Source organism: Fusarium coffeatum, assembly GCF_003316985.1.
Source record: "Fusarium coffeatum strain FIESC_28 chromosome Unknown BRIP53273_contig_385, whole genome shotgun sequence".
NCBI lineage: Eukaryota > Fungi > Ascomycota > Sordariomycetes > Hypocreales > Nectriaceae > Fusarium > Fusarium coffeatum.
Genome location: NW_022158174.1, coordinates 1 through 56,637, shown reverse-complemented (window position 1 = coordinate 56,637; position 56,637 = coordinate 1). Strand labels below are relative to the sequence as shown.

Sequence of the window (56,637 nt, the reverse complement as noted above, 5' to 3'; positions counted from 1 at the left end):
AAAAAAAAAAAAAAAAAACCCCTTCACTAAAAAGCAACTCGCCCTTCTGGAAACAAAACTATCGAACTCCACTTAGCACCGACCCTTCGGAAATATTCATCCTTCACTAGTTTACTCTACTCTTCCCCGTACGGTAAGGTCCTTCAGCCAGCCTCCATTCCTCTCAACGAAACCGGTGCGGCCGACCATGTGGCCGGTAAAGGCACTATGCTTCAGCCATGAGAAAGTTTGCGATATCAAACATTTGTGGTAAAACTTTATTCTCCACCGGGCTGGAATTAACACGGGGGTCATTCTGACAACAGAATGCACCTAGAAAAAAAGAAAAATTCTAGATAAATGACAAGTGTGCATAGGCGAGTCAGTTGGTTCGGCCCGGAACCATGGGCGGGAAAAAGAAGGAAGGGGATCCATCACTTCCGTGATGGCACTAATGTACCAAGGGGCATACCATCCGATCTATCTTGCAGCAATATCATCACAAACGGGCTTAGTCGCTCGTTCTACTGAATGGGGTAGACTATTCGTGTGGAGATTGGACATCACTTCACCGTCAAAGGACTGTCATCTTGTTTTGAATCTCGATCTATTAATGAGCTAAGGCTACAACACATCTCACGCCATTCATTGTGGTATCATTTCTCAAAAGGACAGACACTTCACTAAAAACAATGATACTCTTTTTACGAACCTCACTCCGTTCCATACCGTAAACCACTGGCAGGAACATGTCAGTAAAACCATACCCATCACTCCGCTCCAAGTCTCTAGCCTCTATACATAGAAGCTACAGTAAATCCGTATAGTAATACCGTGGTAGAATACAAAAAAACACCAGACATTGAACCTTGAATGCTGGAATCTCAAAACGCCAAAACCGTGCGTACGGGGTTCAGTGACCCTAAACTGGACGTAGCGCAATGCAGGTGATACAGCATCATGCAAAACCTCAAAACCAAAGCTCCAGTGTGCTCCCACCATGCGATGATCCTTCGTGAGGGATCTGCTCCCGGTTTCATAATGCGTTATTGTACAGTGTTGTAAAATGCAAAAGTTTTTTTACTCAGCCCTAAAAGGCGAGTCCAAGTAACTGCGCTGTCAAAGCGCGGGTATCATGCCCAAACAAGGGCCCCAAAAAGTCGCGAATCCCAAGTATAATATCGAATGCTTCTAAAGGGTACGTCTAGACGGATCCAGACAGTCGAAATGGTGAATGATTGTTGTCGAAACTATCCAGGGGTAGAGCCTGGCAGTAAAATATAGGATAACTTATTTCTTGCGTTGACTACTAGTGGCCGTGATTTTGCTAGTGCTCATCAAGTCGCCAATGTACTTTTGCAAGAACTTGTTGTTGTTATCAAGCTTGTCGTGCTCTTCGCGAACGGCTTCGATACGGTTGAAGATGGTAAGAAGGGAGTCCTGCAGGGCTTTGGCGTGTCTACAAAAATTAGCGATTGCAACAGATCAAGTGTTGGAAATATTTACCTTCTCATCTCTTCCCGAGCAGCCTTTCCAATTCTATCGAGATCCTCACTCGTTCTCCTGGGGCTCATTGCCCTGACGTCATCCGGGCCAAAGTCAGGCTCGAGGGGACCAACTGCTGAGCTATCGCGGGGAACGACTAATGGACCACTGCTTTTTCTCTGAGGGAGACCAGGTCGGATGGGTACGGGCTGGTGAATAATAGGCTCCTCGTGCTCGTTGTCGTGGTCATGGTGATCGGAAGGACTTGATGATGTGGAGGAATCCGATCGAGCGATGTGGTGAGGGTGCTCCGAAGGAGCATTGGGGAGTTCGTTGACTGCCATGATAGTATAGTGTATATAATCCGAGTCGTTCGTATATCGAATGCCGGGTAAGATCGTCACTTGTCGCACGAGACTTTATTGACACATTCACAGGAATGTGTACAGCGACAGTATTAAGGGGTCAGAGCTCAAGCTGGCTGTGACTCAATGCTGTGCTGGTCAAGGTGTCGCAAGTAATCGCGTGGACTTTCGAGTAATGTGGAGTGGGAGAAGTCGAGACCAAATAGTCCACGTGGTTTCAAGGTCTCGATGCTGGAATATGCAGGTTTGCGAGGGGGCAACGATTTGGATCCACTCGAGGTGTAATGAGGCTGGCGTTTCGTTCTAGATGGCGTCCAGAAGGCGGAGTCGACACGCGGAGAGACCGATTAGACTAGCCAAAAATGACTTCGAAACAAATCGCGATTGAGTCGTGGCTTGAAAAAGGCAGATCAAACTCTGTAACACCCTTTCGATAATATCGTGGGATCGGTGGCTGACGTCGGAGTTTACAACAGAGCGGGTGGATTGGGTGAAATTGACGATTTTGTTGTCGGAGCTGGACTGAAGTCGCAGGTCGAAGGTGGCGGTCAGAGAATAACTAGCCTGCTTTGCCTAATAGAATTGTGCTCTAAAGTTTAGGCGCCAGGAGTAATTGGTCCAAAGACTTGTCTAAGCTTTGATAAAATGACCGAATTATTTCGTCTCTTATGGTCTCGGCGGCCAACTTGTGAATGTATCGTGGCAGGTGATGGAAGGTTTGTTGAGTTCCGGAGATAATGATCCTGCATAGAGCAAGTGCGAAAGTCAGCAGATAATCTTGGTGATGCAGGCAAGATTAATTTTGTAATGGCAAGAGCAGCAGCAGCACGCAATAAGAAAAAAGCAAAAGGTAGCACTGGCAACGTCACACTCAGGGATGGCAGAAAGCAGACTGGACAAGAGGGGATAACTAACAGGTTGGTTGATAATACGAGCTGGATAAATGAATAATAACCGAAAGAAGGAACAAATAGTAGTAACGAAGATGGAATAGAATAAAAAGAAGAACGAACCGAAAGTTAATTGAATGAAACTCTCAAAAGAATATGACGACGAATAGCCAACCCCGGCAGTGGCAACAAGTTCCAAGGCGCAAACGATGGATTGGGTTGGATTATGAAAGTTTAAAGAGGCAATAGACGGCAAACGGTTGCAGGCAGGAGGACCCTTCTTTTTGAAATGGCGAGACAGGGCAGGCTCAGGGCAGGTGTTGGGTCGGGTTCGGAGTGGGAATGGCAGGTGGCAGGTGGCAGAAAGGAAGAACCCGGCCGGTGCAAGAATGAGCGAACCCAGAACAGAAAAAGCAAGAGACAAAAGAGGGGAAGGGGTATGGACGAAATGTGGATGGGAATGTTAAAGTGGATTTCTTGTCAATTTGATAATTTCGCTGGAGGAGGAGCTGGACTGGAGCTGGAGCTGACCGTACTGTATAATACAGTGCACTCCATGCTACTCGCAGCAGGTACCACTTAATGCTCCGTACCGTAGCAGGCCAGACCAGGCAATCCGGCAGTCAGATCAAGGGCTCTCTGGAAGGACGTAGCTACAGTGTCATCGCGCTGGGTCCCAGGGAAGAGGACGGGAGACCCTTGGAAAGATACAATGGACTTGGACGTTCCCAGAGAGGAAAGTGACGACAGAACAGGGAGTCATGAGACTTGAGATCTACATGCGCAGTACTACATGAACCACACATGCAGAGGTATCTTTTGGTATTGATTGCATGGAGCTATACCTTTTCGAATAGCTGTCATTAGTACTCGGCCCTAGACTATCAATGTCGCACCTCAGGGGAGGAAACAGCTTTCATCCACTGACTGGATTGGATGACAGCAACCCAGTGGATGGCAGGGTAGGGGCACTAACACTGACACTAACTTGCTTCCACGCGACTCGGCAGCCCCCAAAAGGAAACTTGTGGAAGGAGCACTGCCCTTTCAGTTCACACTCTCCTCCACCGCGGCTATGTTGATGTCATTGTTATTGAGATTGTCGCTTCACGATAATGTCGAGATCCGTAACAAGGAAGGCACGATAAGACTCGAGAAAAAGGACCGTCTGGAAAACCACTCACCAAAAAGAAATCTCCTTAATCACGATCATAATGACAATCAAATCCCCTTCACCCTGCCTAATTAGAAAAACAAACAACGCCCCCGCCGCTAGGTCGGCCAAGAATTTAGACGACCACAGGGAAACCATCCGAGCCTCAGAAACCCCCAAGGCCAAGCCTCCTCATGAGAAGCCTGCAAAATTTGGCCGATCAGCACACAGTCGTGACGCAATTGCTGGCCCTTGCAGACCACGGTTGAGGCCCGCTCCACGCTCGACATCCCTGTCCGATACAGTGAACGACGCTCAGAAGCCTATCAAGTGGCCAGCCTTGAGTGGACTTAGGGGGCTCGGAGCTCTTTCAACGGAGGCGCAACCCTCTGAAATCCAGCGACTATCCCACTACACGCGGGTCGTTGCTGTGCTCACAGCACTGTTCGTTCTCTTTCAACCGTTCCTTTGCCAATGATGGGAACTGGTCCTCCGTCTTCGTCCCTTTGTTTGCTAGAGATCGCCGGCGTTAGCCAACCGTCTTGAATACGCTACTGTGATTGGGTTCTAGTATCCCGTTTCCCGTTATTCTTGGACCCTCTATCACCCACTAAATACGTCGTCGCAGGTTGAACGCAACTGCGACAAAATCCCCAATATCCTTAAACCACTACGATACAGTGTCTACTACTGTCTACTATGTTCACTTCTTCAACCCTTGAGCGGCGGTGTCGGTCAAAAAACCGAGTTCGGAACTGATTTTCAACTCTTGTGACTCGACTTGCAAATCTTTTACAGAAGCGTCACCTAATCGACAATTATGGAACTTGAACCGAAAGATCACTACCGGTCAACCACTGAGCTGATCGCCTTACAGCCGGTGCGCTAGAAACGCTATTGTACCGTCTAGTACAATACTGTAACAGTTCAGTCACTTACACCGCATATCATGCTGTACCAGCTCTTGGCTATGTTTTTAGCCTTCGATATGGCATTTGATTCCCGGGACTATTGAAGCTTTACAATTTTGCTTCGCGTATCGACAGGGCCCATCCCACGGCTGTCATCAACCTGCTTCATTCATCCCTCAATTCACTGGTTTGGGGTTGCATCTTCGCCGCCGCCGGAAACACAGAGCGCCACCCAGCGGCTAGGGTCCAGGTACCTCCAATTCAACCTACCCCCTTCAACTGGGCTGATGTCATGGATCTGCACTCCTCCGAGTTGACTTCCTTACAAAGTCCCAAGGCATCAGGTCTTGCGTTGGAGTGCGAAACATGAGTCTTGAAGATCCAAAGGCATCGAAACGGTGACCGTCTTTCGAAACCCCATTGACTGCCTATCACTCGTCACTATTGCGCTTACCGGGACCGCACAGTCCAAGACGGTCGCTTGTACCGTAACTCTCTCGGCCCCTCAGATTGTGATATGCGGGCCTAGTCAGAGATATGATGATCGCTATCTTTTCGTCATTCCTCGCACCGTCCAGCGTCTCTCTACAAGGGTATCACTATCGCTGTGAGAAGAAACGTGGAAGAAAAGTGGTTCGCGGTTGTAGCCGACTGAAGGTTCTTTTCATCCTTGAGCTTGTCGTCTTAAGACAACTGTAACCAAACTCGTTGTTGTCGTTTCCTCGCCTAAATATTCCCCCGTCACAAAACTGCCGGGCCTGTCAGAAGTGAAGTCATCGTGAGAGGTCTCCATTCAAAATAGAGGGCCACGAAGCGACAGCGATACGCTCAATGTCACAGCAAGTGTCGGTCGTGGCAGTGGCCTCATCATGTCATGAGCTGAACCTGATTTTTCACCATCACGTTGCCTTGAAGCCTTTCGCTTAGAATCGCAGTACGCGTCGTGGCCGAGCATTCGGAGACACTTATTCGGCCGAGCGGTTGTTTAATAGGGGTCCTTTATATCGCTACTGACAAAAAATGGGTGTTATGGGGCAAAACCCAACCTGTCAACCTCGTTTCGAACTCGTTGGGCACCGACTAGTTGCCAAACTCTTGAACCGCAAGTGACAGGTAGTATCGCTAGGCAGCTCCCCTCTTCTCGTCGAGTGAGCTGTCTGCTGTTGTATGAGGATGTTCACGATGATCCAGAGAGAAGAACAAAAACACCGAAGACCCAAAGACTTGTGGTCCCCTAACAACGAACGTTGTTCGTGTTAATTGCGGTGTCTTTCTAGTGGACGCAAGTCCTTTGATCAACCTCATGCACACCTCTGATCCTGTCCTTGACTTCTGCTGATCCTCTTCTTTCCGTTTGTTGTCCATCCCACGACTTGGAGTTGACCACGGAAATCTTTATCCTCTTCTGTCTAAAAGGCCCACTCGATGTCGGCTCTTGGCAGTACCGCCCCGCTCACACTACTTGGCTTGGGCCTCGTGAGAAAGGAACGTCAATGTAGCGGTGGACAGGACTGGACAAGAGGTCGAGAAGCATGTTCTGTCACAATCACACGCAAAACAGAGGAAGAGCCTTGTCTCAGCCCCAAAGCTGAATTGGTCTGTCTCATCGGGTGGCTGACGCCGGTTATCTTGGTTCCCGTTGATGCGTTTCACCAATTCAACTCTCACCAATGTTACATGCTATGGATGTACAATTCCAATCGTTTACAACATTGCTTATGTGCATGTGCTTTTTGGAGCAGCGCCCTTTTGACAATGCAACGTTTATCAGTCGACGTGCCACTCAAGTTTTGAAGATCTTAACACAGAGTATATTAACGCCTCTTCATTTGACAGGTGCCCCGCTGGGCTCCGTCTCTGTACAGAGTACAGTAGACTATGCACAGTTGATCTGAACTACTCAGACAAATGCAAACGGCATTATCGGCATCCAAGACTTTGGATTTGTGTTTCAGACTCTAGTCTGCGTGCTGTAGGTACAGTATAGTACTGTATGAAATCGAGAGCAGTGTCTTAGATGCTCGTGACGGTGTTTGTCCCACCTCAGTCGATTTCTTCTTACGAAGTCTGGCTGCTGTGTAACACCTCCTCGCCTCTTCGGCATCTCAGTGACTATCCATTACGATATCATCCGCCCTGCTCCGGTCTACCAAGTCACTAGCCGTCGGATCGACGGACTGCTCTCACCTCTATGGTCGTGGTGATCATGGGGAATTGTTTGAGAATGGGAGGAATGTCCTGGACACTAAAACTTTCAAGCTGTCACCTTGTCTTATTTGCCGGTCTATATCCCTGGAAACTCACTAACTTAGTTTATGTCGCTGCTACGGCATGAAACAACTCAGCCAAAACATGGGTTTTTGGTTGGGTCCCAAGGAATCGATTGGATACTTGAATATGCATTACCCTCTGATGCAACTCAACATCGAGCTTTAGTTTCCCCATGACCCTTTGAGCGTCTTGATCAAAGTCTCCGAGTGGGCGTTGAATATGGACTCGCAGACGCCTCGTGAGCGCAGATCTCAATCCTGCATATCTCACCGTGATTTTTATCTGATGCGAAAGGGATGCAACCCAACGGTTCAAATGGTATCCGAAGCTAATAGTGCACCAAGATTAGACTCATATTTTGGCAATGCGAGTCAATGACCTGGCTTTGTTATTAGCATATAAAATATGAGTCTAGGATGAGCCCAACTTTGGACCACTACGGTACCCCCACGATCTTATTTCAAAATGTAATGATAACAAGGTATTTATAGTTCTATAATGGAGCTGCAGAATATTCGTTGTGCTTCTAGCTCATCTAGGACTTGATACTGTTACATTTCGGTGTATGTCAGTATGGGCTGCATTCTGTCGGGCTGCAACCAAACCAGTCAGCCACTAATATTATCAGAGGTCTCGTAGACTTGTGTGAGTGAAGCAGAGTGAAGAATTCATTGCCTCTTCACAAGCCAAGCTATTACAAAATGCGTCCGATTGCCTCTTCCAAGGTATTAATTAGACTTGCTCTCTTTTGGCGGGAGAATGCGGGAGTTGCTTCATTTGTCATCGTAAGCTTACAAATGATATCATTCATTGCGATCTCGTAATTCAAGGAAAGCTTCAATGTTGGAGGATTTAAGACGGAGTAGATAGAATTCCATACTTGCAGCATTTGTGTAACAGTATCAGTCAATCAGAATACACAGAATACATACATCTTACCAATAATCAGAAATAAAAGACATACATACAATAAACGATGGAGCAATTCGAATTCCATCCCGCATCCCAAAACCGCACCTGGACCCCCATCGAACCAGGCGTAGACGAACTCATCCTCAACCAAGACACCCAGACAGGCCGTCGAACAACCCTGCAGCGCTGGCAGCCCGGCGCGCGCAACAAGCAGGACGTTTTCGTGCATGATTATGTTGAGGAGATATACATGGCTGAGGGGGACTTGTACGACGAACATCTGCAGCGGGGATGGGAGAAGGGCGCTTATGCGTACCGGAAACCCGGGATGCGGCATGGACCGTTTAGAAGTGAGGGTGGTTGTTTGATGTTTATTGTGTGTATCCCTGTTGATGAGGAGGGGAAGGAGTAGGTATTGCATCATGGTGAGGTTGTGAAGATGAGTTTCATCTGGTTTAGGGTTGTCTTGGGATGAGAATACAATGTGCTCAGATAACGATCTGTCGCGAGGCTAATCAGTGTATCTGCAAGAATGGACTGCCATAGTGCCCGTAGATTTAATCAAGAGGAACATTGCCATCAAATAACATAGTATTACAATCCCAGCTAAACGCCTAACAAATCTAAGCAACTATCCTCCCTCTCTCCCGATTAGGTTCCTCACTTTCCAACACCAACGGCCCTCCTCCAGGCCCGCTCGCATCCAAGCTAACAGTAACGCCCTTCCTCTCACAAACAGCCCGTATCGACTCACCCAGGTTTCTAAAGTCCAACTCGCACGTTTGCGCCTCATTCTCAACACCATCTTTTACCTCGCGAATCTCAATGGTAGGATATGGCAGCCAGCCTTCGCGAAGAGGGATCAAGATGAGAGGAACTTGAGCCTCTGTGTCGGATGATGAAGAGAGGGGTTCCTTCTTGGAGCCAGGAATGACGAAGTGGCCTTTGCGACGACCGCCGAGAAGCCATGTGTCGCCCGGAGCGGAGACTTCGTAGCTGTATTCTATGTCCTTCTTGTGCTGCATCTCAGTGTCCCAGACCTGTGTCCATTTTAGGTGAAGGGTAGCTGGGAGCATTTGGTTGATAGCTACGGTGGGAACCACGCCTGGCTTCTGGTCGAGCAGCTCTGTCACTGGAGTTTGAAGCTGTATATCGGCTGTGTGAAGGATAGGCAGTGAAGGAATCTCGACTGGGATGAGAAGAGTGCATGGATCATCTGGCTGGGTTGCTGAAATTGGGACTTGTGCGTTGGAAATCTGCCAGGCTTTGACAGCAGATGAGATTCTCTCTGTTGCATCTTGCTCCGTGCCAGGTACCTTTCCAATGCCGGCAAAGTGCTTGTCCCACGGTGCCTCAGCTAGGAAGCTGGTAGATACCGCCCCTAGTAGTGCAGCTCGTTCGAGATCAATGGGCAACAATGTCTTTGCTTCTCTAGTGACTACTGCCCTAATGAGCTTAGAGAACGAAGACAAACCAGGATCGTCGAGGGCCTCGAATATCGAATTCACAAGAGCGTCCTCGATCTCTGTCTGAAGAACATTGTAGTAAAGCTTCAGATACATAGTCCTCGCAGCTCGCTTGGCTGATCTGACGTTGGCCTTTCGCTTGACACGATAAAGCAATGTAGCGGGTTGCTTCGAGAACACGATCGTTGAGTCAGTAGGCGGAACACCAAACTCAGATTCGAACAAGTCCGACTCTATCAACTCGCTCTTGTAAAGGCGTAGAGGACTGTGGCTCGCAGTAGACACATTGAAGCGGGAGTAGAGGGCTTGATGCTTGAAGACATCCTGCACGTTGACGCCCAAAGCCAAGGAGATAGGAATCATGATTGATTTGGCAAAGGTGTACTTCTCACCTGACTCAACAGTGTAAGAGACGTCGACCTTGGCGGAAACATCAGCCATATCCTGCTCAACCGAGTAAGGAAAGCGCAAGGTAACAGGCGTCTCGGCCTCAATCTCATTGAAATGAATGACACCACCAGATTCAGGCTTCTTTGCGAACTCAACCGAGGAGTCGACAACCTTGGCTTCAATGGTCAACAGTCTGAGACCGCCTGTGGTTGGCTTAATCCGGATTTCACATTTCTTGATAGAGTTCCAGCCGGGGTCAAGGACAAGATCCAGAGTGTTATTCTTGTCCAAGGCAGTATGTTTTGTAGCTGTAAGCTGTACATCCAGGGCACCCTCGCGTTGGAAGATGATGACCTCAGGATGTCTAAAGATGTCGCTTGTTGGTGGGGGCGGTGTGTTGAAATCACGTTCGAAGTGAAGGAAGAGGTTGCTTGAAGACAAACCAAGATGATCGATCTTGTACTTTCCAGGAATAACAGACTGAAATGGTTAGCTTGGCCTTTTCTTAGCTGGCAGAGAAACTTACTGTGCAGTCGACTGTGATTGAATTTTGACCAGGATGTAACACAATCTCTCCTGTTCTCGAGAACTTCAATTCTCTAGTAGGTCCTGGCTCGGTAGCCGTTATTCGCGCATCAATTCCATCAAGCTTGATATCATCGGGCAGTAGACTCCAGAGGTTAATGGTCAGCGAGCATTTGTCCTCTTCCTCAAAATACTCAGGAGCGCCAGCAAGTTCGATATTAGTAAAGAACTTGGACAGATGAACCTTGACTTGCTGAGACAGAGACGAAGCCAAATCAAACAGATTACCAACAACTCCCTTCATCGACATCGCATCTGCAGGCTCAGGCTTTCCAATGCTTGAAACTCTCTTTGAGCGCTGCTCAAGCCTCTCATGCTCAGCAGCACATGACTTGGTCAATAGCTTGAGAGCGACCCTGACATAGTCATCCTTTGACTTCATCTCGCGAAGACAGTGCAGATACATGACAAGCATCGAAAGCTCCAGCGAAGTCCATCCGCTCTCACCAAAGAAAGGCGTTGCCCTATAGAAATACGACGCGGCGGCACCAAAGTCCTCGAGGAAGAACTTAAGCACAGCAAGATCTGCCATACTGGCTTGCACAGCATGATCATGGTTTGCGACAGTATAGTGTCGAAGTGCCTTGTCTGTGAGGATCTCATACAGACGGTAAAAGTTGTCCTGGTTGTCAATCGCAGTTTGAAGAAGGCTGTTATTGACACCCATGTCCAAGGGTGGAATTTCTTCTGAAGCACCAGCATCTCCCGAAGACGGGTCATCCAAGCTTATCTCTTCAAAATCTGCCTCGGCTTCTGCGATGATAGGCGCCTCCTTCCAGCCATCACTCCATCCACGTTTCTTGCCTAGGCCATCAAGAATGCTTCGGGAAAGCATGTAAAGCTCGGCGCGTCTAGCAGCCAAGTCCTCGAGACCTGCCTTGAGAAACTGAGCATCCTGATCATTATTGATCTGAGGCATGCCTGGGCCGGGAAAGACACCGGGGCTAGGTGGGGGACGAGTTCCAGGTGCCTGGCCCGTTGTGACATGAAGTGATGTGGTACGGGCAGGGTGCATCATGGTCTTGGGCTCAGGGATGGAGCTCTTTTGCTCTTCGCTCTGAGCAGGCGCGAGGGTTGATGGAGGAATGGGTAGCGACTTTGATGCTGTTTGCGCAAGGATCTGCTGAGCAACAGAGAAGGCAAATGAAGCGACGACATTGTCCATGACCTCAGAAAGGTTAGGATCTATAGGTGACTCGTCGTCATCTGATTTGTCTGATGCCACAGCAGTGAGGATATCTCGGCGCATAATCTGAGACACAGCCGGGATGAACTGTAAAGTCCTTCGACATATCTCACCAAGACTAGACAAGTTTTCCACGTCGTCAGTGGGTTTTGGAGGAGGTGCTAGAGGAGCAACTCCATGCAAGACAGATTCTTGTTGTTCTTTGAGCTTGTCTAGCAGATCTTCCTTGGATGACCAAGCATTTCCTAGTCGTAAAAGCAGTGCGATCTGTCGTGCAAAAATGTAGCATCTGAAGTCAAACACCGAAACATCGTTGGCAAGAATCTTGTCTCTGTAGGCCTTCTTGGTGGCGTTGATAGGGATCTCGTCAAACTGTTCCTTGATGGTCTCATTTGACTGGAGATCAACAGCCTCCTCGTCCGCATTGTTTCCGCCAGGTGACTTGGCAAGAGCCGCGTTGACAATTTCCTTGAGCTCTTCGGTGTAACTGAGCATCGTGCCTCCATGTCTAGTAGGTGATCCTTCGTCGGCTTGCTCATTGACAACAGAGTCAAGTCCAACGCTAAGCTCATCATATCCAACCAATGCATCCTCAACAAGTCCAACACTCTCAAAACCTCTTGCCAAACCCTCCTTCAGTATGAAAAAGGTACAAAAGTTCCACCCGGGTAAAGTTCGTTGGCCGTCCTTTTCTTTAATATCTTCTTCATATTGAAGCACACGTTGGTCGAAAGATGTAAGAATGAGGCTCTTCAACTTGGCAATGAGCTCCGCCCAAGCATTCTCGGCATCGTGCTCGTCCTCCAGATAGCCCGTCGGCACTGCGGGAACGACTCTCGGAAGCTGATCATAAGGGAGATCGTTGATTCCAATTCTGATCTGAGCAACCCTATCTGGCGCTGTCTTTCCAAGGCCAGAGAAGTCAGTACGGAGCTTCTCGAAAAGAGGTGTCGATCCGGTACGCCATCGCGGTCCGCTCTTCTCTGAAGCACCCTCCGACCGTCCGCTTGTTCGAGGCTGTGTCGAGGCCACTGTATTCGGAAGGACCACGTGTAAGATCAAGTAATCGAAAGCATCGTGCTTCTCCTGCTTGCTGTTTCGTTTCGGGTTCGTCGAAGAAGGTATATGTTCCTTGATCCATTCGCGAATCTCGGTTCGAACAGAGGTTTTGTATGTTTCATTATCGTCGCATCGTACCAGCAGTACCTTGAGGTAAGGTGTCCGTCGTAGACCAGGAATTTGATGTCGTCGCTGACTTCCAATTGCCCTCGATGGCAAAGCTTGGGTATCTATCTGATCAGCCGATGGCGCTTGAGTCCCGCTTCCAAAGTTCTGTTGCTGGAAACCATCGTCTACTGTGCTCCCTGATCGTCGGAGGGTATAAGGAGCCGCATCTGCACTAGCAGGGTCATCTCCTTGAAGAAGCTCAACGTGAAGAGTATCGATAGATCGCAGAGGTCCAGCATGCGATTGCCAGTTCAGGTTTCGTAGAGGTAATCGAGGAATCAAACCAGGGGCGAGTAGCTTGTAAACATCGTGAGGATCGAAGTACTCGACTTGCGACAAGGTGTCATGTTAGCGTGACATGTCATCAACACGAATGAATTGACTCTTACCAGTCACTTTTGACGTCGAGAATGGCTGTTCCATGGCAAACAGCTCGAACGCGCACTTGTCATTGCTGTTTGTTCAAGTAGCAAGTATGAGCAGCCCAGACGATATCGCTAAAGCTGTCCCGAACTGAGCTCCGGTGGACTGAACTAGGGATAGACACCCCTGTTGACGTAGGGGTGCTTCAGGCTCCTTAGCTCATCATGTTGCGCCGGAAGCGGCATTTGTCCGGTTTTAGGCGGTGAATCCACGCGTGTCGTTTATTGGTTGATTAATATGACGCTATTTTTGTTCTGATGGTGGGGTGGCGGCAGAATCTTGGAGGGGCAACATTTTGGGTGATGAGTTGGGCATAGAAGCATATGAAATTTTGGTTTCTTCATTATCTTTTTGTTATAGATTAAAAGTTCAAAATGTCTTCTCTCCAGGCTGTCAAGTACACTCGCGGTCAGCTCCAGGTCCTTGACCAGCTCCGTCTTCCTCACGAGTTTCACTACGATGAAGTCTCCAACCGAACAGAGGCTTTCGACAGCATCGCAACCATGCGAGTCCGAGGTGCCCCTGCCATCGCCATTGTTGCAGCTCTTGGCTTGGCTGTGGAGCTTCAGAATGGAAGTGTCACTGCTTCAGACGCCGAGGGCACTATCTCCCAGATTGAAGAGGCTCTCGATTACCTCAAGGAGAGTCGACCTACTGCTGTTGATTTGACCAACGCTATCAACCAACTCAAGGCAACAATCAGATCAGTTGGAAGTACTGCTTCAAAGGACCAAGTTATCACTGCTTTCATCGAGGAGGCTGAGAAGATCTTTGAGAAGGATCTCCAGACCAACCTCTCCATTGGCGACCATGGTGCTGAGTGGCTTCGATCACAAGCTGGTGCCTCTTCTGACAAGAAGATCTCGGTCCTTACTCACTGCAACACTGGATCACTCGCTACATCCGGTCACGGTACCGCCCTGGGAATTATCCGAACTCTCCAGTCCAAGGACCTTCTTCAGCACGCTTTCTGCACAGAGACTCGCCCTTACAATCAAGGCAGTCGACTCACTGCTTTCGAGCTAGTCTTTGAGAAGATTCCCAGCACTCTGATCACAGACTCCATGGCCGCATCTCTCTTCCGCACCCGAAAGCAAGAGAAGAACATCGCTGCCGTCATCGTGGGTGCCGACCGTGTTGTTCGCAACGGTGACACAGCCAACAAGATCGGTACATACCAACTCGCTGTTCTGGCCAAGCATCACGGTGTCAAGTTCATCGTCGCTGCCCCTACCACCAGCATTGACTTGGAGACCGAGACTGGCGACGGTATCAAGATTGAGGAGCGAAAGGCGGAGGAGCTTACGCAAGTGACTGGAGCCGTCATCAAGCCCGATGGCTCTGTGGATGAGAGCAGCAAGGTGCGAGTTGCTACCGCCGACCAGCGAATCAACGTTTGGAACCCTGCTTTCGACGTTACACCCGCCGAGCTCATCGACGCCGTTGTCACCGAGAAGGGCGCCATTGAGAAGGGACCAGATGGCAACTTCGATTTCAGCAAGATCCTGCCAGAGCGATGGGCCAAGATTACCGGCGCTTAAGCAAGCACTCAATTTACGATGTCATGTTTCTTTCGAGCGTCAAGCTACCATATCATATCATACTAGCATATCCAACATAGACTAAAGGGACGGAAGTTTGGGGTTTCTATTTAGGCCAAGCAGGCTATTGCTTCAACGCATGAAGAATCAGTTTTTGGTATCCCTCGACAGCGGTCTCAAGATCGGCGACGGTCAGGTTCTCTCGCGCGCCATGTGCTACCAAAATGTTTCCAGGACCGTACAGGTATGGTGTGTGGTCGCCCTTGAGGTTGGGAATGTCAGTTCCGTAGTTGACGGTGATTTTCTCGAAACCTGAACGTGTTAGCAAATGATCTCTCAATAGGGTTCGGCGAACATACCATCGACGTCGCAGTTGGCCTCGACAGGACCATAGCCGTGGGTGCAGTAGAAAGTGAAGGCGTCCTTGTCGACTTCGTCAAAGATGGCTTGCATCTTGTCATGGACAGCAACGTGTCCGTCGGCTTGCTTTCCACTGGCGACACGAACAGCCACACCGACCTTGGCCTCCTCGGGAATGACATTTGCTGCCACTCCACCATGGTATCGACCAACATTGACAGTAGTGTTACCAAACAGCTCACTGCTACCAAGATCGGTTTCGAAGATCTTGGCGAATGCTCGGATCATGAGTTCGTTGGCTGACTTGCCCAACCATGGGTAGCCGCTGTGACCGGGGAAGCCCTTGGTGGTGACATCGCAGCCCAACATGCCCTTGTGTCCGCAAGCAAGCTTGAGTTCGGTGGGCTCACCAAAGATAACAGCGTCCAGGTTGTATGGAAGCTCCTTCTCCTCGAGGGCGGTACTGAAACGGCGCATACCATCACCCTTGACCTCCTCGCCGACGACGAACAGGAGAAGAACCTTGTGAGCATCAATCTTGTCGTCCTTGATAAGGTTCTCCAGGGCGGTGATCTGAGCAGCGACACTACCCTTCGCATCAACGCTTCCACGACCAGTGATCATAGTGTCCCCCGTGATTTCTCCATCATCAATTCCATAAGGAATATGCGGCGGGACAACATCAATATGACTGCTCACAGCAATCTTGGGCTCAAAAGCCTTCTTCCCATCCTGTCGCCAAGCCAGCACATTAAACCGCGTCTTTCCCTCCGGCGTATTCTCAAAAGGCTCGAGTTCCTGACGCGCAGTGGTATATCCCTTCTTCTCAAGATACTTCTCAAGCCAAACACCGACATCATGCTCAGTTCCTGAGACGGAAGAAGTCTCGATGAGAGACTTGTGCAAGCTCAACAGCTCAGATCGGTACGAGGGAGCACTGTCACTCAAAACAGGCGCGTTATTGTTGTTATCGGTACCGAGAACTTGTTGCCAGTCAAAGGCGATTGCCAGAGAGGCTGAAGCCAAGACTGTTGCGACGCGCATTGTGGAGAAGCTTATGAGGATGAAGCTTCAAGTCGGTGGTCAACGGGGATTGAAATTGGGAGCTTTGGTTGAAGCTTGAGCTTCTGAGTTGGGGTTTTAGTGGAGTAGAGCGGGATGACGCAAGGGGCAGCTGTAGCCGAAGTCGGGGGAGGTCCGTGAATTCTTTACCTTGATAGCCCATAGATTAATGATAAAATTGCTTAGGACACCAATGTTTATCTTTTATACTTGGATTTAATATCTCTCTGACAGGGGACCTCAATTCGGAAGGTAAGATCTCGCAAAATGACTGTCATCATCGGAACGCTTAGGTCACGCATATTTGATCCAATCCTTGTCCTCCCTTCAAAACTTCTTCAATCCGTTGTCTATACCATCAATTTCAGCCACAACACATTCTTCGCGGCTATGTCCTATCAATTGCCGGCCCGGAATCCGTGAAGCCGGGTTTGCCTTCCGACTCGAGCCGATTGATAGTCAATATGGAGTTCTGGAGAAAGATAGTGCAATGCGGGGTTGATAAGTTGTTCCTCTCACAGGCCGAGGATTGACAAGCAGAATACCAGTATCTCTTTCTACTGCAAATGATCCATTGGTGATTCTCAAGTATTGACCGCCAGTGGGACTATCTCAAGTGCTAAAGACGGGTTGAAGCGGTATTGTTCCTAAGCGATCTACGCTGGGGCCTCGAAGTCTGGACTATGTGAGTTGTCAACGTCGATCGATCAGGCAGAATTTTCCCTTTGGGATCCTCAAATACGGTAACTAATATCGACCTAGTGAAAAGACACTCGTGGTTGAAGATCACAAGCCAGTCCCTACTCTAAAAAGCTGAACTTCATTCAAGTTTAGAGGACAATGATCAGCATCTAAAATACTCCACCAACGATGGGTTCAGTACAAGATTTCACATGGACAGGCACAGCCTACGTCCAAGGCAGAGCCTCAGCAAAACTCCTCACAAGCAATCTCGAACTGAGTTTCTGGGGCGGTGTCAATCCGGATACAAGCGAAGTCATAGACCGCCATCATCCACTAAGTGGCCAGAAACTTCAAAACACCATACTCGCTATCCCAGGAGGTCGAGGATCATGTACCGGCAGCGGAGTTATGCTCGAGCTTCTCCTCAATGGAAAAGCTCCGGAAGCTATCATCTTTGAACGGAGAGAGGATATTCTTACGTTGGGTGTTATGATTGCTGAAGAAGTCTTTCAGCAATCTATTCCTGTGGTAGTACTTGCCAAAGATGACTTTCGACAGCTCCTTCAATTAGATGGACAGACGGTTTATGTGGATGATGGTCATGTTTCAACTACACCGATGCTATCAAAGCCAGAAAATGGACTCATCCTCGAAACTACACCCGCTTTAGAGGGCATAAAGCTCTCTCCTCTCGACCAGGAACTCCTCCGCGGCGATCACGGCGAAGCCTCCCGCGTAGCAATCCGCATAGTCCTCCGCATGGCACACCTCCTCAACACAACACGCCTCATGTCCATAACGCAAGTCCATATCGACGCCTGCGTGTACACCGGCCCAGCTACACTCTTACTCGCAGAGCGCCTACGTGACTGGGGCGGTAAAGTGCGCGTCCCTACAACGTTAAACTCTATATCCGTCGATCAAAAGCGATGGCGAGCGCTTGGTGTTGACACGGAATTTGGGGAAGCGGCTGATAAGTTGGGACAGGCGTATGTTGATATGGGTGCCAAGGCAACGTATACCTGTGCGCCGTATCAGCTTGATAGTGCACCAAAGGTCGGAGAGCAGGTTGCTTGGGCGGAGAGTAATGCTGTTGTTTACGCAAATAGCGTTTTGGGAGCGCGAACGATGAAATATCCTGATTTTCTGGATATTTCCATCGCTCTAACGGGAAGGGCGCCGAAGGGAGGACCTCATGTTGACGTGAACCGACTGGCTTCAGTACAAGTCAACGTTGTAGGAGTAAAGAATTCATCAGGGCTTGATGATTCCTTTCCGCCTCTTCTTGGATACTATGTTGGGACATTATCAACGAGTCGTATACCGGTGGTGACAGGTCTTGAGAAATATGGTCTGTCGACGGATGACTTGAAAGCTTTTGGTGCAGCTTTCGCAACAGTCTCCAGCGCTCCAATGTTTCACATCGTGGGTGTAACTCCAGAAGCGACTAGTCTCGACGCAGTCACCGCTTCAGAAATCACCACTTTTCAAGTTCAACCCAGTGATTTAGGTGCCTGCTGGGATAAACTCAACAGCGCACCGCCTAATCAACCTCTCGACCTTCTCTCCCTCGGCAATCCCCATTTCTCCCTCACCGAACTCCGAGACCTCACCCATCTAGTCCAAGGCCGTCAGAAAGCACCCAATGTCGCAGTAGTAGTAACATGCGGACGATCGATATACAAACTAGCAGAACAAGCAGGCTACATAACCCAACTTGAGAAGTTTGGGGTGCAGATATTGACGGATACATGCTGGTGTATGGTCACAGAACCAGTTATACCACCGTCTGCGAGGACTATTATGACGAATTCGGGAAAGTATGCGCATTATGGACCTGGGTTGACGGGGAGGGGGATGTATTTTGGGAGTTTGGGGGTTTGTGTTGATGCGGCTTGTGAGGGGGTTTATGATTCTGGAAGACCGAAATGGCTTCAAGTTAGACCAGATACATAGAGATTGTATATTAAAGGCTGTAGTCAAATCTCTCGGGGTCGTCCGCTCACCTGTGCTAATATCGGTTCGAACGCCCTTCTGCCAGGTGCATCGAACAAACAATCGATCCAAACAACCATCTTCAGAACTTCACTTATACGACCCCACGAACTAATCTCCATATCTCTCAAAACCTCACAAGTCCAATCCAAGAACTCACCACACCTATCCCCATTGATATTCATCTCCCAGAGTACCAAAAGCCACAACACCACAGCCCTGGGTGGTTGAACAGAAGCCTTCCTCAACTCCCCCAAAGCATCCCTAAAACTACCATCAAGATAAGCCTGTCTCTGCTTCATAGCCCTCCACCGAAAGAAAATAGACGCAGTAAACACCATCATACCAAGTCTGATAGCATTCTCCACCGGATTCTCAGGTGTTAAGGCGACAAGTCTGTAGAGTATTGATATCATTATTTCGCTGAATGTATTTGGTTGGAGTTTACGGTCTGTTTGATAGGCGAGGTTGCTTAACGTAGAGAATTCGTGTAGGTCTTTCCATACGTTTGCTAGTCTTGGGTCTAGAGTTTTGATGAATGCTTCGGGATGTTGTGTGGTCTTTTTCGTACGGACTTGGGGTGGGAGGTATGGATTCCAGGATATGTCTTCGTTGGTGAAGAAGACAGGTTTACAGCCAAATCGAAGAACAAGACCGAGATCGACCCTATAGAACGTGAGTAATCACTTTCAAAACTACAGTGTACATACTCACCTGCAAACCTTTGCTGGCAATCTAGGATTATCAAATCTCAATCCCTCCAAACCACCTCTCAGCTCAACGATCCTCTTCAACCCATCAACATGCTTCTCCGCCGCACCAGAGTCACCTATAAGTTCCGCTGACAAACCCAGCATAACAACCACCATGATAGTAGCGTCCGAAATAGCATTCTCATCCGGACTATCCAATCTTTCCTGTAAAAGTCGCAATGTCTTTGCAAAGTGAAAGTGTGAAAGTGTACCTTTCGGATTAAAATATGTTTCTATAGAAAAGAGAACTGCGTGAAAGTAGATGTTGTCGATGAGGAGGTTTGTCGTCCACGATGAGTGAAGCGCATTGATTTGGAGACAAATTTCTTGGGGGTAGAGAGTTCCTCTCATACCGTGGAACCCTGATCATCTATAAGACTGTTTTCGGGGGTTTAGTGATGGGAAGACGTACATCGAAACATATCATTCTCCATATATGGCTTCAACGGTTCAGGAAAGTCGAGTAAAGATAGATTTGAACCAACACGGCCTGGTATGGAACCATCAGGGATTTGCAGTGCTGTTGATTTGTCTTCTTTCTTTAGTATCCATGACTTGACTTGTTTCTCACGTCTTCGTGAAGATGGGAGGCGTGCGGCATGGCTTCTGACGAGTTTTGCATTGTTCTTGTTCGACTTGCTGGATGGAGTTTGTATTACAAAGGCTAGCTGAGCTATATATGTGAGCTCTTGTTGTCTCTAAACGATTATTTTCAAGAAGCTTACTCTGTGGAGGCTGTTGCTTTCGTTTTGTCATCTTGTTGTCGGCTAATTGATGTGAAGATCATCAGTCTTAGTTCAGTGAGATAGGTAGTATGAATAAGTAATGCGGAAATTGAGGCTTAACTCCGAACCGCTCACACGCCACATTGTATACACTGAGCCCAACTGAAACGCTCAATCATTCATATCAGAATTGATAATAAGACATTTGATGGTTTGGTAAGTAAGAGTGTTAGTGTTGTTGTAGTGGACATAAAAGTCCCAACACAATGACAACTCTAGGGTAAATTACCCGGACCAAGTACATGAAATGAGCCAAGGCAGGCAACAGCGTGCACAGAACAACGCTTTGCTGACGTCGGTAATTTAGCTTCACTTTTGATACTTATTTTATTCTGTCTAGACACTTTTTTTGTGTATATAATCTTCAACTGAATGTAAGCTCAGATTTAATATTTCTCATCATCATTGCTTTTAGAATTGAAGTCGATCAGTCACCAATGTGAAAGTGGCCTAAACCAACGCAACTCCAACACAACAACTACTTCTCTTTCATCCACCTTATCTCATCTTCTTACTTCACAGTTTTGAATACCTGGCGTTATCTACCCTTCATCCTCCGCAAAAAAAGATGGTCAAGTGCAATCATACCTCATTATACAACGACTGCAGTCCCGTCGCCCAAGAAGCAGGCTTCGAAAGACCACCCCTTGAAGGAGCAGTCTCACAAACTGGGAATCGACCAAGAAACCCCATTACAGAAGACCCATGGACATTCCCCGGGCCTTTAGTCCTCCCAGAGGATGAACTTGCCATGGATCCTGATGACGAAGGTCAGACGTTCAAAGAATGGCTTGATGAAGAGGAGAGGAACAAAGTTACTACAAAAAGAAAGAAAATCTATGTCGTCTTACCGCCTACGATTCCTGAAGAGTTGGAGGAAGTGATGAAGGATTGGCATAAACCCATTCTGCCTGGAAGAGCTGGGGATTTGGAGAAGTGGACGTCTTCGACACCCCAGGTTTCCGATCTGATCGAGTATCTACGATGTTTCTACCATGGCATGGACGTTGTGCAATATCCTGCCACATTCACATGGAAAGTCTGGGACGAAAAGCCAAAGTCAAAAACACGCTCCAAAACAACAAAAATCGGTCTAGAAACTCCCGGAAAGTCAGAAGTATGGGACATTCGATGTCGCCCCTCTTTAGACGGGCGAGCGAGACAGCAGGTTCACTTAGGCGACGTCGCAGATGCACTCTTACGAAGAATACCCAAAGACGCTCATGCCGTGGTCATGCTTACAGATTATGATCTTTACGAAGATGAAGAAGATGACTTCACTGTCGGAAGAGCTTGGGGCGGGAGTAGAGTCTGTATCGTTTCTTCATTTCGATACAATCCTGCGTTGGATGAACCCGCAGGTATAGATCGAGCGCACATGTGGCCTAACTCACACTGCAAAACATTCATCGACAATGAATGCAGCACCCTCGAAAAAGAACCCCCCGCTAAAAGAACAAAGTCAACCATCAAGTCCTACGGCAAACCACCACCCACATCCCCCCTCGCCCTCGCAGTCCAAGCCTCCAAACGCGTCCCAAAACTCACAACAAGAGATGAGTTATCAAGCTACTGGTTCGCCCGTCTGGCGGTAACAGTATCCCACGAACTGGGCCACTGCTTCGGTTTCGCTCACTGTCCCTACTACGCATGCGTGATGCAAGGTGTAAACAGTGTTCGGCAAGATGGTCAAGTGCCGCCTTATCTGTGTCCAGTTGACGCCGCGAAATTGGCTTGGGAACTTGGACCGCTGTTGGATTGTACTGGGAGTAGAGCGGAGAAGCAGAGTTTTTGGATTAGGCAGCAAAATGAAGCTCTGAAGAGCTTTTGTGGGAGATGGAGTCATGTTCCTCAATTTGCGGGCTTTGAGGCTTGGTTGGGAGGAAGATTGGTTGAGAAGTAGATGGTTTTGAATGTGCTTTCGTTAATCTTAGGATACAAATAGAACACACTGCTTACTATGTACTGGAGAACAGAAGAATCATCCTCCAAGGCACAGGCTACTAAGATAGAGTCTAAGTTAGCATAAGGTGACTCAACCTTTTCGTCTCTTATGCTTTTTGCATCTCACTCTTATGCCACCTTTCAGGCCACTTCATTTCGACGCCCTAAGCCTGAGAGGATATTCCGCTGTTGCCGATCTAATACCGCAACTCGCATTGCAGATTATTCTAACCATAAGCACCGTCTAATTACAAATATCCCGATATCACTCCTGTGCCAGAACCTTTCCTCCATTACCCCGAACCTCGTTCCTGCTTTTAATATAGTCCAAAGCATCCCAAACTCCTACCCCTATACCGAAATCATCATATGCGGATCAACAATCCTCTCAACAACCTTCTGCACCTGCTGAAATCTCACAAGCTTACAAACCTCGCTCTCAAGATGATTAATCAGCGCCGCCAAAATAGTAAACTCCCTCCCACAAGACGGTTTCATGCAATGATACAGCTTCTGCTATTGCCGTGGCGATTCAAGGTGCATCTTCAAACCATGAAGTGAAGAGTACAGCTTGTGACACAGATAACATTCGTACGCTTTCACCCAGTGGTTCCACGCTAGACGCGGGTTGATCGTGTACGTCTTTTCTCCTTCCCACGCTAGAGTCTTGTTCGTCAAGGTCCCTTTGGGGTCGCGGTTTTTGATGTAATTGTATAGCTTGTGGCGGTTCATGGACATGCGAGGACATGCGCCTCGCTCAAGATGGTGAGAGAGTCCGGTTGCTGTCTAACATTTTGCTTTGCAGAAAGGACAAGTCACCGACGACGTACGATGAATCTTTCCATTCAAATGCTACACCCATCAGAACCTTGTGTCTCTAACTCGACGACTTAGTCACTTGTCGGATACAGTCCAAGTTCATAAACGTCCGCTTACAATCAGCGCAATACTTATGCTCCTCAACCTCAGGCCGCACAACATCCTCCTCCGTCACAGCGTGGAACATACAGATGGTACACTCAGGCGTATTCTCAGCCCAGTGCTGCTCCAGGTTCATGTGTTCGCAGCGATCATACTCATCGTCGAAACAGTCGCTGCACGAGTCGCATTCAAAGGCGGGTAGCGCGTGACCTGTTGCTTGACAGTGCTGATCACGGGCATGCCGGCCTGCGAAGAAGAGCTTGTCACAATCGCTGCAGTAGTAAGTCATGTTGACATGTTTGAGAGTTGAATCTGTGCGGCTCAAGGGAGATTAAGAAATGTGGCTTGAGGGGGTCCGTTCGTGCCGAGATTAGATCGAGTAGTTTCATGATAGAGTTTGGATAATGGTATTTTGATGATGGTATTCAAGATCAGATACAGTATTTGCAATTGATGTTATATTTATTTTTGATTCAGGGTCTCATGCAGTATCCTCCACCAGTTCATCAAGACCCGATCGATCAAGAGTTTAACGATGAACCCCAGAAAGGCCCAGAGATATTCAGGGCGGGTGGAGATTGTCTTGCAGGGGTTCAGTTAACTACCCTATGCTGATCGACAATGACTTATCATGTGGTCTTTTGGCGTGATAATTTCCAGGTTTAGCAACTTGAACCTGGAGAACAATTTTATATTTTTAAAGTTATGATCTGAACTCAAAGTACGGAGTATTGTTTATATATCAATTTTTCTTCGTCGCTGTTGCCTTCGGGCAAACATGGGACAGAAAGTCTAGGACTTGGACGTGAGACCCAGCACTGGGTGACATATCTTTTGTTATCACGTCTGGATGTCACAAGTTCGAGTCCTAGAGGGTTCCCTTTTTTGTACCGTTCAATTGTGTTTTCTTTTCTGATCGCCCACTAAGTATATCTCCAGGTAATTTTCAGGAATTATCTCTTGTGCTCTTTGTAACAATAACAGAGCCTGTCCCAGCGTCGCAATCTTCCCGCTCAACCGTGGTCGTCTTACAGATTGTTATCCACCCATCGACATGTTGCGCATGATACATGGATGTCAAGCAGTCCAGCCAGCCAGGATACAGACAAGTCAAGAATAGCAGCAACATCCGACCTCCTTTGCAGATATCCGAATCCTTAACATGCTATGCTGTCCACATGACCAACGTGGTTCCTCGCTTGATCTCGCTTCAATGTGTGGCAAGACTTTAACCTTGATCGTATTTTGAATAAACCTCATTCACATAGACATCCGGCTTTCCGTATGCAGATTTCCGAAGCCTTATCAATTATGACTCGGAAATAGGCGTGCATTAGTGTTGCACCGGCTAGACTGTGCCGTCAGGGTGTCAGAAGAGTTGGCCCTCAAGAGCCTAGAAGACGAAATAGTCTGACCATTTTCTGTCGGTTTCGACTTACTTCTAGACCGCTTTATTTTGGCACCCTAAGCTTGATAGGACCACTTTTCTGTTGCCCAGCTGTCTAGTAGATATCGAAAGATAATAGTCGTTATCTACTTCTCGTGTATGAACTGTACAATCCGATTTGTAGAAAAGCGAGAAAAAAGTGCATGTACTTGTGGTCATACGCTGTGAAAGCCAAGATCTAAGAATCCTAGACAGAAAGGGGTTATGATCTGATACCGTTGAGTTGTTGAGGCACTTGTAAGCCTCAACTTTGTTCTTCTAGTGACTGACAAGAAGCATCAACCATGATCAAGCTTACTTCTAGTAGGCAGACAACTCGCATGATTGTCAGTAGTTCAGTTGTAAAGTTGTAACAGCTGTTGGGTCAGAGTCTGCAGTCCATCTCAGTCAGAATCCCCCTTGGATTACAAAGTTTGCACTCTTCTCCACCACGTGTATCTTGGCCAACAGAGGCTATGCATACGAGTATAGGGGCAATTATGCCATGCCACGATCCAGATATCGAATGAGCCCCATTATGCGAGCTGGGTCATTCTCCTTTTCAAAGTCCCTTGGCTTAGACACAAGATCCAGCTGACCGACTGCATCTCCTGTTCACCGGCTCACCGAGATTGGGCTGGAACGAGAATTTTTCTACTCGGAAGATAATACCAAAAAAGTAAACCCCGTAGTTGTCCAGAAAATCGGATGTCGAAGAAGAAAATACGGGTGACGAGTTGACTTTTACGATTCTTCTTTGTCAACTGCGGTCTGGCAGCGCCGAATTACCGCCGGGCTGTAGGGCCCGTTCACGGTCAGCTGGCGTTTCACAAGTCCTTCATCTCCGCCGCTCTGGGTGAGGGAACGCGGAGTGGAATGAGGAGTCCCCAGATGTTACGGTCCCGGATTCTCTGCAAAACTCTGGAGTTGTGGCTCGTGGGGGAAAGATTGGGGATGGGAATGGGGGCATTGGCCTCGATTCGCTCGGGGAAGCGCAGAATAGGGGGCCCCTCCTCTCGATTGAGATATTTTAACATGCGACAAACGGGCCGTTTTCTCAAGATTGTGGACGGTGGACGTTGGGACGTACGTCCGTTCTCCAGCGACAGGCATGAAGCTCCGAGTAAACGGCCGGCTCTCCACGGCTCCGGGTGGAGAAGTCTAGGAGCTTCCGAAATATAATGCGGGTCCGGAGTAGATTTTTTTATGTAGGCTTTGATCAATGCATTATTGTTTGTAGGTAAGCAGTTTGTACGAGACGTAGTCACGGGAGAACGGAAAGAATTACACGATTTTTCAGGTCTGAAAGGCCCTGTAAGAACTTTTCTGGTTAGCGTGTTAGAAACTTTCAATTAATATGCCGGTACTTGTTTACTTTACCAGGGGCCAAGACATCATCGAGAACGATGATCCACATATCTCTCTGCCTTGGCGATGAATGATACGCAAGAAAACCCAAGTGACATCGATGGAAATGCAATGCAATGCGAAAAGACGTTTTCGAAGATCTTGGGGACAACGCAACTTCTCCGCATGAATTCCCCGGAATTTCGCTTCAGAATCAAGGTTTTTTGGGACAACGTCTTTGTTCTCGGTGTCACTTTGTAGAGAAGCTGGAGAGAGTCTGGAGATTGGGGGAATGCAATGCTTCTCTCATGCGTATTTCATCCTTGACCCCGTGATCGACGTGGAGCCTGTGTCTGATATCGCACCGAGAACTATGCCGTAGGCCCAGAGATTGGTCAATATGAGGTCTTGCCAAATTGGGCCACACTGGGGTTTAAGCTTACCTTCCTTGACAGTTTACGGAGTACGTCATCGGTCAAATCCTAAACACCACCAATTTTCGTTCGCCAAGTTTTACCATTCAACGCTCAGCTGTTTTACTATTACCAAGGCTCAGGTACGTACCCCAGAAAACTTTACTGTTGTCTGTGCCAAGGGGGAAGAGGGAAAAAAGCTCGCATCCACATTCTTCCAGAAATCCAATCAGTGTCACTCCGTCAGTAACGGATGCGGCCCCTGCACTTTCTTGACTCGTTCCCCGTGGATAACCCGCAACACCGTACCTACCTATACCCCCAGGGCAACCAGCTCAGGCCAGTGTCGTTCGCCTTGCACCGGCCCATCCCCGAGGCAGGAGTACCTGCTCAGGTGGTTAACAGAAGAATAGGCCTTCATAATAAAGTAAACTAACTGCTAGTCTAAGCTAGCATAAAGTGACCAAATAATTTCGTCTCTTATGCCTGCTGTAGGCTGTGGCAGAGATGCGTTTGGAGTCAATAAACCCCAGATCAGAAGGATTAAACAAACGCCACTGACATCGGCCCTTTCAATCCTCAGTCTCGTTACAGACTAACGACCAACCACATGGATCTGAGACCTCATTTTGACGATGTTACCGCGATGCCAATACCAACTACAGGGCACTAATTCAGCGAGGTGATGTGATCGACACCTGGTCCAACGGCCGAACTTGAACTTGGCCGCCCATTGATGGTTTCCGAATCTCCCCCCCATGACGACTGCCAAGTTTACCAAATGATGCCCCATTCATCATCAACCAGAGATGGAAACTGCTCCTGCCTGCACCTGCGCTTGCTCCAGCACTCGCACTTGCACACCGGGACCCCCGACTGATCCTTCCTCGCTTGTTCGTCCGTGAATCAGACGCGATGCGCTACAGGCTCCATCCAGCTGATGGAGTCTCCATCCTTTCTCTGATACCACTCCGCTTTCATTCTTCTCTTGTTCTACCCCGGGTCTTGTCTTCTGCATTGGGGTCTGAAGAATAAAAGACCCTCTCCCTCCCACCTCCGCATGCTTTTCACAAACAGATCTTCACTCTAGTTTTATCTCCCTTCTTGAATTCCTCTGCCAACAGCTAGGCAGTCGTTCATCATGTTGGGTCAAAAGTATGTACCCACTCTGTCACTCTTCTCTCTCTTGTCCAATACTAACTGTCGTCCCCCTCCAGGTCTATCAAGGTCAATGGCGCCGACTGTGGTATAGAATCCATCCTGTTGGGTGTGATTACGTCCATTGGTGGCTTCCTTTTCGGATACGATACAGGTCAAATTAGTTCTATGCTCCTGTTCGAAGACTTCAAGGATCGATTCGCTCAAGGTCCTGAGGGCAACAAGGAATGGAACGCTTACATCCAATCTATTCTTGTTAGTCTCATGAGTATTGGTAGTTTGATCGGCGCTCTCTCTGGTGCTTAGTATGTTCCTTCAACCATCCTCCTCGATATCATCGACTAACAACAATAGTACCGCTGATTGGTGGGGTCGACGAAAGAGTATGACATTCGGAGTCGCTGTCTTCATCATTGGTAATGTCATTCAGATTACGGCGATGGAGTCTTGGGTTCATATGATGATGGGTCGATTCATCGCTGGTTTGGGTGTCGGTAACCTGTCTGTCGGTGTCCCCATGTTCCAGTCCGAATGTGCTCCTCGAGAAATCCGCGGTGCCGTTGTTGCCTCTTACCAGCTCATGATCACCATCGGTATTCTCATCTCCAACATAGCATGTTACGGTTTCAAGAGGATGGACACCAGCAGCGCCTCTTGGCGAATTGTCATCGGCCTTGGCATCCTTTTCTCTCTTCCTCTCGGCCTCGGTATCCTTGTCGTCCCAGAGTCTCCTAGATGGCTTGCTTCTCGGGGCGACTGGGAAGGCGCTCAAATAGCATTGGGTCGTCTTCGTGGTATGAAGCACAACCTTGACCACCCTCTTGTCCAGGATGACCTCAAGGAAATGAAGGACATTCTCGAGAAGGAGCGACAAGTCGGCCAAGGTAGCTGGGGCGAATGCTTCAACCCCCGAAGCAACATTCCCAAGCTTCTTTGGCGAACATTCCTCGGTTTCTTCATTCACTTCCTCCAACAGTGGACCGGTGTCAACTACTTTTTCTACTACGGTGCCTCCATTTTCGAGTCGGCTGGTATCGAGGACCCTATCCAGACCCAGCTTATTCTGGGTGCTGTGAATGTCGCCACTACTTTCATGGGTCTCTGGTTCGTCGAGAGATTCGGTCGTCGCTGGCCCCTATTCATTGGTGCTCTCTGGCAAGCCGGATGGCTCTGCGTCTTCGCGTCTGTTGGCACTGCCATCGACCCCCAGAGCAGCCCAGCCGTTGGCATCGTTCTCATTGTCTGCGCTTGTATGTTCATCGCTTCTTTCGCCAGTACTTGGGGCCCTATGGCTTGGGTCGTTATCGGCGAAACTTTCCCTCTACGAACTCGCGCAAAGCAAGCTTCTATTGCTACCGCCGGTAACTGGCTCGGAAACTGTAAGTTCTTCTACCTTGACAATTGATATCTAATACTAACATATCTCCAGTCATGATTGCTTTCCTTACCCCCATTGCGACCAGAGGCATTGCTTACAGCTACGGCTTCGTCTTTGTCGGAACCAACCTGGCGGCTGCCCTTCTCGTCTGGTTCTTCCTTTTCGAGTCTCGCGCTCTCAGTCTGGAGAATGTCGATCTCATGTACGGCCAAGAGGGCCTCAAGCCTTGGAACAGTCACAAGTGGGTGCCTCCGGGATACATCACCCGAGAGCAGCGAGACGACTCTCACTTCCACGGCGGCCAGGAGAAGCCCAGGAACAGCGAGTCACACTCTGGCGAGGATTCCAGAGTCGAGTCTGTTATTGCTTAAGGGAGTTACTCCATGGAGATTGTTTGTAAACACGGAGTGTATGCATACGAGGCGTTTGTCTTTTCATTGTATAACCACAGCACTGGAGTCGTTGGTACTACTACTTGAAACCCCTTGGATCAATTATCCTTAGATCAATTATCATTACGTTTATTTTATACTTATGTGCTGGATATCAACATCGTGAAATGCAATGCTTCTCCAAACTCGGTACTGCCCAAACTTCGTACTGATCTAAGCTGCATGAAGTAACCAAGCTATTTCGTCTCTTCAGCCTTTTAGTAGCTTATTCTTCCAATTCCTTATCAGCTGGCTGAGCTCTATTACTAGCATAGGAGGCTTAGTACTCTAGTGTACAGCATTCTATTCTGCTTTGTCCTTGACTTTGTAGAGATGGAAGAGTTGGATCCCTCGCTGGAGCAGGAACATGGGTTGGCTCTCATACCTTAAATCAAGCAAACTTCTTCCATGACTCCTTACCTGATGCCTCACCACTGCCCAGTATCCCCACACCAACACGCAGTCATCTTCTCACAACCTTATTTCTTTATCTCAATCAAATCCCGAGTATTTAGGTTCACATTCAAAGCATTATCCACCTATCACAGGGTTGCATACATTTTGTTCTATCGGCATCTGTCCAGCACTGCCTAACAGCTGGCAAGTGAAATAACATGCCAAGGAGTAATATCTTGTAAGTTTCCACATAATCTTCAGAAAACAAGTCTTGAGGATTAAAATCTTTTCTTCTTTAGGATATATATTGTACAGCTCCCGCTATAATGCTTTACGGTACATAGGTAGTTTACTTCCCTGTCTTTCATGACCTTTCAACGCATGGAACAAACCTAGATGGCTTTCAATCTTTGTACCAGAATCTAAATATGCATAATATAGAGTATCAACAGAATCCTAACATTCTGGCAACTCTGTGTGTATCAGGTGTACAGCTAAAGTTTACCTTTGAACTCTCCTATTCGCACAATGGCAAGATATCAATCACCTTAACCTTGATGAAAAACTCCTTCAGCATCAAAATTTTCTCTCTTAAACTTTTTTTGTTTGTTTGTATATATAGTCCCCTTATTCTTCTGTGAGCAGTTCTTCCTGTTTTACTTCTCATCACACTATTGTTCACACATTTTCTATTATTGTTCACACCTACAATACTCTCGCTTGTTCAATCATCTATTCTCCTTTCCCTGCGGAAGTACCTCTCACTTCTCTTTTCGACACTCGAACCTTGATTCGTATATCGGATTATCATCTCGACCATCCTCACCCACATTTGGCACATACCATCAACTCTCACCTGCAACAACATCTCAACCTTCCAGTCACGATGTTTCGCTTCTACTCTCTTCCCGTGGAGTTGCAGACGATGGTTCTTAATTTCATCTTCGAAGATACCATCCCGAGCTCTTGGGACTTTGCTCCCAAATGCGACCTACCCCCCTATGCTTGTGTAAATAAGCACTGGAACGACTTCTTCGAGTCCAAAACCTTCAGAACCCTTAGTATATGCCCAAACGACATCAAGTCCCTGGCAACTATCGTCACCCCCCGTCGACGTGCCTATCTTAAGCACCTTTGGCTCAGAATACCCCTGACAAGTCAACCCTGTAGCATCAACCTAGAGCCGGACTGTCCTGGAATGTACAAACTTCTTAACCAGAATTTTACCATGTCAGCTGTTGCGCTATGGAATGTTATCTCCACTTGGAATCAACAGAAGGGCATGACTTTGGAACTCAGCGCCTCGTCCGCGTGTTATTCTGACTGCTTTATCGACAATGAAGCTCGCTTATATAAAGAGTATCTCTCTTCAGGCCAACTTGACCAGTATGATGAAGAAGAGGATATCTATGAGAGGTACAATTGCGTTCATAACGCCGTATCAGAGTGTGTCGATTTTCCCTCTAGTGAGGTGCGGGATCGTGTCTGGACCAAGATTGTCGACAGACTCTTCGGTACCAAACCTCTCAAGTTCACCAACGAGCGGATGTTACGCGTCGGCCACGAGTGGGAGTTACCTCCCGTCACAGCTGTATCGAAATTCCTCATCCGCCGCCAGCAGTTCCACGGCATCTGTCCCACCGCGCTGAACACCATTCTCTCAAGTCTCGAGGGCATCGAAGACATCCATATCGAACGGTGGCGCTGCCCTGGTTCTTTCAAGGAGAAGATCTGGTGCCAAAAGGCACAAATCCCGTTCGCGAGGGAACTCCCAAGATCTACCAAGAGTCTCAGTCTCTACGGCGAAACGAACACTGTCATTCATCAATGGGAGAGCAAAGGCACCAATGTTATAAGCTTCGCTAAAGCTCTTCGCCAATATACCAACTTCCTGGAGCATCTCTCTATCTCGCATATGGTAGACGCCAGGGAATTCTTCCGCCCTTTCTCCTCAGCCAACGAGGAAGCGACCAGCTCCCTCAGAGAATGGCCTAATCTCAAGACCATTTCCCTAACATCAGACGTGTTCAAGACTGGTACTGAAGAGGAGATCACCAGGCTTCTGTGCACGGTAGCTCGTGCGGCGAGAAAGATGCCCAAACTCCAGATGCTCCAGCTGTGGAATGGCGAAGCAGAGAGGGCATGTGTCTTTCGTTATCGAGTCGAGGACACAGTTGGGGAGATCACCTGGTGTGGAACAGATATCGAATCCCTTACCCATGGAGTAGTCAAGGAGTGGAATGCCGTATCAGTGTGCCTCAATCGAACGGATGCACGGGAATTTGTTGTACCGGTGAAAAAGGAGGATATTGCCTCTACCGGACAAGTACTCACGTACTTGTCTAACAAGGACCAGATCATGCACCCTGCCTCGGCCTACAGAGTCATCGGAAAGGACCAAGGTCAAGAGACAGGCATAAAGGCAAAGAGTCGGCACATGGAAGTGTTGCGTTGCCACTAGACCAGGAATCAAGTTACTTTGTTTTAGTAGTGTGAGTTGCGGTATCAGATGGGTGACAGAAGAATTGAGCTTAGGGTGTCAAAATAAAGAAGGATAAAAGGTGGTGTACTATGTCCAAATTATTTTGTCTTTTAGACTCGGAGGTCAATTCTGAGACCCTGATACCGTTACATGGACATAAGAGATTCATAACGTCACACATTAGCGATAAATTCAAAACAACGCTTCAAAAGTTCTTTAGATCAAATATTAGTGAACCAACTGCCTCATTGGGATTGACTTGACTTGACTTACAGGGTCAGTCTTATCTCCACGCCGGCTTCGGCATGTCGTGCTATTCCCTATTCCCTATTCCCCGCTCTAAGTTATAAATCCTTCATCAACACCAACTCTCAGGCTCTCTACCTATCTCTACCGTTATCTTCAAAATGGTACTCAAATCATCTCTCGCGGTGCTAGCCACCCTCACCAGCACATCAGCCTTCACCTTTAACCCGTTTACCTCACAAAAGCCAATTGGCCAGCAAAAAGACTTTACATGCGATCTCCCTCCAGTTCTCACTCCCCAGAACGACAATCTTCCCAGCGCAAACGCTCTTTTTGACTCCAAAGATGCGTTCGATACTCAAGTAAGACGTCATCAGGCGATCGTGCGTGTTCCGTCGGTTTGTTATGATGATCTGGATGATGTAGATAAAGATCCGCGTTGGGCCCCGTTTTATGATTTACATGATGTTTTGGCAAAGACGTATCCTGCCATGTAAGTCATCCCTACGAATCTTATGAGTGAGACTAACAATTTGCAGACACAAGACTGCCAAGTTGGAGAAAATTAATAAATTCGGCCTTGTTTATACTCTTCACGGAAGCGACTCTTCTTTAAAGCCCTATCTGCTGGCCGCTCATCAAGATGTCGTTCCAGTACCGGACGCATCAACATGGACTCATCCCCCCTTCGACGCCTACTTTGACGGCGAGTGGCTCTGGGGTCGTGGCGCATCCGATGATAAGAACAGTCTTACAGCGATCATGTCATCGATCGAGACGCTACTCACCAAGACTGAGTGGTCTCCCAAGCGCACGTTGATTCTGGCATTTGGCTTTGACGAAGAATGCTCTGGTCCTCGCGGCGCCGCCAAAATCGGAGAATTCCTCACAGAGAGGTATGGTGATAACGGTATCCCGTTTATTCTCGATGAAGGTGGTTCGGGGATTCAGCTTATTGACGATACGCTCTACGTTCTTCCATCTGTGCAAGAAAAAGGCGCGATCGATATCTGGGCTGAACTTCGCGTTAAGGGTGGACATAGCTCTATTCCTCATCCTCACACTGGAATCGGTATCATGGCGGAGATTGTGTTCGCTCTGGAAGCGAATCCTTACGAACCTGCTATTCTGAAGGGCAGTCCTGTGTATAACCACCTCGTGTGCTTGGCACGTCACTCTCCCGATGCTCACCCCAAACTCGACGACCTGCTTAAGAAAGACGATCTGGAGAAATTGACGACTGAGTTGATTCATCTCGATCCTAACGCCAAATTCACTATCCAGACAACGCAAGCAGTCGACATCATCCGCGGCGGCCAAAAGATCAACGCCATGCCCGAGATTGTGAACCTAGGCGTAAACTACCGCGTTGCACCGCAGGATAGCCACGAGAAAGTCCAAAAGCAATTCCTCAAGAGCATTGACTCCGTCGTACAAAAGTACAATCTCAGCGTAAGCGCTTACGAGGATGACAAGACACATGCTTTTGCAGACGACACGGGTTTTGACTACGATGGTCATCTCAAGCTCACTGCTGTCAAGAACTCGGTCGTTACACCAGTTTCGCCTACAAGCGGAGCAGTCTGGGATATCTTCTCGGGAACGATCCAGCATAGCTTTGCTTTTGAGGGTGGAAAGGTTGTGCCCGTTGGTGAAATCATGACTGGAAACACTGATACTAGACATTATCTGAGTAAGTCCAACAGCCATAGTCACAGTGTGTATGCTAATCAAGTATAGACCTCTCGCCAAACATCTACCGCTGGACACCCAGTCGCCAACGCGGTTCAGAGAACATCCATACCGTGGACGAAAGAATCAGAATAGATTCACACATGGACATCGTCAAGTTCTACTATGACTTGATCCGTAACTTTGACGCGGCAGACTTTTAGGGGGGCATGCATAGTAGAATTCTAGGGTATCTTATTACATCTGTATTCGAGCCCAATTTGATGCTCAGACTTCTTGTGCAAGCATAACCTATGTCTGGCCTGACTCGGGGACTCCTTGACCTTCTCCTCACCGTCTTGCCTGCGGTGCAAACCCCCACGCTTCCCCACACTCGGGCTCGTCCTGTCGAAGGGTCTCGGACATGGGGTCTGTATATCCATTGGGCGGCCTCAAATCGCTTTCTCGCTTTTATGCCGAAGCCCAATTCTTGATCTAAGTCTGACGCTGCAAGGAGTGGAAGCAGCGCTTGTCGGGTGTGGGCCGTCTGGTGCGGCAGAAGTAGCACTCCCCAGGTGAAATATTGGAATAAACTTTTTAACTTTTTGGGTATCGATCGTTTTATGTAAAGTAGATGTTGTTCTCGCGGAAAGCCAAGATAAGCTTCAAGAAGTCATTCTCGTCACACTTGACAGCTCGCGCCTCAGCAAGCTCGGTAGTCTCGAGGACAGTCTCAATCTTGTGACGAATCAAGTTCTTGAGAGAAGCCTTGCTGACAGGGATACCGCACACGCTCTGCTTAGAGTCGGCGGCCTTGGCATCGGTGTCCATGCTGTTGCGGAGCATGTCCAGATCCTTCTCGCTGACCTTGTCAGGGTACATAGCCGTCCAGGTAACCCAGTTTCGCTCGCAAAGCTCATGAGAGTCGATGAAACTAGCGCGCAGGGTCTTGTTCTTTCGGGAGAAGCAGATGCGCAGCATACCGTCTAGCTCCTCGAGTCCAACAGCGGGGACATCTGTTCGAGGTTCTATCCTCACGACGACGGACTCGACCTCAGGAGGTGGAGAGAAGTTGTTCTTGCCGACCTTTGCGACCATGGAGACCTTGGATGTGAATTGGGTGTTGACGGAAAGACGAGAGTACAGTGAATCACCGGCGCGGGCGCACAATCGCAGACCGAATTCTCGCTGAACCATGAGAATGCTAACTCGTGGAGGTTTAGGTAGCGAGATAAGCTTGGAGATGATAATCGACGAAATCTGGTAAGGTGTGTTGCTAATGCAAACATCAATAGGAGGAAGCGCCTCAGGAAGCGACAACTTTGCAAAATCGCCCATAATAATCTCGAGTTTCTGCTGCTGCGGCGTACCCTGCACTCGTTTCGTCAATTCAGCCGCCATCCTAGTATCCAGCTCGACAGCCTTGACAGCCTTAGCCTGCTCGAGAATTCGCGTGGTGAGCACACCAGTACCGGGACCGATTTCGAGGACGGTATCCGTAGGCTTGAGGTTAGCCTTTGCGACGATGGTATCTGCGATACCGGGGTTCTTTAGGATATGCTGGCCGATGTTTGTGTTGAACTTGAAGACCCTGTTTGCGGCGGGCTTCTCGTAGGGGCCCTTTCGGGGGGCGGCATTTTTGCCTTTTGTCGCTTTGGGCATTTTCGTCGATTTGATTTGGCTTGGGTTGACGATTTTGATCAACTTTTTTTTTTTGGTGTCGTCTTGAGAAAATCGTAGGGTGGGGCAGAACTTTTAGGCGGTGACTATCATTTTTTCTTGGAGGGGTTCAAGGCGGATTAATTATGGTTCCGGTAGGGGTCCAACTTGGGAAGCTGATGTGGGGCATCCTCCGCTGTAAGAGGCATCACTTCAACATTGTCCATCGAGATACCTGAAGTGATGGAAGCAATGAAACAATTGCTACCTTGAACACCACAATATCAAACAACTAATAGCGATACTCGAATCATACGCAGTGGATGGGCTCTCGAAAGTAGGAACAACTGAACACGCGTATGTTTGGCGTGGTACTACATAGGTATACTTCACCTCTTAAGTCGAGTTTTATAACCTCCATCATATCCGAATGACTGTGTCTCCAGAGCCATAAAGTAATAGGTACTCAACATCATGATCTACCCCTCATTCTTTTCATCATCCCGATATTACACGAAAAAGTACTCCTCCAAATCCGGAAATGTCAGACGTGCCTGAATACCTCATTGGTTATCCAGGATTGACCACGAGACACACTCCATGCTTATTCTTTTCGGCTTTCCCCCCACGATCCAATCCTCCGATTCCCGAGGCATTTCCTCGTTACACGGTATGCGTGGGATATGTGGTCACTTTGCGGGGAACGGTAGTTTCGATGGGGTAAAAATACGCCCCGAATTACGACGACTTCACTGTTCTGTGCTGCAATGCAAGAATTGTAACTCTCGTGTCAACTTTAGTGTAACGCAGTTTGGTCAATGTGGTATATTACATGCTAATTACTACTTCAACAGTAGGCTGTGTATGCCCAACGCCACAACACCATCTCGTGCTTGAAATCAGGTATCGTCATCATCATCATTCACCGCCGCAATGCAAACCTGCTTTTTGTTTTGTCTTTCCTGTCAAAACATGCTTTTTGCTCTCCAATCATAGCGTTGTCTCCAGTTCCATTATCTCTTGGAATCCTTGCGTAATATTATCCAGATCCTTTTGAGAGGGCGCAACGCATGGTCGGCGAGGCTCACCTCCGTAACCTGCAAAGTGACCCAAAGCTGCCTTGACACCAACAAAGCCAGTCTTGATCGCCGTCCAGTCAGCCTTGGCTACCTTGGCTTGTAGTTGTCGTGCTTCCTTCCAGTTTCCTTCATCGGCGAGCTCTGTGATGCGAACGCATGCTCGTGGACAGAGGTTGGCGAGACCGGAGATGGTTCCGTTGGCGCCCACCGCGTGACCCTGCAGGATAAAGTCGGCACTGCCGCCACCAACGAAGAAACCCTCGGGACAGTCGGCCACGATACGAGCAAGCTTGCCTGTGTTTCCACACGTCAACTTGACACCCACGACATTGGGATGCTTGGCGATGCTAAGAATCGTATCCGATGAGAGATCGCGACCAGCTGCGGCACCAGGAAAGTTGTACACCAAAAGAGGAATAGGACTCTTGTCCGCAACGGCGTAGTAATGCTGAACAACCAGATCGTCGGGAAGAAGACCGCCGTAGTAGCTTGGAGGTAGCACAAGAGCATGAGTGGCACCGGCCTTGCCAGCATCTTCGCACAGCTCTGTCGTTTCTCTTGTGCTCTGAGCGCCACAACCAGCGATGAGTGGAACTCGAGTACCGCTGGCTTCTTGGATGATGGTATCTCTAGCAACACGAATAATAGTCGTACGTTCTGATGGAGAGAGATGGGCGCATTCGCCATTGGAACCGTGAACGACAATGCCAGCTACTCCTGACTCAAGCAACTTGATGACATGTTTCTCAAGAGCGGGAACATCGACTTCGTCTTCCGGTGTGAAGAAGGCAAGGGTAGGAACATAAACGCCATCGCCGAGGCGTAGATGGGAAGCTTTAGGAGAGCCCATTGTGGGAGATTCAAGCAATGTCGAAGGCATAGAGAATAAGAATCAAGTATAATAAGAGGAAGTATACTGTCTTTTATACAAGCAAAGCAGAACAAATGCTAGTCGAGAAAGGATAGTCTGATGGTAATTAGATCCATCGTCAAAGCGGCCGGCGTCAGCTGCTCTTTTATGTCCAACCGAAAGCAGCAAGTGGCGCACTCGTCATGAGGCTTTCTTTCCCAGGGCCTCAAAGTTGGGGAATTTCAACTCTGCTTTCAAAGAAAGAAAGCGTGGGGGTCAGTCAGCTAGAGAGCCAAGACGCAAAGAAACAAGGATCAGCCCAGGGTTGAAAAAGGCGGGGAAGAGAAAGTGTCCCGATTGATGCTTCCGGGGATCCGCATACAAAAGACACACCCCCCGGCCGAGAGACTCCGGACCGAACCGGTGACCTCGCCTGATGTTTGTATAGAGACACAGGACGCGAGTCAAGAGTCGAGACACGATTTGTTTATGGAGACTCAGTGGGGGGTTTTGAAGTCAACTTGTATTTGATCGTGTGATGATGACTTGTACGGCAAGTTACACATCTTACATATGATGGCGTTCAACTGACAGCGCCACCATTAGACACCCATTTGAGACAACAGGTATGTCGAGCATATTCCATGGATGCCCTCCATTACATTCACACAACGATGATCCTCGCAGAAGCAGGTACGAGTTCATGATCACAGTCAACTGATCCCTCCCCCAAGCCTCCAATTGACCAAACAAAAGGTGTCTAAATCATTGCTCCGTAAAAGCCCCCACGCTCTACAGGACCAATGACGATCTTGAATTGCAGTGTAACGGAGACAGGAGGGGAGACAGTCCCCCGGGTATGGAGCGTGGGGGGTTAAAGGTGAGGAGAAGGTTGTGTTGTAATGGAGCTGTACAGCCACTTTGTTTATTACTAGAGTCCGTATACAATTACTCAGTTAAGAATAAAGTGCATTAGAGCGAGAAAGACTGACCATAAGCTGCAGGTATGATTGATGGAATAATAAACATAAAAGTTACTGCCATGCGATGGTTGCGATCAGAGTCAAAGACTTCGACAACGGGTCACTGCAGACCATTTTCCTCACGTGTGCAAGGCGTGGGGGTAACACATTTGTACTTTACTATGAAAGTTGTGCATTGACCGTAATGAATCCGATCTGATTGTGGATTCTTCTATTTATACCCTGGTCCTGGACATTCCAGTTATTCCCGAGTCAGGACATGCGAGTACATGCCCCATTCAACCTTCCCAAAGTGGTGACATTACTAAACATGCGGATGATTCTCATCTTTATAGAATTCAATAGCCCATTCTAATGACACCAGAGTCTAGAGACATCACATTACAGTGATGGAACAGGTTTACTGTATAGCTGCCCGGTAGCCTGATGTCCGCAGATCGTTGCCATAGCTTCGGCGGAAATTCATGAATCCGCCAAAAAAGCAATACGGTAGCTCTTCCCAAGATATCAAAATAGCCGCTGAAGATACAGCAACAACATCCCCAAGCAGACCATCCACCCAATACCTACAAAAACAATATATCAATACGGATCAAAAGTTAATTCATCATGCTGTCTCTAGCGTATATGAGTATTTACCAGCAATACAAAGCAGACACAGACTCTGTAGCAACATGGCTAACCACCACCGCCAAGGCCAACGGTTTTGACGAACAAAACGCTGAAGCCAGAAAAGCCCAGGCTGAAGAAGCTTAAAAGCAGAGGAAGGAGAGAAAGAAGGGCGACGGAAAGGGTAAAGGTCCTGGTCATGCCAAGGCATTGAAGACGGATGTCCCACTAGCCTAGTCTAGTGAGGGCAAGTATATCATTAAAGTTAGGGACTTTGAGGATATGGCCAAGTTTGTCGCCGATACCAATGCTATTGAAATTCCTCATAGAACTGCTATTGCTTTGGAAAGAGTAATTTTGGGTATGTTGTTCGATATTGTCCGCTGTGCAGTGATATTAATGTTGTATAGTCAGAAGATCATTCTCGAAGCAGGTTGGACGACGTGATCGTCGCTCTGATGCAACACATGCTTATTTTGCCAACGTCCTCGAAAAGGTCCGCGACTATCTCAAACCCATCATGGAAGCAGGCCTGTTCAAACCCAAGGACACCCCCAAGGAGAACAAGAACAGTACACCGTTGAGTAACATGTTTGACTGCCTCAACGTCTACACACCATCTGAAACCTTCCTCAACGCTCCAGACATCATCCCTGAGCCCTCGGTGCAATCCACTGTTGAGCAGGAGCCTACCTTGGAGGATGCTACTTTTGCACTTCTCACTCTTCTGGGCGATCTGGAGAGAATCAAGGATGAAATCAGCGAGCTTTGGAAGAAGTACGCCGCTGGAAAGATAGATGTTTCTGCCGCGGCTGTGGCAACCAATACGGCGTTTGAATTGGCGCAAAGTTTGGAGAATGAAGTCAAGGACCTTCTCGACAAGTTCAAGGGTACAGCCCTTCTCATGGAAAGCTTGTTCATATCAGCCTGTGAGATGATGGGTATCGACGCGGGGAAGAAAGGTCGAGGCGAAGCTTTCAACATCAGAGCATACTCACTCGCGAAAGATATGCATATCAACACTCTGCAACTGCTGAGAAGCTACGTTGAACAGTCAAGGCAAGTCGACATTATCAATATTTACAACGGCATGTTCGGCTGGTACAATGAGGAACTCGGTGCTAAAGGCAAGACGAATAAGGAGAAGTGGGCGCAGGACCGCGGAGCCATGATGGCTTTGTTGCCCGATCTTCAATTCCTCGGCACTCGGGGAGGTCGAGGCCAAGTCGAGGATGAGCTCGTCCGCGCCACGGGCGAGGTATTTGATAACCTTAGCAAGAGACTTAGCGTCTGGATCCCATGGGCTCTGAACGTATGGTTGGATATTCTGCAGGGCTTCGGATCCAACTGTGGCCAAGCCTACGAGGAGCTTAGACGGGACAGTCTGAAGATCCAAAAGGCTCTTCTTAATCTCCCGGACACACCCCAGCGAACGGAAGTCCTCAAAACTGTCACCCGGTGGAACAGAGATCCTACGTACACCACCAGAACGGACTTGATCAAAACGGGTGCCCTAAGGGGTAATGGTCTCTCCCCCGAGTTCACATTCCTTCGTCGCCACTCCATCTTCTGTGGCCTTCTTCTTCACCACTGCCGATGTCAACTCCACGAAAAGGGTGTCGAACTTGCAGCTCAAGGCGGCGGCATTCTGTGCACCGCACAGCTCTACCAGGCTCTCCGCAACGAAAATCGTCTCCCTGACAAAAAGTGGGATGATCTCGAAACCTTGTGGGAATACCAAGGAGATCCTTGTTTCTTCGTCGGCGAACCACCAAAGGATCGCGAGGGGTACTTCAAAAACTTCACCCTCTCCAAAGGCCTTTCGGCATCAAACTGGGCGCCTAACAGAAGAAGCGGCAAACCTGCTATGCAAACGAACAATATGCGAAACATGAAGTTTGACGGGTGGCTGTCATTGAAAGTCGGCAGACGCCTTCACGTCGACAACACACGTGAACCATGGACGAAAGCGTACGTGACTGAGTTGTTGACTGATGGGCGTACGAAGGAAATGCAGGATGGAAAGGGCAAGACTTATGCAAACATGAAGGGCAAGGAGAAGGAGGTATGTTTTACAGTTTTCCATGATGGGATCCTTACTAACGTAATCCAGCATGAACCTCTCCCTTCAACTCCAGAAGAGATCATAAGTCATCTCGCCCAAGTCATCGGCAAACAAGTCCCCAGGATCGCTTTCAACTATTTCAACATGCACTACATCTCAAAGGATCTTCTGGCCAGTCTCAAAGACGCCTTCGTCAAAGCCATTGGACCCGAATTTATGAACTCCATTCCCAGTGAGGACCAGCTACCCCTCGTAGTAGGCTACATCTTCTCCACAGCCGCCGGCCACTCTAGCGAAGACGTCCGCATTCGTGGCGCCGGAAATGATGGCCTCCTCAACATCGCCACGGAAATTGTCAATGATTTCTTGGACAGTGGCATGGGAAGTTGGATCACGAAGGCTAGTCAGCAGGATGTTAATCCGGAGGAGGTCGAAGGCCTTGATATCGATGGCTCGAAGAACTGGGCTGGAAATGCCATTGGCAACTTAATGAGAGAAGGCCCAGGGGCGTTTGAAGGACGCGATAAGCCGACAGCCGGGGATCTGGAAAAGCTCATGGGTATGCTGGGACTTAATCGAGCTGAAATGAACGATGTTGCTCGGCGTGCCGGATTTTGAGGACCCAAGGAGGTAGTTCTGGGTAACAAACAGGAATGAATTATAGTGCAGATGAATATATAGTTCTGGCGATATACGTTAGACTCGTCCTCCAAGTCGAGTCTTCCACGTAAGATATCCAGCATATCCGACAACACCCATCAACGCCAATCTTCCCACACCAGCAAGCAAATTTTGGTTCGCTCTCTCCTTGCTCTTCTTCTTCATGACCTTGCTATTCTGACGAAACGTTTCTCCATCGTTGAGATGCGGGAAAGGCACGACGACCATCTTACCAGTTTTTGGATCCTCAACCTTTGGCACAGGAACTTCCAAATACTTGCAAAGCGGCTCCCATCCATCAGTAATCGTATACTCAAAGCGACGCTCTTCAGGGATACGCTCGCGGAATTCGTCATACTGCGCCTTGTACCACTCCAGCGCCTTCTCCTTCTCATTCCCATGATCATACTTTTGCACAAGCGACTTCATAGATTTGCTATACTTGGCCATATACTGAATATTCGAATCCAGCAAAAAGCAATAAATCATACTCAACTTGCCCCAAACATCCTTTGGCGAAGTAAGCAAATAAATGCTATTAAGCACGCTCTCATACCACTTCTCAGGATCACGGTTAAGAATGATAACTTTGGCATCAGGATACAGCTCCGCTAGTTCAGCGCCGAAGAAGGCGGCGGGGACATCACAGACAGCTTGGCAATCGCCGAGAAGACGGTCCCAGTCGTCGCGGGTGAAAGAACCCTGGTTGGCGTATTTTGCTTCGAAAGCACGGATCCATTCTGGGGCGCGAGATGGGTCCTTGATGAGGGATTGCATGTGGTAGCAGTCGTGGAAACCGAGTTGCCAGAGGGCGTTTCGAATACCTGGGTAGTATCAGAAATGTTTCACACGTGTATACAAGGTAAGGCAGCAAAACACAACGTACTCAATGTGCCTGTGCGATGAACGCCACAGACAATGACGCGCATAGGCACGATGCGGCCCTGGTTCTGAGAAGCCATTGTAATTGTTGAAGAGATGAGATGAGACAAGAAATTACTGATGCCCAGTGAGTGTTGAATGTAACTTGATGAGCCTAACCTATTTCGCTTCGAGGGCGCTTGGGCGTTTATTTCGGTGAATGCATTGATTCACCTTTGGTTTGGGGTGAGTGTAAGGAGAGGCCAGGGCCCAGGGGAGAAGAATCAAGACCCAGTAAAATGGAAGAGTCGAGACTCGATTACTCAGTGGAGTTGAGGTGTTGGTTTGCGCTAACCAGGATTGTATAGCCGTGATTGTTGAGTATGGTTTGGGGTTGTTGATATGATACTCGATATGTTATTATTCTATTTATCTTAGAGATGAGATGAGATGAAGGAAAACTTTGTCATCCATTGACTTGCGGACTTAGCCAGACCTAGAATGTGAGGACGACACTCAGTGAGAAAGTGATGTATATGATCAATGTCTACACCTAAATCATGTCACCTCTCATAACTGCGATATTCAATAGATTCAACTTCTAGTGAGCTACTGTAGGGTAAAATCATCACCAATCAATAGTATCCTCACTATAACCACAGAGTTACACCCTCGGCTATAACCCCAGTTAATTGTTTGACCAAGCCTATATCTTAACACTCAGCACGTAAGAAAACATGAAACCCCAAGACAAGACGACAGAAATATTCGCACAGATGCTGCACCTTTGCACAGACGTTCTAACTCCACTAAATCTGTCCCCTCAGCCCCACGTCTCAAGTTCAGACGGATAGTTCAAGATCCGGCCTCAAGGAGGCAGATGTTTCCTTCACGATAGTTAGTGACTATTCTCTTCTTGGTCGAGTTTTCCGAACTTCCAGGTTGTTTTACCTGAAGGCCAGGCATTCTTCGTGTCATCCAATCCTAATGCATTGCCGTTTCGAGACTGGCCAAGATGTTCGAGACTAGGTTTCCTCACTATAGGCTATTTCCGTTGAGCGGCTAGAAGCTATACAGACCAGTTGCTATAGTCAATTCTCAACACCACAGTCTTGAGACGTGATGCCTTGGCGAGGGGGGCTCACTATCGTTTTACGGAGTCATCGCAGACACGAAAAACTATAAGATGACTGGACAAACCTCCCCATTTCGTTCTTGTCTCTTCAGTTCTACTCACCTCTTTCAATCAACTACTATCTTCACTTCTCTTCCGCTGGTCGGCTGGTCCATTTCACAATCCCATTACTTCAACTTCAACTTCACAACTTAAACACCAACAAATAATCAACTCTTTCCTCTTCAATCTTCAAAATGCAGTTCTCTCTCGCCACCATCGTTCTCGGCTTCGTTGCCGTTGCCTCCGCCGGCATCGTCGATGTCGAAGGCGTCCGCAACGCTCCCCGCGATGCAGTCCACGTTCGTCGCCAGAACCAGAACCGTCCTGTTCCTCAAGGCGAATGCTGTGTTGCCAACACCAGCTTGAAGCAGGATGCCTGCACCGCCTCCAACGGTCAAGCTGGCCGCTGCGTTCCCGGTGGAAACGCCTGTAAGTGCACTTCCTTATCTAGTCTATGCAGGTACAGTTGCTAATAATATCACAGGTGATAGCCGACTTAGCTGCGTCGCGCAGTCCAACCTCGAGTGCGACAACAATGTCCAGGAGCGTGGAAACACTCTCTGCCGTGCTCGGGCCGCTAACGGTCTTTTCGACGGTGGCCGAATTATCCAGAACCTTGGTGAGGCTTCGGTCAACTAAGGGAGAGGAAACGCATAAACCGGAATTTCCATGATAGGCCGGTCCGTGAAGGAAGGGTTCTGGTGTTTAATGTGAAGGAGAGATATGGGATTTGAAATGACTCAATCAGCGTCTAGATAGTAGTTTGAAAATATACTTAATCTCAAACTTTGTGTTTCTCGTGACGAATCAGCCATTTCTACACTATCTTGAAGATATCAATATCTACCAGTGGTATGGTCAACTGCACGCACAGGTACAGCTCGTCTAGAGGTTTCTAGTTCAAGCTTTATCGACGCTATGATCAACTAGGTTCCGCTCCGGCCAGCCCGGCAATATCGGGAGAATATCCACTCAGTGACTCTTGCATCCCTTATCCTTGTTTATGAATTGGAGCCCAAAGATTGGATTTCTAAACTCTAACATGTGATTGTAAAGAATGGAAAACAATGGGTCCGAGAGAAGAGATAACATGCATGCATCCATTGGAGGTTGCAGTGGTGTTGTGAATGTCATCATTAAAGTTCAACACTCACCGTTACTTACGCGTACGATACGATATGCATTAAATCTCAGATCATTTCTGTGCCGTACCTTTTTAACCGCTCAAAAGAGACAACTGTTACCGTTCATGTCGTCTTGGTATGCTGCGAATGCACGTCAACTTGCATACTCTGTCTCACAGATTCAGAAACCAAGACCGTCGATCAACTGCCAGCCCTGCAGGTAACAACGTGGATGTGTTGTCAAGATGGTGCGAGCTAAAAAGAAAATCCACGAGAATTGATTTACAACACTAAAGAGGTTACTAAAATAAATGAGCCTCAATTGAACTTGTTTAGCATTCCAGTTCCGTGCTTCAAACTATGGGAACTAGGCAAATTACTACCCGGGCCCCGAGAAAGGAACCTTCCGATCGCTGCAGGGCTGGCAGGTGCATAAAGTACCGCTCAGCACAGGACACTTTAGAGCTTTGATCCCCTGTTGTTGAGCACCATGACCCGCACGTGGCGGTGTTGGAAGCCCGTAAAGGGCCTCTGGAATACCGATAGCCCGGTCCACTGAGTCGAGCTTTATCTTTGTTTCTTTTTTTTTTCTTCGTCACACCCTACACCCGATGGAGTAACCCGAGCATTTGAAATGATAACGAAATACTCGTTCTTCTTTTTATCCGAGCCAATTGGTTTTCACGTTGAACGAGTGACTGGTCTACACAAGTCTCGGCCGAGCGGTGACACAAATTGAATAATCGAAAGTTCTCGTACATTTCCTTTGTAAGATGATGAGGCAATGTGTAGAGAGTGGTTAGTGTATGACTCAAAACACCAAAAAGATATCGCCAGTCCAACTGCATCCAGCCCCAATGACGCCGAGTTAAAACTAGACACGAAATAAAAGTAGCACACCATCATCATGCAATCATCAACTAACTGGCTACCAAGGTTATTTATTATACTTCTCTCCTGGCCGTCTCGTCTCGGGCTTGCTCTCGGCGACCCACAGTCCCTTATCACGCAAGTTTGCCGCCCCCCTAGGTATCCGTCCGCACGTACGTAGTAGTAGCCACAACACTACGATCTCTAAGAAATACAAGACCCAGTTTTCGTTTTTCGATTTTTCTTGTTTTGCGCCCTGGAGCGAGTTTAGAAATCGCCATACATAGTAAAATCATCTCACCCTCCCTTGCCCGTCATGAACATCCTTTCCTTCTACTCATCCTTGAGCCTTCAGGGCTCCATCCTTAAAAAGAGAGGCCGTCCTCTTGACTTGAACCTTTCCGGACCCAATATTTTTATATACGCCCCTTGATTTTCAATATGTCGGATCACAACGATAGTGGGAGTGGCAGTGGAAGTGGTGGTCAGACCAGCCAAAGTCATACTCCTGCTCGGAGAGAAAAGAAAAAAGTCGGATTTCACGCCAGCAAAGAAAATAAAGGCGAAAGCAGCGAATCAACAGCTCGTCAACATCCTGACGAAGGCATCTTTTCACCTGCTGCTTCACCTAAACTTGCCCCTGGAGAACTACCGCCCAATGCACCAGATGCTTACGAATTAAGTCTCGCCCTCACCAAGATCCTGTCTGCGGAGCAGGACAAGAAACGTCAGGAGAGACCCCAGAGTCTGGCCCCTGATACACCAGAAATTGTTGGACCTAAACGACCCAGACCAGCACTGCGCAGAAATACCAGTTATGACGATCCCAGTGAGCGAGAAAGGGCCGATCAGGCCGAGTCCAGGACTACGGAGAGACAGTACAGGTCCATGGCTGATGCTCGACAAAGAGCTGATCGACTCGCCGTCTCAGTGGGCAGTTACTCTGCACCAGGCTCACGAAGAGGATCGATCGATATGGAAGAAGTTCCCTCTTTCAAACCTTTGATCGAAGACTATGATGAACCAAAAGTTACACCACCTCCTAAATCAACAACCGTCGAAGATGCGGGTTACTTCGGTCTTCGCCAGCGTGTACCGAGATTTGAAGACGACGATCGCTTCCAACACCACGCCGCAGCAGAGGACCTCGTCAGATCGCACACGCGTAAGGGAAAGAAGGATTTATACACCAAACATCCCAACGGAGGAGGTCACGCTTCTGGAACTGCTACGCCTGTGCTTCAACAAGCTTACGCCCACGATTACGTCCCCAGACCGGATCAGTACCGAGGCGGTATTCTTGGTTCTTTGCTAAAGCTTTACCACGATGATAGAAATGCTCCTGGTAGTGGTGTCAACACACCGAAAGATACAGGAACGCCGCTCATGTCGCCTCGTCCTTCACCTCCGATATCACGACCTGCTTCGTCCAGCGGCACGCCTCTTCGAACACCGCCTCGCTCTCGACCTTCCAGTGGTTTGTTCAACTACCACAAATCCCGCCACTCATCTTCCTCTCTTGCTCTTACAGAGCTAATGAAATCCTCTTCCATGTTTGCTGCGCCTGCTTCAGCGAATATCTCTGGTAAATGGGCCGAGAACATCAAGCAGCCTCCTGCACCACCTAAGAAGCGGGACAAGGCACGAATTACCATCCACATTGCGGGCATCATTCAGCGCCATCGTTATCTCCTTAAGCTATGCCGTGCGCTGATGATGTATGGTGCTCCTACGCATCGATTGGAAGAGTACATGACAATGTCATCACGAGTCCTCGAGATTGAAGCACAGTTCTTGTATCTGCCTGGTTGTATGATCATCAGCTTTGACGATAGCACTACGCATACAACTGAAGTCAAACTTGTGCGTGTTCCACAGGGTATTGATCTTGGACGTCTTCGCGATGTGCATAACATCTATAAAGAGGTCGTTCATGACAAGATCGGCGTCGAGGAAGCTACACAGCGCCTTGACGAAGTCAACGAGCGAAAGCCAAAGTACAACGTCTGGGTTCGAGTGTTCTTGTATGGTGTGGCGTCAGCTTGCGTCGCACCATTCGCTTTCCAGGGACGTTTCATCGATCTTCCTATTGCCTTCCTCCTCGGTTCAATCGTCGGTATTCTTCAACTTGTCTTGGCTCCTAGTAACGAGCTATACGCCCACGTTTTCGAAGTTTCTGCCGCAGTCATCACATCGTTCATCGCCCGTGCCTTCGGTTCTATCCAAGATGGCAAACTATTCTGCTTCAGTGCTCTAGCGCAGAGTAGTATCGCTCTGATTCTGCCTGGTTACATGGTTCTTTGCAGTTCACTAGAACTCCAAAGTCATAACATCGTGGCTGGTAGTGTCCGTATGGTCCACGCTCTTATCTACACTCTCTTCCTCGGATACGGTATTACTATCGGCGCATCCCTTTACGGCATGATTGACAGCAACGCTTCCAGTCGATCAACCTGCGATAGACCCCTGGAACGAGGCTGGTACTTTCTCTTCGTGCCAGGTTTTACTTTGTGCCTCTGTATCATCAACCAAGCCAAGTGGAAACAATCTCCTGTTATGGTCGGAATGGCTCTTGCTGGTTGGTCAGTAAACAGTTACTGCGCAGAGTACTTTGGCGGCAACGGTCAAATATCCAACATGCTGGGCGCCCTGACAATCGGTATTCTGGCAAACTTGTACTCTCGCATGGGTCGCCACGTCGAGAATGGCTGGCTCGACTTTGTCGACTGGTGGAAACTCCGTATGCGACCACGCTACACCAAGAAGAAGTTCGATTCAGACTCATCATGGTCCCTGCCAACCCTTACAGACCCCGAATCCCGACCTACCACACCAGAAAAGGGCCAAGATCCCGAAAAGAAGCCCCGCAAGGTTGGATACAGTCTTGCAGCAGCAGCTATGCTCCCCGCTATCTTCGTCCAAGTTCCCTCTGGTCTCGCAGCAGGTGGTTCACTACTTGCCAGTATCACCATGGCCGATGAGATCACCAAGAACGGCACAAAGGTCGCTACTGATATGAACACCATGGGTAACCTCGAAGGGACAGCTTTCAATGTGTTGTTCAAGGTTATTCAAGTCGCCATTGGAATCAGCGTTGGTCTGTTCTTGAGTGCACTCATTGTTTACCCACTGGGTAAGAGAAGAAGTGGACTATTCAGTTTCTAATCACGTCTTTCTTTTATTTTTATTTCCTATGTTTTAATTACTCTGAACGAGAAATATCAGAGCGGATACACAAAAGACTTATTGGATTTACTTTTTGTTATTGGATACTGGCGTAAAGCGAGCGTGTTGGGATTTTATTTTATATCTATACTAGACATACAGAATATTTATAGAGATACGGAACGGTAATGACCGGGATGAAATGAGAAATACAGAAACTTCTACAATAATTTATTCATATTTCTTTCGACATGTGATGCTTGTTCTTGCACGGTCTTGGTCTTGGTATCGAATCTCGATCCTCGATTTGTTGACAGTGACGTCAGAACAGTTTCAACATCTTGTCACCCTTCCTTTTCATTCCACCAACAAATTTCACCACCATCACAAGTCAAATTCCTTCCTTCAAACGTCGACTTTTAGGTTCATTCTAGCGTCGAACAAAAGATCGACGTCTTCCAAAATGAAGATCCGCTCCTCTCGCATCTCCGTCTCAATAGCAAACGCCATATGTCGCCGCCACGGCTCCTCAAAGAAAGGTCTCATCAAATCCATAATCGCCTTCTTCCGTCTCTTCAGACTTCTCCTCTCCCGGTACCGCTCTGTTGACTTTCTCGCGCTGCGGAAAGAAGTATGGCAGATCGACGAGGACGAGTATGCGCAATCTTTCGAGACCGACACCAAAGAATCGCTCGTGCCAGTTGGAGATTTGGGGTATAGCGGTTCTACTTTCTTTACTACCGCGAATGAGAAGTTTCTCATCAAATCACTGCCTAGACGCTTTGAGCATGATTTCTTCGTCAAGGAGTTGTTGGATCCGTATGTGGGACACATGAAGCATCAGCCACATAGTTTGCTTGTCAGGATTATGGATCTTGTGTATGCGCCGCATAAGAGTCTGGGAGGCATGTTGGGTGCCGCGCCTACGCATCATATTGTCATGGAGAATTTACTCTATGGGAAGCCAAATGGTGAAGAGGGTAAGACGTGGGAGACGTATGATCTCAAGCCAAACGATTACTTCTTCCCCGAGCGAGACATCGCAGACGGCGCTCTCGTACCGGATAGTGTAATCGAGCGTCTAGTCGATGAATTCCCCGACAAAGTCCGTGTAACTCGCCAAGCAAAAGAAGAGCTCATTTCCCTCCTCTTCGCCGACAGCGCACTCCTGGCCGCGCACAACGCAGTCGACTACTCACTCTTCCTCGTGCGCTATCCTGCCGGAAGCACGCCCGCAACTGTTGAATCCGACGCAGGAAACTGGCGAAGTGGTGTCAATGATGTGGAAGGAAAATGGACGTACCGGTGTATTGTGCTGGACTTTTTCTGGGCGAAGCATACGTTTCATGCGAGGGCTATGACGACGGTTGTTAAGCTGTTTAACAAGGTTGCTCATAAGGGGCCTATGAGTATTACTGCGGATCCGGCGGAGTATAGGGAGAGGTTTATGAAGATGGTGGATGAGATGGTTGTTGTGGGGTGATGGTGAGGGATTTGTGTTGCAAGGAGTTTTGGCCTTTGTTTTTTATTTTATGATACCTAGATTGCTCTGAGGAAGGTCTGATGCGAATGTTATATTGTTATCTGTTACGTGCATGGTGCTTTAGGCATAGTTATAATGAAGATTGGTGGTATGCGCCGATACGGGATATAGTGAAGCTATAGTTAGCAGATAATAGTTGTAGATCTGAACACTCCACGCAAAGAAGACGGTGCCAATTCTTCCCAAACCCCTGGAGCCGACATCTTCTGAACTGACTAAGGGTTGATGTGGTACAAATCCTCTTTGATTTCTGCCTCTTTGAGAATACCATTGCATGTTGCATGCAGACAAACCTGGAGTACATCCAAGAGATTTCTTTCCCCTGATGCAGTTATCCGTACAACATAACAAATAAAGAACGCTGGAAGCAAACAGTCCATTCCATTGGTAATTGTCTGACTAGCCCAAATCTCACAAGATAGCTAGCTTGTTTTAAGGTCACAATAAGTATTAAAGAGCTCAGGGTGAAGTCTATGAGTTGGGAAGGGCTTGAGGAAGTTTCTGTTCATGTAGTGGGTAGGTAGATCATGCAGGATCCTGGAACAGGGAGTACAGGATCTTAGCTATGGATGCTTATTCGAGAAGTGTAGTGTAAATCACTGTGGTACTGATCAAGCTGTCAAACTTGAGGTGCTCCTTGACAGATGCTTCTTATAAATTTGATACTAATAGAGTCCAGTGGTTCACACATCATCTCATAAACAAATGAAAGAAATCGCATGGGAAGCCGAAGCGGAAGCCAAAGCAGAAGCCGAAGATCAGACTAAAAGTCAACCATCGAACTTTGCCAACAGCCAGGAGTTATCAACTACTGAACATCAATCATCACCTCTATCACCAGGAACTAATATTGAGAACTCTAATAGTTTCAATATCTACATTTCTGATAACAACAATGATGATGGCAACGACGATCCCGATGATGATACCTATGACTGCGAAGACAATCAGGATCGAAACCCGGATTACATTGAACTAGATGAACCAGTCTGGGAGGATACTCCTAATTGAGCTTTATTATTCTGGCACCTGACTTGAGCACTAGAAGGCCATGTTTGCCATTTCGCCTGTCATGCAGCATCCCGCACATTTACCAAGCCGCTTCCCCTGTCAGGTTGAAGAAACATTAGACCAGGCTCCCGGAAACAGGTGACTGAGCCGATTGGTTAGGTAACCATGAGGTTTTACAAACATGGTCTGTGTCTTGTCTGAGCCTCTTCTTTGACGACTAGAACTCACAGCATGGGTGAACAGGGATTCATACTTATTGATTGAATCTCATGGCAGGTCTTTGGCAGCTGCAGTCGCTTTTTTGCTGGAGGCGTTTCCAGCCAACAATAAGTTACCCCTCACTAACAATAGCATCCAACAATGCTTGCAGGCAGCTTTTGTCAATACAATCAATAACAAATGCTTGCCTGTCAGAATATGTCAGTCCCAATACCTGCCTGGAATACATTTCTTTCAACAATACAACGGTATCTCTACCGTTTGTTCATACTGAGAGCCCAGTTGTATAAGTGAACAATGACCCTCTGATCGCTATCGCTGTCAACATCAAAGGTCTGCATCTGAACTTCTGGCAATCATCACAACCAAAGGAAACTTTCTAGGATGATTCCTCGATAAGTCATCCTCCCAAAAGGACGGTTAACACTTTGCCTTTATACTTCTGATTGGTCTCTCAACCAAGCTGTTTTCTTTATGCCTATCTCTACCTAGAGAAGCAAGTTCTTCAAAGAGTATCCAGGCAAGAATCTCAACTTCACTTCCTCAAAGTCCATTCTTTGTATGAAAGATCTGGTAAGTCCATTCCAGAGTATAAATCCCTATCCCATCCCTCTGCCCAACTTTTCCCTTTTCTCCAGTATCAGAAATTCTGGAGAATTGCCCATCATGGCTGGAGAAATCGACTTTGACCACCTCCTTTCCCTTGCTAACCGCCCAGGCTTCGACCAGTGGATCGACGAGAGCTTTCACGAGAGCACTTCCGAATTCGACCTGACAAATATGGATCTTCTCGATACCTTTATCAATCCGGAGGAGCATCTTGATCGACTCAGCACTCCGTCGGAATTCCTCGAGGAGAACGACTTTTCACCCACGGTGACGTTGAGTGAGTCTGGCAACATGGAAGAGCGAGGGTCTTCTGCCACTCTTACGCCTGCTACTCGGTCTGCAAGAGTTGATAGTGCTGAGCGGGTTTTGAAAGAGTATCAGCAAGATGGTCAGACTCCTCAACACGCTCAGCGTGTTCAGAATCAACAACAGAACTACCATCAGTCTCAACCTCAGATTCAGGCCGGGCAACAACTTCCTATCCATGACCACATTCAGACTCAATTTCCCGCCCAGGTCACGGATAGCAATCAGGCTCTGTTTCAGAGTCTTCCTGGGTATCAAGTCCCAGCTCAAGCTCAGGCCCAGTACCTCAAGCCTGAGAATCAACCCCAAGGGTTCTACCAACCCTTTCCTCAGCAATCGTTCTTCCAAGTCCCTTACGTCCAAGGACTCCTATCGCCACAACAGAAGCCTTTTATGCAAGCCATCAGCCCGCCTCAGCCAAATCAGCCTCAACCTGGGTTCAACTTCACAACCCCCGTCAACCGTCCGATCCCTTCGAACCGCCAACCTGTTTTAAATCGACCAGTTCCAGGGCCTCCCACTGAACAAGCCCCAAAGAAATACCGCCTCGCACATCCTACTTCCCAAAACAAGTACCAAGCCTGGCTCGTCCCCAAACTAGAGCAGTTCACTCGTCAATACCAAGGCTACATCCCCTGTCGCGAGGGCGCCCATCGCCTGGAAGCTGTCTTTCTCTCCCTCGCCACCCCTCCCGATGCTGCGGTAAAAACTCGTATAGCCAGCGACCCAACGTTTCCACGATCACCACAAGACGACTGCGCTCGCGTTCGTGAAATGTTCGAGGCCATATGCGACTGGTCCTCTCCCCGCGAATGGCGCGCCAAGATGGGTCCCGCGATGGCAAAGAAATGGACAGATGAATTCGTAACGGATCGCAAGGCCAAAGGTCTATCTGAAGATATATCGAAGCTTACGGAGAAGCAACTTGCGCCTCCACCAGAGAGAATGCCTCCTATCTATGACCAGTGGAAGAACGTCATTCATCAACAGCTTTCGGATATTGAGATTGAACTTCTCTGCGCAAAGATCCTGAACGAAGCTATACGTGCCCAGGAGGGAAAGAATTTTGTTCCTCTATGGAGCGGCCAGGAATCTCAGTGGGAAGAGTTTGACAGTTTCGGACAGCGCTAGAGCCGCATTCTGACTGCCTTTCGAGTGAGTTGTCCCTTTCTGATAGTCCAGTATACTACTGACACCTCCAGCACAACAAAGTCTTGATTCACTCTGCCCTTCGGGCACCTTGGATCTCACGAATCACAAACTGTCCTTATGCAGAGTCTCGTGTAAGTATACCTACGGTACCTCGGAGGAGTAATATTGACTGTTTGTAGCGCAAAGATCAAAACAAAGCGGGCAACGATCGCAAGCGAAATCTCATCGAAGTTGGGAATGGGCAGAAGAGAGCCATGGATGAACAGGGCGGTGGAAAACAGAAGCGACCCCGTGTTTAACTTTGGAGGAGTGTGATGTTTACATTCTATATATGGCGGGTATTTGTATGTTTGGAAGGGTGTGGCTGGTTATGTATCCAGATGATATGGCAGGATTTGTGGCATATTACCTGAGTGGATGTTAGACAACTCATGTACATAGAGTGCCACCTGTTAAGAAGTTGTTGCTATCACAATATTGTATTTTTTATTACACTGACAAATTGCCACAACACCAAAGATCATTGTAAAATTGTTCTCATTATGGTGTTAATACACCCGCTAATACTCATGTATACCCCAAGATGTTGTATCCTTTATTTTCCTTTTTCCCTTCCTTTTCCTCGATGTTGAATAAACGCCAAAACAAACCCTTACCATCCTCGTCCAGAGTACTTCTCCTCAGGCTTCATGCTATCGCAGTTAATTCCAACCATCGCCTCACCCAACCCCGTGCTGCACTCCGCAAGAACCTTGGGATCCTTGTAGTGCGTCGTCGCTCGCACAATAGCCTTGGCCCGCTTCGCAGGATCTCCAGACTTGAAGATTCCACTGCCGACAAACACGCCGTCGCAGCCGAGCTGCATCATGAGTGCGGCGTCAGCGGGGGTGGCGACTCCACCGGCGGCGAAGTTGACGACGGGTAGACGGCCTAGTTCGGCGGTTTGACGGAGGAGCTCGGCGTCGACTTCGAGCTTACGGGCCAACTCGCGGATGCGCACGATGCCACCTTCTGCGAGGGCTGCCTTGGCTTGCGCGATGTCGCGGTTGACGGTCTTCATGTGGCGAACTGCCTCGATAACATCTCCAGTGCCTGCCTCGCCCTTTGTTCGAATCATAGCAGCACCCTCAGCAATGCGGCGAAGAGCTTCACCGAGGTTTTTGCAACCGCACACAAAGGGCACACTGAAAGGGCTCTTCTCAACATGGCTCTCGTGATCAGCAGGAGTCAGAACCTCAGACTCGTCAATGTAATCCACACCAAGAGCCTCAAGGATCTGACACTCTACAAAGTGGCCGATACGGGCCTTGGCCATGACGGGGATGGTGACGGCGTCTTGGATCTCCTTGATCATGGCAGGATCGGACATGCGGGCCACGCCGCCGTCTTTGCGGATGTCGGCGGGGACGCGCTCGAGGGCCATGACGGCGCAGGCACCGGCTTCTTCGGCGATGCGGGCTTGCTCAGCGTTTACAACATCCATGATGACGCCGCCCTTGAGCATCTGGGCGAGACCTGCCTTGACAGTGAAGGAGGACTTGTTCTCGCCATTGGAGGCGTTGTTGGAGGAGTCGTTTGTCATATTTGGAGAAGGTATAAGGGTATGGAATAGTAGGAAGGTTGGGTGATGAGCTTGGGAGGAAAAAGAGGCGAATTGAGGGGGAAGACTCGGTCTTTAAGTTTATTTCTGCTGAGTCACAAAGTACCAACTCAATCGTCTACAAAGAACCTCTTAACTTTCCAATACAGACTACTCCGGCGCGTGTGCGTCCGCCTCCGCCGCCGCCGTCCGTTTTGCCTCCGATACGCACTAGAAACCCCGGCATTGTACTCCGGACCATGCATTAGAGGCGCCCTCTGCCGAGTGTTAGTCAAGTCTTATTGGGTAGATGTGACACATGTGCCGCGGTCTAAGGGCGGCATTTCTCGGGAAGACGAGGCTCAAGTTTGGTGATGGACATGCATAGAATTCTGAGGAGATTCCAAAGAAGGTGATGCGCGGGCTGCATGCATGAGCAGGAGCATGAGGGGCTTGCATTGTTCTAGATGCTTGTGATATCATGAATGGAATCATTTTGTTATCTTATCTTTTATCTGCATAACTTGCATAACTATCCATTGTTGTTACTATCTATTGTTCTCAGCTATTGTCTAGCATTGTTCTTTCAATTCCTGGGGAATATACTTTTTACTGACTCAATAGCACACCTCTGCATGTCATTCCCCTCATATTAAACTACACTCCGATTCTACTAACAAAACTCCGGGCCATGATCGGGGTAGCCCGGAGGTCCATCCATGTCCGTCCTGCATAGAACCTGCATGAGACTAATGCACGATCTTATCCTTTTTGGGTCACTCCGGTACCCTCATCCAGAATCTGGGGAAGGTCTCATACAAACTGTCATAGAAGATCAAGTCAAAGAACCCTTGTGACTAACGACTTTTTTTTTTTTTTTT

The 56,637-nt window shown here is 48.2% G+C and overlaps 20 protein-coding genes across 20 annotated transcripts; 13 read left to right on the top strand and 7 right to left on the bottom strand.

Annotated features, from left to right (window-relative positions):
• Positions 1 to 1,269: 1,269 nt before the first annotated feature.
• Positions 1,270 to 1,808, bottom strand: FIESC28_11349 (uncharacterized protein; the record flags this gene model as incomplete). The annotated part of the gene is made up of 2 exons (XM_031165474.1): positions 1,270 to 1,438; positions 1,486 to 1,808. The coding sequence occupies 2 exons, from the start codon at positions 1,806 to 1,808 to the stop codon at positions 1,270 to 1,272; spliced, it is 492 nt and encodes a 163-aa protein (XP_031010486.1).
• Positions 1,809 to 8,030: 6,222 nt separating this feature from the next.
• FIESC28_11348 (uncharacterized protein) lies at positions 8,031 to 8,378 on the top strand (the record flags this gene model as incomplete). The annotated part of the gene is made up of 1 exon (XM_031165473.1): positions 8,031 to 8,378. The coding sequence occupies one exon, from the start codon at positions 8,031 to 8,033 to the stop codon at positions 8,376 to 8,378; it is 348 nt and encodes a 115-aa protein (XP_031010485.1).
• A 211-nt stretch (positions 8,379 to 8,589) lies between these two features.
• On the bottom strand, positions 8,590 to 13,243 carry FIESC28_11347 (uncharacterized protein; the record flags this gene model as incomplete). The annotated part of the gene is made up of 3 exons (XM_031165472.1): positions 8,590 to 10,302; positions 10,349 to 13,149; positions 13,210 to 13,243. The coding sequence occupies 3 exons, from the start codon at positions 13,241 to 13,243 to the stop codon at positions 8,590 to 8,592; spliced, it is 4,548 nt and encodes a 1,515-aa protein (XP_031010484.1).
• Positions 13,244 to 13,617: 374 nt separating this feature from the next.
• FIESC28_11346 (uncharacterized protein) lies at positions 13,618 to 14,784 on the top strand (the record flags this gene model as incomplete). Its single annotated transcript, XM_031165471.1, has 1 exon — positions 13,618 to 14,784. The coding sequence occupies one exon, from the start codon at positions 13,618 to 13,620 to the stop codon at positions 14,782 to 14,784; it is 1,167 nt and encodes a 388-aa protein (XP_031010483.1).
• Positions 14,785 to 14,908: 124 nt separating this feature from the next.
• On the bottom strand, positions 14,909 to 16,188 carry FIESC28_11345 (uncharacterized protein; the record flags this gene model as incomplete). Its single annotated transcript, XM_031165470.1, has 2 exons — positions 14,909 to 15,096; positions 15,144 to 16,188. The coding sequence occupies 2 exons, from the start codon at positions 16,186 to 16,188 to the stop codon at positions 14,909 to 14,911; spliced, it is 1,233 nt and encodes a 410-aa protein (XP_031010482.1).
• An 888-nt stretch (positions 16,189 to 17,076) lies between these two features.
• On the top strand, positions 17,077 to 18,601 carry FIESC28_11344 (uncharacterized protein; the record flags this gene model as incomplete). Its single annotated transcript, XM_031165469.1, has 2 exons — positions 17,077 to 18,549; positions 18,593 to 18,601. 2 exons carry the CDS (start codon positions 17,077 to 17,079, stop codon positions 18,599 to 18,601), a joined length of 1,482 nt encoding a protein of 493 aa, XP_031010481.1.
• A 2,389-nt stretch (positions 18,602 to 20,990) lies between these two features.
• FIESC28_11343 (uncharacterized protein) lies at positions 20,991 to 22,325 on the top strand (the record flags this gene model as incomplete). Its single annotated transcript, XM_031165468.1, has 1 exon — positions 20,991 to 22,325. One exon carries the CDS (start codon positions 20,991 to 20,993, stop codon positions 22,323 to 22,325), a length of 1,335 nt encoding a protein of 444 aa, XP_031010480.1.
• Positions 22,326 to 27,614: 5,289 nt separating this feature from the next.
• FIESC28_11342 (uncharacterized protein) lies at positions 27,615 to 29,380 on the top strand (the record flags this gene model as incomplete). Its single annotated transcript, XM_031165467.1, has 4 exons — positions 27,615 to 27,628; positions 27,691 to 27,936; positions 27,986 to 29,010; positions 29,061 to 29,380. 4 exons carry the CDS (start codon positions 27,615 to 27,617, stop codon positions 29,378 to 29,380), a joined length of 1,605 nt encoding a protein of 534 aa, XP_031010479.1.
• A 1,342-nt stretch (positions 29,381 to 30,722) lies between these two features.
• FIESC28_11341 (uncharacterized protein) lies at positions 30,723 to 32,297 on the top strand (the record flags this gene model as incomplete). Its single annotated transcript, XM_031165466.1, has 1 exon — positions 30,723 to 32,297. One exon carries the CDS (start codon positions 30,723 to 30,725, stop codon positions 32,295 to 32,297), a length of 1,575 nt encoding a protein of 524 aa, XP_031010478.1.
• Positions 32,298 to 32,725: 428 nt separating this feature from the next.
• Positions 32,726 to 34,459, top strand: FIESC28_11340 (uncharacterized protein; the record flags this gene model as incomplete). Its single annotated transcript, XM_031165465.1, has 3 exons — positions 32,726 to 33,057; positions 33,104 to 34,257; positions 34,305 to 34,459. The coding sequence occupies 3 exons, from the start codon at positions 32,726 to 32,728 to the stop codon at positions 34,457 to 34,459; spliced, it is 1,641 nt and encodes a 546-aa protein (XP_031010477.1).
• Positions 34,460 to 34,856: 397 nt separating this feature from the next.
• FIESC28_11339 (uncharacterized protein) lies at positions 34,857 to 35,897 on the bottom strand (the record flags this gene model as incomplete). Its single annotated transcript, XM_031165464.1, has 1 exon — positions 34,857 to 35,897. The coding sequence occupies one exon, from the start codon at positions 35,895 to 35,897 to the stop codon at positions 34,857 to 34,859; it is 1,041 nt and encodes a 346-aa protein (XP_031010476.1).
• Positions 35,898 to 36,884: 987 nt separating this feature from the next.
• On the bottom strand, positions 36,885 to 37,823 carry FIESC28_11338 (uncharacterized protein; the record flags this gene model as incomplete). The annotated part of the gene is made up of 1 exon (XM_031165463.1): positions 36,885 to 37,823. The coding sequence occupies one exon, from the start codon at positions 37,821 to 37,823 to the stop codon at positions 36,885 to 36,887; it is 939 nt and encodes a 312-aa protein (XP_031010475.1).
• Positions 37,824 to 39,697: 1,874 nt separating this feature from the next.
• FIESC28_11337 (uncharacterized protein) lies at positions 39,698 to 42,098 on the top strand (the record flags this gene model as incomplete). The annotated part of the gene is made up of 3 exons (XM_031165462.1): positions 39,698 to 39,776; positions 39,826 to 41,480; positions 41,529 to 42,098. The coding sequence occupies 3 exons, from the start codon at positions 39,698 to 39,700 to the stop codon at positions 42,096 to 42,098; spliced, it is 2,304 nt and encodes a 767-aa protein (XP_031010474.1).
• Positions 42,099 to 42,176: 78 nt separating this feature from the next.
• FIESC28_11336 (uncharacterized protein) lies at positions 42,177 to 43,102 on the bottom strand (the record flags this gene model as incomplete). The annotated part of the gene is made up of 2 exons (XM_031165461.1): positions 42,177 to 42,964; positions 43,027 to 43,102. 2 exons carry the CDS (start codon positions 43,100 to 43,102, stop codon positions 42,177 to 42,179), a joined length of 864 nt encoding a protein of 287 aa, XP_031010473.1.
• Positions 43,103 to 44,372: 1,270 nt separating this feature from the next.
• On the top strand, positions 44,373 to 44,817 carry FIESC28_11335 (uncharacterized protein; the record flags this gene model as incomplete). Its single annotated transcript, XM_031165460.1, has 2 exons — positions 44,373 to 44,607; positions 44,663 to 44,817. The coding sequence occupies 2 exons, from the start codon at positions 44,373 to 44,375 to the stop codon at positions 44,815 to 44,817; spliced, it is 390 nt and encodes a 129-aa protein (XP_031010472.1).
• Positions 44,818 to 46,613: 1,796 nt separating this feature from the next.
• Positions 46,614 to 49,337, top strand: FIESC28_11334 (uncharacterized protein; the record flags this gene model as incomplete). The annotated part of the gene is made up of 1 exon (XM_031165459.1): positions 46,614 to 49,337. The coding sequence occupies one exon, from the start codon at positions 46,614 to 46,616 to the stop codon at positions 49,335 to 49,337; it is 2,724 nt and encodes a 907-aa protein (XP_031010471.1).
• Positions 49,338 to 49,800: 463 nt separating this feature from the next.
• Positions 49,801 to 50,820, top strand: FIESC28_11333 (uncharacterized protein; the record flags this gene model as incomplete). The annotated part of the gene is made up of 1 exon (XM_031165458.1): positions 49,801 to 50,820. One exon carries the CDS (start codon positions 49,801 to 49,803, stop codon positions 50,818 to 50,820), a length of 1,020 nt encoding a protein of 339 aa, XP_031010470.1.
• A 765-nt stretch (positions 50,821 to 51,585) lies between these two features.
• On the top strand, positions 51,586 to 51,891 carry FIESC28_11332 (uncharacterized protein; the record flags this gene model as incomplete). Its single annotated transcript, XM_031165457.1, has 1 exon — positions 51,586 to 51,891. One exon carries the CDS (start codon positions 51,586 to 51,588, stop codon positions 51,889 to 51,891), a length of 306 nt encoding a protein of 101 aa, XP_031010469.1.
• Positions 51,892 to 52,776: 885 nt separating this feature from the next.
• Positions 52,777 to 54,156, top strand: FIESC28_11331 (uncharacterized protein; the record flags this gene model as incomplete). Its single annotated transcript, XM_031165456.1, has 1 exon — positions 52,777 to 54,156. The coding sequence occupies one exon, from the start codon at positions 52,777 to 52,779 to the stop codon at positions 54,154 to 54,156; it is 1,380 nt and encodes a 459-aa protein (XP_031010468.1).
• A 673-nt stretch (positions 54,157 to 54,829) lies between these two features.
• Positions 54,830 to 55,759, bottom strand: FIESC28_11330 (uncharacterized protein; the record flags this gene model as incomplete). The annotated part of the gene is made up of 1 exon (XM_031165455.1): positions 54,830 to 55,759. The coding sequence occupies one exon, from the start codon at positions 55,757 to 55,759 to the stop codon at positions 54,830 to 54,832; it is 930 nt and encodes a 309-aa protein (XP_031010467.1).
• Positions 55,760 to 56,637: the final 878 nt, after the last annotated feature.